This window comes from Zosterops lateralis (genome assembly GCF_965231275.1).
Source record: "Zosterops lateralis genome assembly, chromosome: 2".
NCBI classification, from domain to species: Eukaryota; Metazoa; Chordata; class Aves; order Passeriformes; family Zosteropidae; genus Zosterops; species Zosterops lateralis.
In genome coordinates, this window is record NC_139763.1 from 29,379,508 (window position 1) to 29,451,596 (window position 72,089).

At 43.1% G+C, this 72,089-nt stretch overlaps 1 protein-coding gene and 1 long non-coding RNA gene across 6 annotated transcripts; one reads left to right on the plus strand and one right to left on the minus strand.

The window, feature by feature from the left end:
• Positions 1-1,916: 1,916 nt before the first annotated feature.
• On the minus strand, positions 1,917-4,915 carry POU3F3 (POU class 3 homeobox 3; the record flags this gene model as incomplete). Its single annotated transcript, XM_083854647.1, has 1 exon — positions 1,917-4,915. The coding sequence occupies one exon, from the start codon at positions 4,913-4,915 to the stop codon at positions 3,596-3,598; it is 1,320 nt and encodes a 439-aa protein (XP_083710773.1). The 3' UTR covers positions 1,917-3,595.
• A 2,783-nt stretch (positions 4,916-7,698) lies between these two features.
• LOC310922586 lies at positions 7,699-48,593 on the plus strand. 5 transcript variants are annotated; one of them, XR_014592444.1, is made up of 8 exons: positions 7,699-8,482; positions 24,927-25,008; positions 33,878-33,963; positions 41,518-41,631; positions 43,212-43,335; positions 45,792-46,026; positions 46,879-47,031; positions 47,479-48,593. It is a non-coding gene; the product is annotated as an uncharacterized lncRNA (long non-coding RNA). The 5 variants fall into 5 exon arrangements; XR_014592445.1 differs by lacking the exon at positions 41,518-41,631 and adding an exon at positions 25,762-25,897 and having other exon boundaries at positions 7,700-8,482; XR_014592446.1 differs by lacking the exon at positions 41,518-41,631 and having other exon boundaries at positions 7,704-8,482.
• The last annotated feature ends 23,496 nt before the right edge of the window (positions 48,594-72,089 follow it).

The following is a 72,089-nucleotide window of genomic DNA, read 5'->3' on the forward strand; positions in this document are numbered from 1 at the left end:
TTATTTACACGTGTAACAATATAACCCTTAGCGCAAACCCTCTCACTTATTATCTACCTCTCGCTATCTCAGAGACTCACAACCCTGAAATTCCTAAATACATTCAAAGGATTCGGTTTCTCGGGGGCGGGGGAGGGGGCGGAGGGGTGGAGGGGCGGAGGGGGAGCGCCCATGGCCTCACTTTTTGTGCATAACAAGTCCACGGAACGGGCACATTTTGCCGGTCCCTCCGACCACACGTTACTCCTCCAGCCTAACCCCCGGCTTTTCGGAGGCAGCAACCCGCAAAGGTTGCCTTTTAATAGAAACCAGCGTGAAGCCTAACGTTAGCTCTTTGTTGCCATCCAAATCGAGTAACCAAATACCGCTCCGAAATTTAAATAGACTTTCTCCGCGGCTAATACAAGTGCTCCCCTTGGTGTGTGAAAACAGGATCCCACCTCACGTGTGACAGCGGTCCCCGGCCCCCGGAGGGAGCCCGGCCTGGCCGCCTGCTCGCCCGGCCCTTCTTCCCTCCCCAGCTGCAAAATTAGCCAGCAGCTTCTGCTAAAACGAACAAAAGAAATAGCGTCCTTTACCCTTTCGGGTTCTCTTTCCCTTTGTTGGGTTGCCTTCTTCCCCCGCCCCCCCCTCTTATTTCCTCCGTGTCAGTAGGGCCTTTCGGATTTCACAAATCAAACCGACGGTGATATTTACTACGAGCTGGTGTTAAAATAATGCATCCCGGTGCGCGGCTCCCAGGTTGGCTTTGATTTATGGACTGACACGGGGCCTATCTGAAAGGAAGAAATGCTTGTTGTTCCTACACCAGTTTTCTGGGGGTTTAACCCCTGCCTCAATAGCACGTAGAGAAGCACGGCAGAAGGGAGGGGGCGCGGAGGAGGAGAGGAAGAGGAAGGTGAGGAAGGAGCCACAGACGAGCTGGATCATAAAAGAAAACCTTATTCTCCAGTACACTATCGGTGGGGGCGGGTGGATGCGTTAGATGCAGCTCTCTACTCCCCACAACCTCCCCGCTGCAAAATGAAGGGAGTTGAGGCGGTCATTCAGTTGTCCCTACATTGCAATAAATTCTAGTGGATAAATATGACAGGTCAGCTCGTGCATCTATTGGCATCTCCAGCGTTACTGACACGCGCGTGTGTTTGCAAAGAAGGCATGGCAGCGCGTTGGCAAAGTGGAGGAGAAAACTAGACTACACCACTTCACACCCCACAGAAAAACCTTAAAACAACAACAACAGCCACAGCAACGGCAACAACAGAAACGGTGAACTAAGCAGACCGCACGCAGGATGCTGAAAGTATTATTCTATATATTCGATTAGAAAAAAAATTAAACGTACCTCTTCTTTAAATTATAAAGATAAATTAAATACAAATATTAATACATGCACAAAATGAGTAAAAATAAATTATAGCTCAGCTCCCCTTCTCCCTCTTTGCTCCCCCCGCACCTCCCCCCCGTCCAGCCTCAGTTTGGAAAGAGAGGAAACAAGAATGAACTTTTGGAAACATCCCTCTTAGCACTGGCCACGAGGGACCTGAGGACGCGCTCAGGTATCGCCCGCGCCCGAGTGCCAGCCTAGTGCGAGGCGCCAGAGCCCTTTCGGGGAGAAGGTGCCATTGGGAGAGCTCTAATGTCGCCGTCCCTCCCGGTGACACAGGGTGCCCGGGCCGATGGAAGGGACCGCGGACACGGCCGGGCGGAGGGGCGGCAGGGGCAGAGCCGCACGCCGGGCAGGCAGCAGCAGCAGGGGTGAGGCAAGGGCACTGCCGGGAGCACGGGCCCTGCAGCCGGCACCTCGGACACTCGGTATTCCTCTCACTTTAGCAGTATGGCCCTTCAGACAACTTTTTTTTTTTTTTTTTTTTTTTTTTTTTTGGACACAGTGTTTATGCATCAGACACAGACTATTTCATTCTAACAAATTTATTTTCTCAATCAGCTCTTACGGAATCACTACTCAAATTAAATTACAATCAAATTATCACATCAAAAGATACCCTTATTACCTAACAACTGTCCATATTTTCATTTCATTTTGATTTGTGCTCGTCTGAAAAAAACACGTAATACAAGATCTGGGGAAAAAATAAATTACCGTTTTGCAGCAGTTCATAGGTATTCTGAATAAAATATTAAAAGAAGTCATTTAATGAAAATATAAAGCAAATTTTTTTTTTTTTTTTAGATCAACAACGGATCTAACAATTCTATATTGCCGTCTTTTTGAAAAGTCTGTTTATTAAAACCTACCAAAAACACTGCTTGGAAATGGCAGTATTATATAATCACATCCACAGCACCCATTCAATCAAAGTTGGCAACGGATTTAGGAGAGGAGAAGTTCAGATAAGTGCAGCTGCAGATGCTCAGTCCTTCTAAATCCCTTTATCTGAATCAGTCCAGAAATAAAAAATAAAAATATTAATAAAAAAAATATTAGCAGTGGATTTTTTTATGACTCTTCCATGATGATTGGCAGCCGTCAGGAGCAGGACTTTGACAGCCCTAAATTATTTCCCTTTCTTTCCCTGGTTCCTTTAATTCATGCAAAGTCCTTCTACAGAGCTCGAACTTTAGGGACCAACAACCTCTCCTTCTCTCACCCTCCCCCTGGCGTCTGTCCCTCCCCCCTTTCTCCTCAGGGTCAGTCTTCTCCGCGTGCGGGCATTTATTTCCATATTTTTGTTCTATAGCTATACCTATATATATAGATAAATATATATATATGTATTTGCTTCCCTATTCAGCCTGCTTGTTTTTAGTGCTGTGTGCATTTTTTTTTTCCTGGAGAAAGTGGACCCTTTCATTTTGCAGAGTATATAGATATATAGATATATATGTTTTCAGAGTGGATGTCTGCCTTGCACCAAAATTCTACGGTTTGGCCAAGAAAAACAGGGTGCTGGAATGCAGCAGGCACCCTCTGATTAACCAGATTATTTTTCTTCTGCTTCCCTTTTTTTGATTGCTCCCATTGAAAAAAAAATAAAAAGAAGGAGAGAGAAAGGAGAAAAAAAAAAAAAGTTTCTGTGATTCATAGAAGAGAGCCCTTTTGGGGATGGGGGGAAGAGTGCGGGGGGGGGGAGGGGGAGGAGGGGAGAGGAGAAGCGAAGGAGCGCAGACAGTGGTGTTCCTTACTGCGAGAAGGGGATAATTTGGAGAAAAACAAAACTAAAAAATAAAATTAAAAAAGCCCCAGCCCACCCCCCAAGCCCTTTCCCCACAACCAACCAACCAACCCCCCGGCACATCTGCAGTTTTGGTGCATTATGCATCTCCACCCCGTTTTCCCAACACGGTCTAAACGCTCTCGCTCGGATCGACCTTCTCCACCGCTCCCTATTGGTATCGATCTTATATATATATAGATGCACGCATATATCCATATATATATAAACACAAGCAGTCTGAACGAGCCTGGATCGTGTGTGTGTGTGTGTGTGTGTGTGTGTGTGTGCGCGTGTCGGTGTGTGTGTGTGGTGCGGCCGTGCGCGGCGGGGCCGGGGCCGGTGGCGGTGCCGGTGGCGGTGCCGGCCCGGCCTGGCCCGCGCTGCCCCCGCGCTGCCCGGCCCGCCCGCGGTGCCCCTCACTGCACGCTGGTCTGCAGTCCGTGGTGAGGGGGCGGCGTGTCGGAGTTGACGGTGCCGACCTGGGAGTAGACATCGTCGGGGGTCTGCTGCTGGATCCCCGGGGGGGTCATCCGTTTCTCTTTCTGCCTCCGATTGCAAAACCAAACCCTGACCACCTCCTTCTCCAGCTGCAGGCTGTCCGCTAGGTTCGTAATCTCCTGGGCGGAGGGCTTGGGGCATTTCAGAAAGTGGCTCTCCAAGGCCCCCTTGACACTCACCTCGATGGAGGTCCGCTTCTTCCTCTTCCTGCCCTGGGCGGCGATCTTGTCGATGCTGGTGGGACTGCCCGTGGAAGAGTCGGCTTCCTCCAGCCACTTGTTCAACAAAGGCTTCAGCTTGCACATGTTCTTGAAGCTGAGCTGCAGGGCCTCGAAGCGGCAGATGGTGGTCTGGGAGAAGACGTTGCCGTAGAGGGTGCCCAGCGCCAGCCCCACGTCGGCCTGGGTGAAGCCCAGCTTAATCCGCCGCTGCTTGAACTGCTTGGCGAACTGCTCCAGGTCGTCGGAGGTCGGCGTGTCCTCGTCCGAGTGCGGGTCGTGGCTGTTGACGCCGCCGTGGTGCGGCGGGTGGTGCCCGGGGTGCTGGTGGTGGTGGTGGTGGTGATGCCCGGGGTGCTCGCCCAGCTCCGGCGTCTCGCCGCGCACCAGCCCCGGGTGCACCAGGCTCTGACCGCCGGGGGGGGGGCTCAGCATGCCGTTCACCGTGAACCCCCCGGGCTGCGAGTAGAGGAGCGACTGCTGCTGCTGCTGCCCGCCGGCCATGGAGGGTAGGTGGGCGGCCGCCGCCGCCCCCCAGGCCGCCGGGTGCCCCTGGTGCGGGGGGCCCAGGTGGGGCGGCCGGTGGTGCAGCGCCGCGCCCGAGTGCAGGTCGTCTCGTCCGCCGCTGCCCTTGACGTCGGGCGGCGGCGGCGGCTGCTGGGGGCTGCCCGTCATGCCCACGGGGCTGCCGGACCAGGGCGAGCCCGCTTCGGCGGCGGCGGCGGCGGCGGCGGCGGCGGCGGCGGCGGCGTGGGGCAGGGCTGTCACCCACTGGTGGGCATGGCTCAGCATATGGCCGCCGTTGCTGGCGGCCATGGCGCCCGGCATGAAGTCGCTCTGGACCATCTTGGCCGCCGGGTCGCCGCGGTAGCCGCCCGCCACCGAGGTGACGGCCACGCTCCCCGGCTGCATGCCGCCGCCGCCGCCGCCGCCGCCGCCGCCCGAGTCCGCGTGGACGATGGAGCCGGCCGCCAGGATGCCGTTGCCGGGGAGGTAGGGGTTAGAGGTGGCCGCGGCCATCCCGCGCCCGCCGCCCGCCGCTCGCCCCCGCCGCGCCGCGGCCGCCGCTGCGCCGCCGCCACCGGCTGCCGGGCGCCCGCCGCGAGCGCCCTTGCCCGGGGCCGCTGCCGGGGCCGCCGCCCGCGCCGCCGCCGCCTTCCCAGCCTCGCCGGGGCGCCGGGGCGCGGGGTTCACCTGCTAGCGCTCCGCTGCGCGCTCTCCGCCGCCCGTCCGCCCGCCGTCCTGCCTCCGCTCCGCGCCGCGCTCCGTGCGCTCGCCGGCTCTCGCTTCGCCTTTTATATTTTTTTAGCCTTTTTTTTTTTTTCCCAAAAAAAGAGAAATATTTAGCTGTACATGTAGTTTTCCTCCGCCTTCTTCTCGCCCGGGTTTGCTGCTCGCAGGGAGGAAACCAAACAAAGGCTAAAAAGCGAAAAAGAGGGGGGGGGATCAAAAAGCCCCCTTGCCTTCTCCCCTCCGCTCCCCTAGGAGTACATCTCCTCCTCTCAGCCTTCCCCTCTCAGAGCGAAACTTTTCCTTTTCTTCTTCCTTTAAGGCTTTGTGTGTGGGTATATTTTCCTTTTTTTTCTGCCTCTCTCTCTGTCTTTCTCTCCTCGGTTCCTCGATCTCCTTTTGCTCTGTTATTTGCAAGTTTTGTTGGTGTCCTAAGAAAACTTCCTGTGATGATGATGGTGGTGATGGTGGTGATGATGCATTTCTCAAAGTTGTGCTGTTGCTGAAGCACTTTGTCCCCTTTGAAACAAGAGTCCTGCCGGAGCCTTCTTGCTAGAGTCACGCTCTGGATAAGACATTTTTTTCTCTCTACCTTTCCTTTAGGCGGTCGAAAAAAAAAAAAAAAAAAAAAAGTAAAAAAGAAATTTAAAAAGTTGAAATTTCTCGTTACCTCGCGAATTGTTTCTTTCCCTCTCCCGCTCTCTCTCTCTCTCGCTTGGTTTGTTGTCTTTTTTTTTTTTTTTTTTTTTTTTTTTTTTTTTTTTTTTTTTTGGTTGTGTTTGTTTTGCTTTTTATTTTAATTCCAGCAGTTGGTCGAGGGAGGAGGCGGAGGAGGAGCGCCTTGCTGGAGAGGTGTGTGTATGTGTGTGTGCATATATGGTATCCTTTATACACTAACTCCAGCGGGGAAGTTGGCTGCCGGGCTGGCAGCGCGCACTGGCGGTGCCGGAGTCCCGCCGCTCGCCTCTCCCCGCCTCCCTCTCCCGGGCCGTGCCCGCGCCCGCGCCCTCCTCCCTCCCTCCCTCCTCCCGTCCGTCCGTCCCTCCCCTCCCTCCCTCCGCCGCCCGCGCCGCCAGCGCCCGGCCCCGCCGCGAGGAAGCGGCCGCCGCCGCCCCCGCCGATTGGCTGCGCGCCCCGTGACGGACAGCGCGCCGCCGGCCGCGCGGCCCCCCTTCCGGCCGTTCCGATTGGCTGCCTTTTAATTTAGGCGAAGTGGCGTCGGAGATGGAAGTTGCCCCCCCCGCTTTGCCTCCATCCCTCCATCCCTCCTCCCTCTCCCCTTCCTCCTTCCTCCTCCCTCCCTCCATCCCTCCATCCCTCCCTCCCTCCGCCTCTTAACTCTTCCTGCCCGGCGGACACACGCACCTCGGAGCTCTCCCGCCGTCGCCGCTCGGGCAGGGGCGAGCGGGGCGGTAATAATTAATAACAACAGTAATAACGACAATAATAAGGACGCCAGTACCGGGCTGGATTCGGGAAGGCGCTGGTGCGGAGGTGTCACCCCCGGGCACACGCACCCGCCTCTCCCGCCGGCGGTGCCCGCACCGGCATTTGGAGCTGCCCCCCCGCCACCAGCGCTCAGCCCCGGAGCCGCCCGCCCCCCGCCCGCCCCCTCCTCCCTTTGTCCGCCCCCGCATCCCGGGGTGCGCCCCGGCCCGCGGCAGCCCGTCCGCAGCCGTCACCCGGGGGGCCGGCCCGGCAGCGCCGGGGAAGGGCCGCCCCGTCGGCGGGGGAGGCGGCGAGGGGAGCCGGGTCCGGGCTTGCCCTGCGCGCTGCGGTCTCCGCTCGCAGGGAGCCAACCTCGCGGCATGAAACGCTGTATTATTTCTCGTCCAGCGGAAAGAGTTAAGGGGGGCGGGGGAAGGCGGGGGGCGCGGGGGAGAGATGCGACCGAGCGGAAACGCTGCGCGCAGGCAACCTCAGTGAACCGCGGAGAAAGAGAAAGTGGCAACAAAAACAAGGGCAAATTGAACGCTCCTCGGGGACTGCCGGTGCAATAACACCGCTCGGACACGGAGGGGACACGGCGCTGCCGGTGACCTCCCCGCCGCGCAGCGCCGTCCCACGCCCGCTCCCCGGGTGGCGGGACCGCGCGGTGCGGGCACGGGAATGGGAATGGGAATGGGAATGGGAATGGGAATGGGAATGGGAATGGGAATGGGAATGGGAATGGGCAGCGTCGCCCCCCGCCCGGCCCTGCCCTGCCCTGCCCTGCCCTCCCCGCTGCTCTCCGCACGCTGAATGAGCGGGCCCCGGGGGGCGGTGAGCTCCGTCCCGCTGGCAGCGCCTCCCGTGCCGCCCCAGCCCGCCGCGCTCGGCAGCCGGTGCTCGGGGCTCCCTCCGGCCCCCGCTGGCGCGGCACGAAATACCACGGCAGGTCGGGTTAGAAAAACCATCCAAGTGAAGCGTACGGATCTTAAGGGCGCTGGTAACTAAACGCCAAACATTATCATTATATACATATACATATATATGTGTGTGTGTGTATGTGTGTATATTTGTTCCCATGCGTCCTCCAAAGGTTTCTTTTATATATATATAAAAGATCCAACACAGATTTCATTGAATAAATCTGAGATCTCCAGGTGCAGACGTTTGAATAGTCGGTGCCAGAACCCCATGTTTTCCTTTCCAGCCGATTTTGCTTGGATCAGGCTCAAAAACCGAGTGAGTCTCGTGGTTTTGTTTACACTGAATGGGGAGGATAGGAACGGTGCCATGGGGCCGTCTTTCATTAATATACAGTGAGGATTTTGTCTAAATTACTGCTATGAATTTCACAGTACACGCTTTCAAAAGCCGTCTCAGGTGGCCTGATGAAACGTGATAGCGCCTCTGCAAACAGATCTACTTTCTTAATAAAAAAGGAAGGTGTGGGGGGGTGGGGAAATCCCCCCAAAATAAAATAATAATAATAATAAAAAACCCCAAAACAAAACAAAAAAACCCCCCACCGTACACCATCATAACAGCGACAACAACAACAACAACAAAAATAAAGCTTAAGCTGGAGTAAGGTCTTTTATTTAAAAAAATATCCCAACAAAAAAACAAACAACCAACTTCGTTCCCCAACTCTTCCCACCCCCTCCCTTGCAGAGTGAGATTGTTTTGTCTGGAAAAAAATCCAAAGTATAACAAGGGGAGAACAGTTAGTGCTGATTTTCATTTGCATAAATTTTCATATATTTTGGTGAAAATAATAGACTAGTGGAGAGCGGGGCTTAGTGGAGTCAGTGCAAAGGAAAATCTTAACATGGATCGTTTCGCTGGAGTTGAGAACATGCTTTTTTCCCCCTGTCACCTTATTAAAATCAAAAATTAAAAAAAAATCTCTAAATCCTGGAAGTTTGATCGGTAAGTGTTTTACATTTTTTTATCTACTTTTGTTTTCTTTAAAGTCTTCTGGATATGTATTTTCAAAAGGTTAGGACAAGACAGGGAAACCCATGGCAACTGCCTTGAAGGAAACAGGCTGGGAAAAAAAGGGAAAGGGAAAGGGGAAAAAAAATCCCACCAGCAACAAAAAGCACCTTAGCGAAATATTACATAAAAAGCATGGATTCATTCCAAAGCTCAAGGCAGCAAGGCAATTCTTCAGCACTGGAAAGTCTTTCTGGTTACTACTTCACTTTTCTGGGCGCTGTTAATTATTGTAACACCAAGACTCGGGGAGGCTGGGCCGGGGTGGGGGGGTGGGGGGGGGGGGTGAGGAAAGCTCTCGAAAATATTACAGATTTGTGCAGGGGAGGCGAGGCAGAGATGCGGGCTGTTTTCAGTCGCTGCTTGGCGGGGGGGCGGTGCGGGGGGTGGCCCCGCGGGCGCGGAGGGGCCGCGGCCGGGCCGGTGAGCCCCGCACCTGCCGGCGGAGGGACCCGCGGGGGGGAAAGGGAAGGTGCGGAGCGGCGGTGCGCGCACAGGGTTAATGCTGTAACCAGGGAACAGACGGCTGAGCACAACATCCAGAGCTCTGTACTGAAAGTCCATCAGAAAGAGTATAATCAATCAAAACTAACCAGGACATCCCTTCATTTTATTCTCCAAGGAGATTGGGGCTGGAGGATTACAGGGCAGGTTTCACTTTGTTTCTCTCTCTTGACAATCTTGCCCGTCTCTCCGCTTTCCCCGAATCCCATCCGATTGAGAGGTGCAGTCTAATGATCTGAAACTCTTCTATAGCGTTTGGGTCAGCGTGATAAATAATGTGATAAATAATGTAGGATTAAATTAACAGGCCAGACACCGCTCCTGAAAACTTTACCGAACCTTAAATATCCCATCATGTGACTTTAATTTATTTTAATTTTACAGTGTTATTTACATTTTTTTTTCCTTGCCACCTCTGTTGCTGCTCTTTTGGATACACAATAGCTGGTGATCATTGTAATTTCCTAGAATTAGTTACTTCTTTGGAAACGGTCGATAGCCAAATCAATAAAATGGCTTGTAAAACTACGGAGGTATAGGTTTCAATTTGGGGGGGAGAAGAATCGCTCATTTTCCACTTCTTGTTGACGTGCCCAGCGTCTCTTTTGACTGGGGTTAACTCTGTGTGCTCCATCGGAACAGATGCCGTATAGAGCTGCTCCCTCAAGATCATTTGTTTCCTTGATGGGGGAACATTTCTGAGCAGAACATATTGGTTGCCATAGAGAAAGAAATAAAAGGAAGAACACTAGTCACATTAAGCTATATGTTTGTGCACTGGGCTTTAGATAAAAGGACCCCAGTTCAAGCCAGAGAGAACGGGGCCAAAGCAGAGCTTCTTAGCTTCACTAAAACTAGCTTTATTTTGTTTTGGACTTTTACGGTTGAAACATGTAAGCTAATTTTATTGGCTGTCGTTAATTTTATACGATACGCCTTGCTGAACAAAATCAACTTTGGGCGCGCTCCGCCTGGCGCCGGCCGGCCGCCAGGGGGCGCCCCGCGACCCCCTCCCCGCGCCTCGGAGGGGGATGAGGGCTGGGGGCTGAGGGCTTGGGGGCTCAGGACTGAGGGCTGGGGGCTCAGGGCTGAGGGCTGGGGGCTCAGGGCTGGGGGCTCAGAGCTGAGGGGACTGAGGGGGCTGAGGGCTGAGGGGGCTCAGGGCTGAGGGGGCTGAGGGCTGAGGGCTGAGGGCTGGGGGCTCAGGGCTGGGGGCTCAGGGCTGAGGGGACTGAGGGGGCTCAGGGCTGAGGGCTAGGGGCTGAGGGCTGGGGGCTCAGGGCTGAGGGGACTGAGGGGGCTCAGGGCTGAGGGCTGGGGGCTGAGGGCTGGGGGCTCAGGGCTGAGGGGACTGAGGGGGCTCAGGGCTGAGGGCTGGGGGCTCAGGGCTGGGGGCTCAGGGCTGAGGGGACTGAGGGGGCTCAGGGCTGAGGGCTGGGGGCTCAGGGCTGGGGGCTCAGGGCTGAGGGGACTGAGGGGGCTCAGGGCTGAGGGCTGGGGGCTGAGGGCTGGGGGCTCAGGGCTGAGGGGACTGAGGGGGCTCAGGGCTGAGGGCTGGGGGCTCAGGGCTGGGGGCTCAGGGCTGAGGGGACTGAGCGGGCTGAGAGCTGAGGGGGCTGAGGGGGCTGAGGGGGCTGAGGGGGCTCAGGGCTGAGGGCTGGGAGCTGAGGGCTGAGGGGGCTGAGGGCTGAGGGCTCAGGGCTCAGGGCTCAGGGCTGAGGGCTGAGGGGGCTGAGGGCTGAGGGCTCAGGGCTCAGGGCTCAGGGCTGAGGGCTGAGGGGGCTGAGGGCTGAGGGCTCAGGGCTGAGGGCTGGGGGCTCAGGGCTGAGGGGGCTGAGCGGGCTGAGAGCTGAGGGGGCTGAGGGGGCTGAGGGGGCTGAGGACTCGGGGCTCAGGGCTCAGGGCTGAGGGCTGAGGGGGCTGAGGGCTGAGGAGGCTGAGGGGGCTGAGGGCGGCGGGGGCTGCCCGGGCCCGGCACTGCCCGCCGCCGGGACACCCCGCACCGGGACTGCGACCCCCGGGGCGGCGGGCGGGCGGACAGCAGCGGGGGCTGCCGGTTCAGGGCCCGCCCGAAAGTGTCCCAGGCGGTGCCTCCAAGGGACTCGAGGCCTGCCAGGGAGTGAGAGCGGTAATTAAACACAGGCACGGGCACCGCAGCTCGGGGCAACCTGGAGTGCCACGCGGGGTTTTTTGTGTGGTTTTTTTTTCTGTCCAAATAAGGCGCTTAAGCCTCTGGAGATGCAATAAACCGACTAGGTTTTTTTTTTTTTTTACATTATTTAATATTTAATCGCCGTGTTAAACCTGGAAAAGTGGCTAGTTTTCTTTTTTTTTTTTTTTTTTTTTTTTAATCCCTTTCATTTTTCCCTCCTCCCCCCCTCAAGCTGGCCACTCCTCCCCCCGGTCCCTTCCTGACTTGTCTGTGTGCGGGAACCAGCGACAAGAGGCAAGGCCGGGCTCCCCCCGCCTCCCGCCCTGCCCGCACCGCCCGCGCACCCGGCACAACTTTTCGCCGTCCGGGACACTCGCACATTAACCTCAACTAAACACAACAGCGACTACGCAGCTCGGGTCTCTGTCCCTTCCCGAGCATTCCTGCTCTCAGCCCCTTAGTCGTCTTCTCTGCTTCCCTCCCTAAGTGATTGCAAGAGGGGACAGAACGGAGAAATTTAGTTGGTGGCCTTTTTTTTTTTTAGTGATGGGGGAGCAGGTTGGGTTGGGGTTTTTTTTGGGTGGAATTCCTGCCCAAACACGGCTGCTTCTCAGCCCCGCGGCCCGGCCCACTGGCAGGACACTGGCCCGGACGGCCCCGCGTGGCTGAAGCATCCTGCAAGGCACCTGCACCCCCGGGACGGGCGGGGAGCGGTGGCCACGGGGGCGGGAGCTTGGAGCCACTTTGTTCCCCCGTGGAGGAGCCCCAGCAGTTTCCGTCGTACAAGGAAAGTTTTATTTCTTGCCTCCATACAGGAAAGACCAATTGGAACCCTGGACGCCACACACCCCATAAATATGATAGAACCTGGCAAGATGAACTCCCCGCCTGAAAGCCTAACACATACATAGGAAAAAAAAAAAAAAAAGAAAAAAAAAAAAAAAAAGAGAGAGCGAGAGAGACAGAGAAGGAAAGTAAAGTAATCAAAGACAGAAAACGACCTACAAGAAATTACACTTTTCATTTTCATTTAAAGTGTTCGTGGGTCTTCATTTGGAAAACGGAGTCAAGTCTCTGTGTGTATTGACCGTGAGGTAAAATGGTTGAGATATTTACATGAACAAAACTTTCCACCTACCGCGTTTGGCACAATAAGCACTAGCAATATTCCAGACTGGTAAAACACATTTCCAGAGCGCAGCTCTCCTCAGAAACGTGGTCGCTTGCTTGAGATTTGCAGTTTAGTGAACATTTCTCTCGCCTGTGAAGCGGGCGGGTTTTGGAGTTGAAAGACCCTCAGCAAAGTTCATCATCCCGGGGTCGGGAACGAGCGGATTTCCCCCGGCTTTCCTCTGTCCCCCCCTTCCCCCAATCCTCCAAGCGTAACCTGCGTTATATTTTAAACAAAACAGAATTTAGAAACGCAGCTCCTCTGCTGTGTGCCTGCACCAGTTAGCAGCAGCAGGCGACTAGGTACCGCAAGCGAAGAGAAAAACTAACGCTAAAACGAGCAACAAGTTAATTCGGCAAAACTAAACTTTTCTGGCTGCCTTTGGAAGAGTCCGGTCCGGCCGGGATTGCCGGCTCCATGCCTGCCGTGGCACCCCAATTGTAAAAGTGCCACAGAGTGCATTTTTTTCTCCCCCTTTTTAAAATAAATGCCTATTCTGTCCGAATGGACGCCTTTGGAAAATGGATGTAGAAGAGATACTGTCGTGGAAATAGTGAAAAGAAAGTGTTTACCGTATTTAGTATTCATTTACTTATAGTGGGAAATGATTAGGTATGTACTAATATAACCGTGGAGACCAACTGCCTAATTAGCATTTACAAATTAAAATGTTAAACATAAAGACATATTCCGTATACAGTCTGCTATATGTAAAACACATTCGTGCATAATACAGCAGTCAGCTGCAAACGTGAAGTTGACTGGCTTCCAGATATGTAGCGTTCTTGGCTAATGCGATCTGCTCTGGGTTTTTCAAGCTTACCCATGCTGTAGTTCATAGTTCTTATGACCATGTTGATAGCTGCACTAGGGATATTACACTAACCAATCTGGAGAAAATAGGAAAATACAGAGATTACTTTTAAAGGCTGACGATAATAACGATAAACACAATAGGCAGGCAGATCATTTATCCATACCTTTTATTCTGAAGGCTTCACTAGGAACCTTATTTATTGTTTTGAGCATAACAAAGCATTTCGGGTTCTGTAATAAATTAGAACAATAATACAGAACTGCACATGCAAAGCAAGATTCCTTTATTTCCCAGCTGCATAATTTTGATATTACCCAACGTGTCTTGCTCAGGGTTCACCTCACACGGACTGTAATGAGAGTTGCTAAATGAATGGAACAATCTATCTGTTGACTTGAGCTCAACGTAGACACATTACATATGATGGAAACCTAATGCTCCCACCGATGTCAAAATCAGAGGGATACATAGTTTCAATCCAGATACTTGAAGATGTAGATTTTTATTAATAAGAATAATTGTGCATGTAGCGACATTAAAGGGGATTTACAAGTTGGAGTCTTTTAAAAGAGACTGTGAAAACCTTAGCCCTGCTTTTATTAGACATGATATCATTCTGATTTGCGTGCTTGCCATCTCAATGGCGTTTCACATGTGATAAACAAAAAAAAAAATCCATATGCATTACATAGATTTTCTTTTACACGCATAAGGACTGGAAGTCTTTTAGTGGATAAGAGGGTGAATAATTGTGATACATCAGAAAACAGTTCGTGCAGTTTGGCAGCTCTGGTTATTATTATTAGATTTTCTGACATTTGAACTTGTCTATTGTCTGAGGAGCTCAGTGCAGATTGCAGTAGGTCAACCTTAAGGCTGCTCTTTTTGGCATTGCACACAAACATGCACACGCTGTCTGTTCTCCTTGTGTGAATACAGCAGCTAGGGTTTTATCTTCTTTTTTTTTTTTTTTTTTTTTTTTTTTTTTTTTTTTTTTATGCACATCTATTTATATTTATCTAATCCGCTTGGGGTTTTCACGGTCGTGTGATTAGTTTGTACGTGCCTTCATTTTACACCCATTCCTCCAATCTATATATTTGCCTGATGTTAGATACTTTTAAGTACTCAGTCGCTTTTACAGCAGTATAATTCCAGCATCACGACGTTTGATAAAAGGGACTTCAGTAGCCCTGGGATTAAATGACATATTTCCCCGCAGCTTCGCTCAACTCCATCATGACTCCTACAGTCAAAAGTTAACGTTATTCATCATCTCATTGCATTTATTCCCTCCTCCCCTCTCTAAATTCAGCTCCGCCACCCTACTTCTGAAACAATTTCTTGCCGCCTGCCAAGAGTTAGGGGGGTAGCAGTGTGGGGGGCGGAGGCTGGAACCCGAAAGCCGCCGCCACCCTGCGCCCCCGGGGGGACCCCCGCCCCGCCGGCCTCTCTGCGGGCGCGGAACGGGCCGCGGCCACGCCGGGGTCCCGCCAAACGCCTCCCGGGCGGGGCGCCGGGAGTCACTTCTGAGAAGGAAAACGCGAAATAATGATGGATCCCCCCGGGGTGGGAGGGGGAAGGGGAGCAGGAAAACTGGATCAAACCCGGTAGGAGAGTCAGTTTGCACTGAGAAAATCTAGAGATTGCGTCTAAATAACTTTTTACTGGAATGATTTGTGCGTCTTGCTCTTTCTTCTGTAGTTGGGATGGTGTTTTAAATTGAGGCTCTTTCCTCATCTGCCGGGGGGAAGGCACTCGGGCTGAACAACAGCCCACCTCTTCTTGTAGCAGCCTGTCATTTAAATATGTATCTGTATAGGTGTGTGCATATATAGGTATACATATATTCAGGCATATACCTCTGGATATGTTCCCCCCTTCACTTCCCTCTTCCCTCTTTAACAAGAGCCTGATAACGCTTTTAAGGCTTGTTATTTGAACTCTCTGATCACCATGCAGAAATGTAATTGCAACGTTTTTCATCAGGAAAGAAAAGAAAGAGAAAACGGGGAGGAAATCCCCCCGCTCCCCTTCACACCCTTACATACACAGACACCCAGTGCTCTGTAATCGCTGAGTCACCGTATTGGGGGTCAGTGGGTAAACACGAAGGAGAGAGCAGCAGCTTATTGAAAACCCCGGCGCAAACCGCATCCCTCCTCATCTCCAGCCTGGAGATCCCTCCCCTCCTTCTTCCCCTGGATTTATTACTCCGGACTTGGGAAAGAGTGGCCCAAGTGCGGCCAGAACCCTTTTTGCAGAGCTGTATGTCCTCCTTAGGCGCAGTGGGACCTGCTTTGTTCTGGCGGGGTGAAAAGAAGAAATTCAACATTAAACTGCTATTTGGGCTGCCGGGAATGGACGCTGTTTTGAGGACGTGAGGGGAGAAGGAGGAAAGGGGGAAACACCGGCCAGTTCACCTAGGGATATAAAGAAAGCTTTCCCTTTCTTTGGGGTTGGGCTCTGATCTGGGCATGTTTACTTCTGTTTAAACGCTATTGTTCCTGCCAGCCTTTGACACAAACAGAAGGGAGCGGGAGGGGGGCGGGGGTGGTGGTGGTGGCTGGAACAAAGCTGCTCAAACCCCAGCAACTCCCAAAGGCGGAGGAATACTCTTTTTTTTTTTTTTTTTTTTTTTTTTTTCCTTTAAAAATGTATATGACAAGTCTTTCTGTTTGACGTTGTTTTATGGGTCCCCCCACTCCCTCATGAGCTGAACAGAGTGTCTGGCTGTGATTCACTTACCAGGGCCCATTTAGAGAGGTACATGTCCCCCTGGTAGGTGACAGGGAGCCTCGGAGGGACAGCTTCTCCAGCCCTTGGGTCTGAAGGAGAAGACTTGAAATCGGTTTGTGGCAAGCCCTGCAGTGGGAAACAAAGAGGCAGAAATATTGGGAGCCCAAGGAGGGCCTGAAACACAGAGAAGCATTGAGTTTCCCAGAGATGCTTCAGCTTCTCAGCGGGGGCCAGAGCAGAATCCTTTTTGGGCCGTCTCTGTGCATTTGAGGGCTGGACTGTACAGCCCACACTGAATCAGAGTCATTGTGTGTAAATGAATAAGTGCACATTGTTTTGAGATGCTGCTATTGTATTTGGGGTTGGGGGAAGGAGAGGGTTGTATTTTGTGTCTGTGCGTGCATGTGGGTCTATGTGCTTACGAAAGGTGAGTGCAGATTGCAATAGTTGCTGCTCTATTTTTGTTTGTCAAACAGGGCCCTTCTCTTGGGAGAGGGGCATGTGGCGGATCCCAGCCCAGGATTACATTAATCAAAGCATTATTTCCCCAGGGATGTGCAGCACAAATGATAGTAAATCCTAATAAAATTGGATCGCTGAGAAATTGAACGCTTAAAGTAATCTGCTCTGCCTGATAAAAACTTCAAATTTATAAGATATTATGCATCCCCACCCCCAAACACCTTAGGTATCATCACTATGTGGGTATTATACAACAGTGAGAGAATCACTGCTCAGTTTAACAGGCCCATCACTATTGAATATATACATAGATATAAATGTGTTTGTATGAGTGTGCACATGTGTATTGTACACACACGTGTGTGGAGTCAAAAAAGAAGCTAAAATATTTATGCACGTAATAATAATGACTATGGTCAATATTTTCAGGACTTAACATGCAACAGCTTTGCTCTGGCAGGTGCTGTAGAAGGCTTGGACAAGGCTGTACATGGTTGTGTACCAGCACTGTAATCTTGCCTGGGGTCTCAATTCTCTCTTGCTTTATACTGACACTCACCATGGACCTCCATGATGGCACCTGTGATCTCAGCCCACTGAACAGCTTTGCTTTTTAAACATGGGACCACAGGGGTGGTATGAAAATATTTTTTTTTAAATTGAAAACATATGAACATGAGTATTTGAAGCTGAATTTAGAAAGCTTTTGAGGGGATGAGCTCCAGAGGAAACTGTCTTGGACTGGATGGGCAGAGTTGAAACAAGGAAGGATGCTCCCAGGCCTGTTATTAAGCTTCAGACATGCAGCATACTGTGCCCACAGTCTCTGGAGACAGGGCCAGGCCACCACCTTGCCGGCACGGGCCAGCAAAGATCAGGGGAGCTGCTGGCCATTCGCTAGCTTCAGACCCTCAGTCTCTGCTACTTCCTCTCTGCAGAAAGAAAGTTTATTTATAATTGCTGCCATAGGACATGACAATAAGCTCAAAGAGATCCACTGTCCAGCAGAAAAAAAAATGCTTTCCCTCTCTCCCCCCTCCTCCCCGCCCCCCCCCCCCCCCCGCACCCCCCCTTTCAAAGATCGCTGTGCTTCCATATGTGAAAGGGGCAGAAGGCATTTCCACTCACCCAGCTGAAACTCTTTGAAAGGCTGTGAGCCTCCCCCGGCGTTATAAATGCCGATCATTCCTCCTACCCTCGCCGTCCCGGGACCCTGCTACCCTGGCGGGAGCGGGCCCTGCCCCGGGCTCCCCTCCGTGCCCGGTCCTGCCTACTGCCTTGTGGCCGGCGAGTCCCGCACTCCTCTCCCTGCCCCTGTCTTTTCTGGCATCGCTAGGCAGACCGAAGGCGGCTTATTCCTTTTCCTGGCGTGGGGTTTTCCTTCCCCGTCCCGGCCCCTGGGGCTCGCGGAGAAGGGCGGGCGGAGGTGGTCCCGACCCTGCAGCGCCCCGCACCCTGCCCCGGCCTGCCGAGCTCTGTCCTCCCTGCCGCAGACAGGGAAGCGGTGGAGGGGAGCTGAGCCCTCTCCCAGCCCCGAAATGACGCAGCCCCTGTTCCAGCATCGTCTCCCGTTTGGGCTGGCTCCATTTCAGAAGCCGTCTCCCCCCACCCCCTTCTTCCCAGCCTTCCTCCTTCCTCCTCCTCCTCGCCTCACCGTCACTCTCAAACACCCCCCCCTCCCCACGCCTCGCTCCCGCTCCCCCCGCCGCCCCAAACTCCTTCCTCAGGACCGTGGGATGCGGGTGAGCTCTGGTGAGAGTTGCTGGTCTCCATTTCTAAGCGGGGAGCCGCCGGGAGCGGTGAGGCAGCCGTGACGGGGCAGCGGGGAGCGGTCGAGGGGTTAGGGAGGCGATGACTGACGGAAGGAGGGGGGTCCGCACCCCGTCTCTCCCCATTTGGAGCAGCCGCCGCTCCCGGGAAGGTGCGGCCCCGCGGCCCTCGGCGGGCAGCGCTCCCGCACGGCTCCCCTCGCCCTCCCCCACGCGTGTGCGGACCCCTCGGGGACCCACTCACCTCGCCACTGACGGTGCCTTTTCTCATCCCCACCCAAGGAAAAAAAGGAGGAAAAAAAAAAAAAAAAAAAAAGCTCAACTATTTGCATAGCGTTCGGCACCCTCGCTCAGTATTTACCCCCACTTTTTTTATCACCCGTCTACGTCCGCCCAGACCGACCCTTCTGCCCCACCCCACTCCCCCGCATCCCGGGTGCAACCGGATGGCAAAAATCAAAGCTGGCTCCAAATTACCCCAGTTGTCTTCCTTTGAACACTCATAAGGTAGGTATGGTGGGATGCTGCGCTCCCACTCCCCATGTGCTCAGTGAGGTGCCTTCCTCTTCACTCTCTCCCCCCCCCGCTCTCTATTCCTTAATTGGCTCTATCTTGATGTGCACTTGTTTTGTTTAGCCTATTTTACCATTGCGGACGAGATAGGCAGGAAAAGGAGCGTTTGACTTGGTATGTTTCTCTGATATTTTTTTTCGTCTCCCTGCCTTCCGTAGTTAATTTGCATTCGAGGTCTAATTCATGTTTCAAAATCCTGCCATTTCAGGACCTTATAGGAACAGGGCACTCGTTTCTATTTTTGAGGAGGAACCTCTCCTACATTTGCTCCTTTCTGTATAATTTCATTGTGTTCACAAGTGACAGGGATTTGCATCAGTTATTTTGCAATTTATTTTTTAAAAGAGTTGGACCAAATTTTCCTTTAAAATTGCAGAGGGAGCAAATAGTAGGCATTAGAAAAGGAGCATACATTATTAACAGTGTTGCAAACTTAGTCACAGACTATATATTCATATATATGTATTAATCTCCATTTCTTGGAGTTGGATTTCTGCCTCCTGAACATCTGATTTTGATGACAGTCAGAGAAAGTCAACTATACAAATACTGAAGTGTACTTATAGTTCTTCCCATCTATTTACTCTTGCTCCAGCACTTAGTAATTATTTCATTCCAGCAAGGCATTTCGTAGGATTAGATGCTGCTTTACTCATTAAAGAGTTTTCAGTTTATCCAGGTGTAACTTTCATCCACATCTCTGGAAATAGTTATGTGGCCATGTGGACTTTATGTAAAGAGTATAAAATATAAATGGACATAGCAAAAGATTGGTTTATGTCTCTGGTTCTTTCAGTTCTTTGGATGTAATGAAGAATCCATCTATGTTGAGGCCTTTATGGGTCCTTTAAGGACTTCTTTCACATATTTTATTTGTACCTGTAATTTTTTTTTTGTATGTAGTGATTACATGAATGGCATATGTTGCATAATATGCATATGAGGCTGTTCAAGTAATTCTGTATGCACACAAATTTATTTTTCACAAATGTATGTGTATATGTACATATGTGTTTATACATGTGTGTGATAAAAAACATGCTGGAAGAGAAAACTGCCCCCCCAAAAAAAATATTCATAAAGGAAAAGCTGTTAAGGTAGTTAATTGGGAGTTTGTATCTGGTACATTGCAAAAGGTCACTTTAGTTACAGTTACAGACTTTACTGTAAATACTACATACACCCCCATCTCAGCATAAAAATCTGTGTGTATTTGCCCTTCTAGAACTAACTAAATGGGACTATGAATTATGCCTAAAAAGATGCCACTGATATAAAAAACTTATAAAATAGTAATGGAATATGGAATTTTATATAGTGCCAACAACTTTAGCATGATTCTTGGCATAAGCAATTTAGTGCAATTTTATTTGTCTGAACCAGAATGCTATTACAAAGTGAATTAATAGAACATTAGTACTGAAAAAAAGAAACAGTTCTTCCTTTGAAATATGAAGTGCCACTAACTTGAGATGAAACCTGAAAGTTAGTGAATAATATATGGGAAATATTAATATTTTAAATGTATCATATTTAAAATTGCTGTGAACTTAAACAAGATTTCATATCAAGAAAAACCAAGTAATTCATTTTAGGTTCTAATCTTATATGCAACGTTTTACAAATGAAGCAACTCACTAAAGAAGGGAAGTCAGGTATGTAAGCATACCTTGTTATTTTGTACATGAAATATGTTCATTATGAAATATGAATTTAAATTTTGAAATGATAAAAAAGGATATTTATTTTATTTTTTCTACTATGATACAAGAAAAACATTTTTAAGTAGATGATTAATTAGATTAATTGGACTGATATGGCCCATAATACCTGCATGGGCTTTTATATCTTGTGAAACCCCACCACAATGGGACCTTTATAAAAAGTATGAAGTCAAGTAATGCAATCGTATTTTATATTTAGAATGGGAGTTGATATGATTCAGTTTAATGTTGTGAAAAAGTGAGCCCTCTGGCACTTGGCATTAAATTATTTTAAAGTTACTCCAAGTAAAGTTAGTAGAAAGCCCGTACCATGGTCGAAGCCCAGCACTAAAGCTCAGGCAAGTTGGGTGCCACTGCTTGCCTTGCCATCTGTTTAAGTGTGGACAAGATTTTACCCTTGGTCGTCTCCTCAAGTTCAAGATCTATTGGCTCCAGTATTTCACTGTCCTTCTCCAATAAGGAGGTACCGCTCAGCCTCTGGAAGTCAAACCTGTGCTGCTCAGGATGGGCCAAATCTTGCTTGTCCCAGTCATTGAAGCCACGTGGAGTTTTGTTTGATTGGAATGAACAGCCTCTAGCTCTCATTCTGCTCCCTGAAGTGTCTCCATTACACCTTAACACCCGTGGAGAGACTATTTTTGCATTTATTTGATGTGAATGGAATTAGGTCTGAGGGCCACACTGATCTTGCCCTTACACCTCAGCCAGCTAAGGGTTGCATCCTACACGCTTGGACTGGTGAATCAGGCCAGCAATAATTGTGATCACTACATACTGATACGTAGGACACATATTACTGGGCATTTTGGACAATCAAAAAAACCCCGTGCCCGTGTCTTAGCATCAGTGGGGAGTGCTGGATGTGTATGAGGTTAATGGAAAGAGCAGTTCTGTGCTTTGGGAAAGACCTTAAGGCTGCCATGAGGGTTGTCAGCACTTGTGAGGTGTCTCGTTGGAGGACAGCAGAAGTCTGGTTGGTCCGTAGACTGGTTCCCACACAGCCAGTTGCTCCCACTATGAGTTAGTTGCAGGTGCCACAGAAGAAGACAGGGTGATGATGGTGGGGAAGGGACACAGTTGTCACTTGCTACACAAGCGGATCTTTTTCTGTCCAGTTTTGGCTAAAGCTCTGGGACATTTGCAATGGCTCTCTCAATTATCTCCTATTAATTTCAGTAGCTTGTGTTTTCATTACAAATGCCCAGTGTCCTTTGGAAACTCACTATGGGGATTTTAAATTCAAAATAACTTTGATGAGAAAAACTCCATGCTTTTCCTTTTAAAACAGTTCTACCATTTAATCACAGTTTATTTAAATATGCATTTCTCTGCTGTGAAATAACCTTTCTTTCCACATTTATGTGCACAATCCTAACTCATAGGAGAAAAAAACATTTTAAAACACTGTGTCATGCTTATAGGATAATTATTAATCTTGTCAGAATAAAAAGCGTACTAAAAGTATTCCATACAAAGGTTTGTACCTCAACATTTTTGAGAGTTTTTTTTTAAAGTAATCAGAGATGTCATAACAGGAGGAGAAACCATACGATATATAGCACATAGTATAAGCATAGGACTCCTAGAGGACTATTTAGAAATACACAAAGCTTATTTTTTCTCCTTTTGGTTAGCAGACTACTTGATTAAAAGGTATGTTTTTATTTTTATTCCTCTTTGTGTCCTACAGTTCTATGAAGGCAGTGGGAAGCTACAAATTCCAGACTTTAGTAGTTATATATGATATAAAACTGAGGAAGAAAAAATGTTCATGGTACGTATCTGGAGGAATAAATATGCAATAATCATGCAATCCAATAACAAAAAGAAGAATTATTTGACAACAAACCCAATGTTAAATACAAGCAATAATATTGTTCTAGTGAGAAATATAGCAAATAGAATGGTACTACAAAAGGACACTTATGAAACTTTTATGTTTAGAACTTTTCCAGTTGAATTTTCCTCTTTAATCATTTGTGACCACTGAGATATGGTTAGTGAACAAGCCAGTCAAAACTTTTCTGTCTTGATTTTCCTATCTCATATCTACAAATCCAAAAAATGCAACTTGTAGTAACTACATTTGATGTTAGGAGGGTTATTTTGCTGCTTGTTTGCTTGGGTTTTGGTTGAGACTTCATTTTGCATACCCTGACTCATGCTGGAATTTCTGGTGTATGTGAGCAGTGTTTGTAGGGTCATCTACTTATTTTGTGCAAGAGGGACAGCTTTTTCATGCTGGGGATTCCTATAGGCACAGAAAAGGGATACTGTAGGAAAGCGACTATTTTTCAAGGGCATTGGGCATTTACTCCTTCATTTGACTTCAATGAGATCTGTGACAACTCAGTATTAAAAAAAGGTGCCCATTTTTCTTTAGAAAGTCAAGTGTTGACATGGAAATCTGACTTGTATATCTCTGGCTATAATAAATGGTAAAGTTCTATAGCGGGAAATGTCTGTTTTTATCTTTGTGGGGGTTTAGCCATACGTATATAAAATGCGAACGTACCTTTCCTAATGTGATAACTGTTTGCCTTGCCATTTTCTTCTAAGAGGTAGAAAAAATTATTAAAACACTACTGCCCTGAAAAGAAAAAAAAAAAACAGACAGAAGCAATAGAAATTATTGTTCACTACTCAGTTAAGAAAATGAGAAGTCTGTAATCTGCAGAGGGTGAATTATGATTTTATATGCTGCTGATTTGCCTTTATGAAATTAGGATCCTTGTACTGAACTCTTTCAGCTATTTTTATTACTATTATGAAATAATAAGATGCAGATTTCAAACACCTGTTAGAGGGACAGGTTTTTGCCCTGTGACATTCTGAAACCTAAGGAAAGTATAGCAAACTTTTCAAGGAGCCACCAATGGCTGGGGAGAGGAGAGTATCCGTACATGCTTCTATGCCAGTGAATGCTGTAGCAGGTTGTGTGCACCTGCGGCTATGGGTTTTCTTTTCAGAATAGAACTAGCAGAAGAACCAAAACCCATGACTAGTTATTGATCAAAGTCCCCCTCGGTGCAGCACTGTCAAGTTTTGGGATCAGTTTTGGCTGGATGATAATTGAGCTGCAACTGGGAAAGGAGCCCAATCCAAAGCTCTGTGCACCCTCTGTGCCCACGCTCAGGGAATAATTCCTTTGTTTGCATATGGTGGCGGAAGCCATGACCCTCCTCCCAGCAATGCCCAGGACAAATTGGCCCCACAGCCCCCAGCAGGTGCTATGGTCTCTGGGATGGGAGCGGTGCACCGCTTTGTTGTGTGCAACCCATAAGGACGGGGCTTCCCTCCGCATCCCAATGCCAACTTTGTGCTTTGGTATCATCGCTAATCTCTCTATTAGGGTTTTTAAAATTTTAAATCCTGTCTTCATTTAGAAACAATTGGGCTGTGCTCAGCACTGGCTGTCTTGATAGGTTTGAAATTCCTGGGAAACCTCAATACTGGCATTTTCTGAACACAGTAAGCAAAGCACACTGGAATATTAATAGGTGAAACACATTTTAAAGGGGCAACATCACTTTGTAATTTTGTCTGTTAGAACATATCAGCTAGGGGCAGCTTGGGGAGAGTTGCAATAAAGCCACAAGGGTTTTTCACAATTTAAAGCTTCTGCATTTTAATTTTTTTTTTTCTGCCACTGTAAAAGATTCCTGGAGACAATGGGGCTGTGACACTTAGCAACAGGTTATCCTCACTGTACAGGGAGCACCATAAAAAAATCACAAAATGGACACACAGAATAAAATACAACACCCGCTCTCCTACTTCCCAGTTTTTCTACTTTCTGGTGTTAGTTTACATTACAGCAGCAGAAAAAAGGAAAAACCCCAACCAAACAGATGGAAATGTCATCTCTAAACTGACAGAGCCTCTGCAAATTTGCTTGAAGAACCGTCTCAAAAACATACTAATAATAATAATAATACAACATTCCACACTGTTCTGGACTTAATTTATTTAAACACAAATTTATGGAGCTGGTCACACACTAAAAATGGGAGAGTTTCCAGTTGCTTTGCTGTATTTTTCACCATTGAAATGGGCTACAGGGAAACAAAGAAGGGTATGAATATAGTGCAGTTGGTATTTAGATTTGGGTAGCACTTTCACTTGCAAATGTCTTAAAAAACCCCCTATTTTCCTTCTATCATGCTATTGAATTGTAGATGTTGATATAGAAAAGCTGGAATTTTTTAATAACCAAAATTAGGAGTGTTTCTTGTAGTATATTTCTCATTGCCAACCTCTTGACTGATAAAGAACCTGAGGTCCAGGCTAAACTCACCCATGGGGTAGAATGGGCTTTTACAGAGTGAGATGATAGATGGATCTATTCCTCACCTTCCAAACCCAGTTTCTTAATAAAGCAGTCAAAACCAAACCTTTTCATAGAGCATCAAACAGCAAGCTCAAGAACAACACTACTATCACACTTTTCACGGTATTTTTTTCCAGGCGTCTGCCCCTGATTTTAATCCAAAGGAGCTGCTTTTGGAACTGGTGTGTCCGGCTTTGGTGTTTGCCTGCTGAGGAAGAGGTATGGCCTTTGTCCCTCACCTGCAGATGGCTTGGATGCTTTTACTTTACGGAGACAAGTGCTTCCCAGTGGGCTGCATTCTGAAAGTGCTTTTCATAGCATTAGTACAGAACCAAGTTACAAAAAATATTAATCTAATACATTCCAAAATTCAAATATGTGCGATTAATAAGCATTATTATCTATAAATAAGGCTCTAATGATACTTTGGCAGTGTTGTAAACACAAGAATCAGAAGCAATTATTGTCATTATTGTTCTGCAAGTACTTTCCATGAATACCAAATGGATATTACTGTCCAGCTCCTTGGCACACAGAAATCCTGTAAAGAACAGTTGTCAGTCAGTAAGGCCTGGCCGGCTGCTGTTAACTACATTTGTGTAAAATGTAGTGTACCTAAAGACAAAGCCGACGAGTCATTGAAAGCAAGATGACTGATTAAAAAATTTATTCTTTGTCCTTTGCAACACCCAAAATTATGTTAAATAAAGCCTATGAGAAAGTTTTCACATCATGTGAGATGGACTGTTTGTGTGACGGCTGCGATTAAAAATGGAAATGGACCCTCTGCCAAAAACACTGCTCTTCTTTGTGTGAAACACACAAAGGTGAGGATGTCCCAGCTGAAAGATGGCTCGTAAATAATGACAACGTCCCCCCAGCTGTAAGAGGTAACTCAGGACTAGTCTTCAAGGACACAGGATGAAAGGGGTGTTAATTCTCATCACATTTACCTCTCCCCAGTTTGTACAGGTCCCGTAGACTGGAGTCATGCTGGCGGCCGGGTCCCACTCTCTGTGACACCCCTAGTTGCCTGCCTTTGGCAGTCTCACCTCCCTCACCAAACCTTGCTGCTTTAGACGGCGCCAGCCAACAGCCGCATTTTGTGGTGGGTGTCATGTTGTTCTTCGGGTGCCAGGGTGTCATCGTGAGCAGGAGCAGTGTGGGTCTGACTCTCCGAATATGCAGAAAGAAAAAGTATAAAAAAAACCCCAACCAAACCCCAAACAGTAAGCTTTACTTTCCAAATGTGTTCAATTCTTCTTTCCTCTCCTTGATATTTGGGGCGTGCAGCACCCTATACCATGTGGTTTAACATTTTGTTCTCTATTTGTAGGTCAACATTTCCATGATTAAACTTCATCCTTTATTCAGCCTGTTCTGGCTAGGCTTTGCAGCACATGTGATATAAGCTGTTTTCACAGCTAGTAGGCCAAATCTTACTCTGAATAAGGGAGCCAAACATATGTGACTGAGTCAGACACTTAAATCAACTCCTTGGTAAATGGGAGATAACTCCAGGTGCAGTGATGAACACTGAGAACCAAAAAAGTGGGAAGAGTGGCCAGCTTTCCTCTGTGTAGGAAAGGAGACATCCTATGCACACAGGCAGTGAAATCATAGCCCTACCCAAATTTTACTCTCCCGTATTTGCCTGAGGATACAGAGCCCTCTTCACTGAAGTAATTGGGAATTTTTCCATCCAGGGTCAGGCCAGCCTGAGGTAGTCTCAGCTGCAGCTAGGCATGGAACAGGCTGTGCAGGGGGACAAGGCAGCAGGAAGCAAGCCCACCTTACATTCATGGCACACACAGGAAGGTTGCTGGGGAAACATGGAGCACTTCACCTACAGAATTATGTTTCTTTCACTTGCCCTCCCTTCATTTCCCTTACTTACCTCATTCATGGATCAAGGCTAGTGGCTCTTTTTTCACTTGGTGGCAGGTATCAGTTGCTCTAAGTCCATGAAGTTGGAGTGGGCGACCTATCCATTCAAATCAGTGGAACAATTCCCAGAAGCACTGGCCATCCAGAGTGAGTGTGACACACCAGTAGCCCTTGGTGCAGAGGTTTTTTGTTTAAGGACTCTGGCTGTGTAGTCAGCAGCCCTCCTTCTGTCCTTCTTTGCCATTGCTGGTAATTCTGTTAAGTTCTGGGAAGCCTACAAGGCTCATCAGGTACAAACAGAAGTGCCAGAGGAGCAAGGGATGTTATGAATGATCCACACCTGTTGTTTGGTTGCTGTGTGATGTTCCTACCTTCACCAGGGCTGGACTGGTTGGGCTGTTGGGTTCCTGCACAGCAAATACTAGAGTGAATAGCAAGAGAGCTTCTGCAGGAGGTCCAAAGAGGACCTATTTTCCTCAAATGGACATGACTGTACCCATAATACTGTAGAGAGAGGACTGAACTTCATCTATAAGTTGTTGATGAACTGCAGCATCACAGAAAGGAGTTGATAGTGAACCATTTCTGTCAGGAACAAGCGCCTCCAGAGATACACTGGGACTGCCTCCCTCAGCTAAAGGAAATACAGGCAGCATAGCAGACCTTTCAGTGACTTTTTTTTTTTTAAATGGCACACATTCTTTAGGTTTTGTTCATTTGTTAAGGTTTTTTCCAATAGCTTTGTTTTAATTTAGGAAGAAAAACATATCCTGCCCAAAACTAAATCTGCTTGCTAGATCTTCAGTGAGAAGGGTCAAATGGTGAATACTGTGGCTTTGTGAGTACTGCATTATCCATGGTTTAGAAAGTCCTGTCCTGATAAGACGCACAGTAGATAGGCAATACCTATAAGATGAAGTTTATGCACTAGTCTGAGGTTTTGAGGACCTACCCCATGGCTGGGCAAATCCCTGGGCATGCATGTGGGCATCTGATCCACTTCCCTGCCATTGCACTGGGAAGAAAATCCTGCTTGCTACAAAAAGTTACAAAGGACTTAATAGAAGGCAGGTGCCTTCACATCTTCTCATGAAGTTAGGGGATGCTATGTCGAATGAGGCACAGAAGTAGATGATCTGATCTGGTGTGCTTTGGGGACGCGGAATGGTGTACGGCAGGGATAGGATGAACTGCGCACTCCTGGAAGGGAAGAAGGAGAGTACCATCCTTCTGCCCTCACTGGAGCGAAAGTTAATCAAGAATATGCTGGAATATATCCCTATGTGTATCAAAGATACATCAGTATCAAATTAATGGAAAGGAGAAGGGAAGTTAGGATACCTAAGATCTGCTGATAGGGTCAAGTGACCTCCCTGTCCTCGGGTCTACATTTTGGAAACACAAATTGCACTTTGGTTTCACTTTGTGCAAGCTAGATTGTGATACTTTCAGGGAGTAAGAAGATTGGAATAAGATGGGAAAGTCCTATGATGAGGGAGTGAGAGGATCGCAGCATGGTATGGTGGAGTGAAAGAAAATTAGATGTTTTTCTCTCCAGTTATCTAGACAAAAGAAGTCTCCATTTTCGTATGCTTAAATAACAGTCTCCCTCTTCCATGATATAAAAGATCCCAAGATCACTCAGGAATGAATTAAGACTGTGGTAACACACATAATTTCAAGTTAATGAAGAGACAGTATGTTTTGTATTATCTTTTCTCTTGTTTTTGATTGCCGTTTTTGGGGGGTTGATATTACTGTAAGTAAATACATTTGTCTTTTGTTTCATTTTCCCCCTGTGACCTATTTCATTTAATTAGAAGGAAATGCATAATAGGAAATGAGTATCATCACACTGGGCTCCATCCAAAGCCCGTGAAATCATCAGGAGCCTTTCCCGGGCTTTTCACTGTCACTGGTCCAGCCCAGCAGAAAAGAGGGGCTATTTCCACCTTATCTGGAAGAATGTGTGCTGTCAGTGTAAAAATATTACAGTTCTTATTTTAAGGTCTGGCCCCAATACTAGGGAAGGATTTTGCTACTGCATGTGCCTCTCTGTGCCACATGTTTCACATCTGTGGCAGCACATTAAAGGATAAAGGTTCCTAAAACTTTAACTCTGAATATACATATAAAAAGAAGATACAAATTAAGGAAAAGATAAAAGATATTGATGGAAGTACAGGAGATGCTCTTTAACATGCATATTATTGACTCAATAGATTGTTACGGCTTCAGAGCTATTAGGGTCTGCTGTGTCAATGTGTACTTAGGGACTGTTTAATATGCAGATGGTTGACATGACAGACTGGAGCCATTACAGTCTATCATGTCAGGGGGGATACATGAATACGCACTTTGCCAACACTGTAAAAAGTCCCTTTAAAATGCAGTAGCTGTTTTTTTACAATAATTTAATAGGTTTGGTTCTTTGGATGCCCAGAGACTTGAGAGTCTGGATTTATCAGCAGCAAAATTTATTTCCAAATTAAGTCATTTTCCATGTGGAATGTGCAGTCTGGAGGACAGAGTGTAATCTCAGATACACAGCTCCTATCAAATCTTGTAAAATTAGCTACTGCACTTGTGCATTTGTAGAAGAGATCAGAATCTATCTGTCGGCATGTGTCTTTTTGAAGAATATAGTTTTGTCTTTTTGAGGGGTAAGGGAGAATGTCGTCTCTTTTTTCATTCAAATAATCTTCAGTAGCAATTAAATAGCTTATGCTACCTAAGAGATCAGTTATTACAAGATAAGCAGCATGACAGTTTGGAAAACTGAATAAGTCTTTGATTATTTACTAAGTTTTGATATCTGCTATTTGCCTCAAAATGCTAAAAAGTGAAGTATAAGATACAAACATGAAAGGCTCATTTGATCATCATAAGGAAAGGAATCAGTAGTTTTGCTTTTCTTTTCCTCAACAACTTATTTTTTATTAAAATAGCAAAGCCAAGTGTTGTGTTTAATAAGATATATTTTTTTCATTTGAATATCAAATGGAAAAATACAATTAAAATATTTTTGCTTTTACATTAATCGTAGGCTATATTTCAGCAATGCATATATCTAAGAAGCTCAGCATACACATTTGGTATATATTAGATGCTTCTAACAGATGCCCAGACCTCTTCCCCTGATTTTTAATGTTCTTTTTTATGGCAGTGATCCAGGGACATTTTAATTTGCAAGCCTGTGAACTTGGAAATAATACTCGTAGTGGGGCATTATGTCTAGTCCATTCCCTCTAAGTTTATTGTCCTGTGTCACCTAGCTCTGATTTTAGCTGATTTGCTGAACTGAGTCGCATGGTGCAATTCCAGCACAAAATTCACTGAGCCAAAGCACTCTGCCTTGCAAATAAGAGTAATTGTGCAATATTATAAAGGTTTTTCCTCTTATCTGTGGGAGAGTTGGGGGACAAATCCTACAAAAATGTCCATTTTTAGGCAAATGTGATGGCTGATTTTTGACAGCTCCTTTTACTGCCTGGCGCTAACAGGATGACCATGAGGGCAGTCTGGATATGCTGGTGATGAATAGGGCAAGGGCCAGGAGGTAGAAGGTGCAGAGAGCACATTTCCCATAACCTGTTACACAAGTGCTCCTGGTTCTTCTGTGAGATTTCTACAATGACACAGGAAATCCAGGAAAAGCTTAGGGAAAAAGAGAGGTCTGGAAAAGCCTAGGAGTTGAATTCACTTGAATTCACCCTGTGCTCACGGAGAGGTCCCTAATGGGAGATACCTCTCATTGGTACTGAGTTACCCCTGCAACAAGGGAGGACCAAGCAGCAGCAATGTGAGCTGCAGGAGGCATCGTCACTTCAAACTGCATCATGTACCTGTGGGAAAGGTGAGCTTTGTTCCCTCCCCAGCTCTGGGTGGTGGGCACGTCCTTGCGGCCCTAGGTTGTGACCATGGCTGTGGGAGTGGCAGCTCCCACAGCCCTTCTGCCTCCACCTCTGGCCATCATAGTGGCTGAGGTGACGGACACATGTGGCTCTCCAGGCCTCTCTGCCCTTCTCCTTCCCCCATGCAATCCTGAAAGTTCCCCATCCCTCTCTATGTTACCCATGTGCAGGGAAACATTGTCAGCTGAAAGAGGCACATACGAAGGTACGATGTGAAGCACTGTATTACCTGGTGCTAATCAATAAAGGAAAAATGTACCTTTTTGACAGCACTTGTAATTTTGACTATTGCAATGGTGTGCCATTTCTTTGAATGCAGTACGCTTCTGTGCCCCATTAAAGCATGGCTGGCACTGCTTTCAACTATTCACAAATGCTGAGATGTTGAAAAATGTAACATTTACAAAAGATACATCTGGTGTATATTTACAAGGCTCAGGAATCATTTAAATAGTGCCTGTGCCATCACCATATTAGGAGAAAAGTTAGTCCCAGCCGCATATGTGAAATCAGTAGTCAAATGTGTGCTGGTTGAAAGTCCATTGCTATGATATGGTATTTTGGGGTATTAAACGTGAAAATACCAACTCAGGTATAATGCTCAAATTAGATAAATATAGACCTGCATAAAATATGTGATAACTACCTATAGGCACCTATTTAAACAATGTGGTCAAAAGAGGGTTATGGGTTTTGAGGAATAAATGCTTAAATTTTTTTTTTAAGTAAAGCACAATCTTTGGCTTCTCATTGTTAGGTGTCATCATTCCTTTTTTCCTGTTCTTCAGTGAGAATTGTAAGACCTACCTTGGAATTGAAGAAAAAGCTATTGAACAGCTTCCTTTATATCATATAACATGTCAAGGACAAAAAGGTGTTTGTCTCCTCCTGCCAATGCAATACCACTTAAGTTACATTTGAAAACTATTTTTTAATTAATGCGATGGGTCATGTTTTCACCACACTAAGGCAGGAAATTCAAGGTAAACCAGATACTCCCTTTCTCAGTCACACAAACATGAATTAAGCATGTAGCATCAGACTTAATTTCAGTTTCTAGGTCTGTAATTGAATCTAGCTCAGTATGAACTCTTTTTTCTGCACCATCACATTGATATCTGGATGTTAGTGACATTATTTAAAGCAACAAATCAACCTATAGGACTGTGTTCAACTATATGTCGTTTGACAGTAAATGGAATAAAAAAAATGTTACTTTTCTCTAGAGGCAGATTTGTTAAAGGGTTTTCATCTTTTGTCAAGATATTTAATCTTGGAATGTTACAAAAAAAATGCACAGTTTGTACAAGTGCAGATTTCTGCATGCACAGTTTGCCTGATTGCTAATTTGGCTGAACACACTTAGCCTTAACATGAGCAAATGAGAGAGGAAAGATAATTTTTGCATATATCCTTCTGAGTCAAGTGTGAGTCCCTGGACTCTAAGGGAAGCAGGTACCACTTTTGGGGCTGAAGGCTGTCACTCTGGATCACCCTGTTCATCAGTCTCAGTTCATGCATGCCAATGAGAACAAATCCTAACAATGAGCTATTGAGTGATGCCAGTAGAAATGAATGTTTCTGAAAGCTTCATGGTTTTGGAGAAAGCAGCTGAAGCCAATGCTGTGGCACTCACCACTGCTGCCTAACTGAAGGAAGGCAAGATTTTGGCACAAGCCTCCCATGTAATGGAACAGATTTGAACACACCTTTGTTTTCCAACAGGCCGAGTAAAACTGGTATGGGACTATAGAACTAAGCCAAAATGCCCAACCATGTTATTTCCTCAGAGGGGTTCACTAAAGAACAACTTCAACTAAATTATTAGCACTACTAGTAATTATTATTATTAATTCCTTTTGGTAAGCCTGTCCCTCCATCACAGTAGCAATCACGTGCTGCGATGTCTACTGCTTAGGACATCATACTCCTTTGGAAGTGGATGCTTGTTTAATTGATAGATTGCAAAGAAGGTCTGACCTATTGCCTTTTCATGTTTTCCTTTGTTTCTATTGCTTGGACTCTCACAGCTCCTTAGTAGCTTTTCTGATCCATCACGTCAGGCTGGCAGCTGTGCCTCTGCACTGTGCCTGCCTGCCCACCGTGAGCCAGATTTCACTCTCAGATGCTTGGCATGCTCTCCTCCCTCACCGTTCTCTCACTGGAGAGCTGATTTTGCCTTCACCTCTATTAAATGGCTTGGTCTTAATGGGAACAACTGCTTTCTTCCATGGGCCCTCAATCCAGGCCTGTAGGTGTGCAAGGATAGAGGAGGAGAGCACATCCTCAGATGTCCCTAGGTGTGTGCTATGCATACAGGATCAGGCTTCTGCCTGACATCTGTGGACTGAGCCCTCCATCCCTCCCAGTGAACGGTCCCACGCAGGACCATGGGCATTTTAATTTGGAGATGTTTTCCCCAGACTGTGTAACTTTTGCCTTCACTGTGGACTCTCCACTTCTTTCGAGCCTAATTTCCCTGGGCCATGCAGGCCCACAAAGGCTGGCAATCTCAAATGAATAAACTCCATTTTACATTAGTCTATCTGAAAAATTGTCCTCAGGGGTATCCACTCCCTCCCCGACATCAGGAAAAAAATGGTTGAAATTTTATAAGCAGATTTTCAAGAAGGAACAGATTTTTTTTACTGCCAAGCTGTATTAATAGGTGTTTTTGAGAGGTCATTATCATCAACAGTATAGTCAGAAACAGTGTTACACCCCACACTGCATCCATCGTTAAGCAATTAAGTTACTGATGGGCTTTTACATTTATTTACCTTGATGGAAAGATATGTTTACTGAACCTGAGTACAAGTCAACATGAGGAGGTGGAAGTTCAGAGTAAATTTGACTAATGATGTTGTGTTTTCATCCTTAAAAGAAAGAAAAAAAATCCCTCTCTGCTTTTGATGCTATTTTATCTTCATTGGAAGGGATCCGAAATGATCCCAACTGTCATGTGAGCGCTCAGTTAGGCTTAGATCCTCTTTGATTGTAGCTGAACATCTCCCTCCCTTGGCTCATACCTTTCCTTATATGAATACAGCATACAGCATTTCAGGTTGTTTATTGAATAGCACTTTAACTCTTCCTCTGTGAATGCCCTCACAATTATATCTTTAAGCAAAATTTGAGCTGTGGCCACCTTTGCCTGGGGAGATGTTAGTGTGGCCTCATTGCCGATGTGAAGAAAGAATTTCCTTTTGCTTTCAGAGTAACTTCTGAAATACAAATAAGAAATATTTCTTTCAGTGAAACTTAATTCTCTCTCCTTTTTTTTTCAGGCCCACTCTTTTCTCCAGTCTTGGTATGTGGATTTTTCTCTCTCCAAGTAGTTCCCTAGCATACCCTTGAATGGCATCTACCACACGTGAGCATCCTCCACAGTCTCTAAGATACTCTTGTTGTTTTTCTTCTTTGAACATTTGTTTTTTCAAGATGACATTGACAGACATGAGGCCTAAGTCTGGAGATGTTCTGTGGGTAGAACTCACATTTATTTCAGTATGTCGAGCAGTTTTAGGATCTGATCCATATTGAAGACTAGCATGGTGTAATGAGGCCTGGGCATATACAACAATATGTATTCTAACACAGCTCACTCAAAACAAATATGTTCTCTTCTCTTTGGCTGGTATAAACAAACAATCTCCATTGTGTTCTGCACGCCTCTGCTGCGCCGCCTTGCACATGGCAAGAACTTGGCTTCCTGGTTCACAAAAACAGCATCTCCATTCTGTGACAGAGAGCTTCCCAGTGCATGCCCAGACAGACCTGTAGCTTAGGACACTGGACCTAAAAGCTGATAGCTGGTCTGGTGTTAACTCCTAGGTGCATTATGAGGGAGTTTTTCTTGCTACAGATATACTTAAACAGGGTCTTGTTTCTGAGTCCCGTGAACTTCAGTCAGACAATACTGGCTCTGGATTCCACAGCTGGAAAGCAGAGAATCAGTGTAATAGTTGTTGCAAGATCCTCTCACACTGACCCACAAAATCTTCTGCTCTGATATCTAAATTTCCTTGCAATAAAAATCATCATCTTTGTGAAAAATTCCTGATGAGGTGGAAACATTAGCAGGAGAGACTTCAAAACTCATGTGTGAGATCCATTGTCTGTGTGAAGCAGAGAGAGTTTGAACCCAGGTGTTCCTTCTGTGATTGAACTCAGACTTTTATGCCATTTTGCAAAGCCATTACCCTCTCCCGTAACTTGTGCTGGAAGCAGAGTGAGCTGTTTTGGCACTGAAATGATTTCATTGTTAGGCTAAGTGTTACACAGATGGCATTCTTAAATATAAAATTCTTTTTATGATTCTTTCAATTTCATATTTATTTCATTAGATCATTATTTATGTTAAAGAGTCACCATTAATCTGAAATGTGCTCAGCTTGAAAGAAAATGTTGAGAGGAATTTCAGGTATCTGATCCTCAATCCTTTAGTTTTTGTGTTTTGCATTTTCCTATTTAAAATGTTTTTTTTTTCTGTCTCTAGGTGCTATGTGACAGATCCACACAAACAACAGAGGGGAAAGAGCCTCACTTAACTGATTAGAGGAGAGAAGCAGTGAAAGGGAATATGCACAAAGCACTGACAAATTCACAGAGCAAAGGAAAAGATAAAAAATAGAATAATTTCACCAATTTTTTTTTTTTTTTTTTTTTTTTTTTGGTTGGTTGGTTGGGTTTTTTTTATATCCATAGGGTAATGTAAGGTATTTCTCAGACTAGCATCAGGGAAACAATTTTCAGACGAAAATGTGATTTCTTAATCAAGGATCTCTAATTCAAAATATATTTATTTAATAGAGTAATTATGATAGAAGAAACTACTCATTCATATCAATAGTTCATTCAGAACAAAACCATATCAACATATTAGCATTTATTTTTCCATTTAATAGGCTGTGATTTAAAATAAATCTAAATCATCATAATCATTCAGCTCCATATGCTGGGAAAGAAAAAGTCACCTTAAACCAGATGCATATTGTGAAAAAAAAAGTTAAAAAAAAAGAAAAAGAGGAAGACAAGTTGTTCTAAAGAAACAGCATATGTGAGAAAATCTTAAGCTTCAGTAAAGATGCTCTGCTTTGTAGATGGCAATTTAGTTTTAAACCGAGAGAGGGTATGTTTAGATTAGATATTAGGAAGAAATCCTTCACAAAGAAGCTGGTGAGGCACTGGAACAGGGTGTCCAGAGAAGCTATGGATACCCCATCCCTGGAATTATTTAAGGCTGAGTTAGATGGGACTTCAAGCAACGTGGTCTAGTGGAAGGTGTCCTTGCACATGCCAGTGGGGTTGGACTAGGTGGTCTTTGAAGTCCCTTCCAACCTAAACAATTCTGTGATTCTGTAATTCTGTGATAACTATGATTCTACCACAGTGAGGCTCAATTATGCCAAACAAGATTCTGGTCAATAATTTTAAAGAACTGTGAGTCAAATACTGATTTCTTTTAGGAAAAAAAACTAAAAAAGGGATTTCTCTCAGTTTTAATCAGGAGAAGGCAATAAATGTGATCAAAAAAATTCTAGTTTGAAGATGTTTATGTATTGGAAACAATAAGCTGTTTGCAAGTCCTTATGTCCGGAAACAATAGGCTGTTTACAAGTTCTAAGTTGGCTCTGCACGTGTACCTGCTTGCGTGCTTGGAGCTGCATTTATTTTTCCTGTTGCTAATTACATAGCCAATCCCTCTCCTAACTTGTATCCTTAACTACCCACGTCATTTTGTCAGCTGACAGCTCTTTTTCAGCTCCCTTATACATCAGCACTCCTGAAGCAAGCTCTGTTAAAAGCTTTTCTTTCTGTCACCTGTCTGAGGTCCAGAGAGTGGCGTTTGGAGCCTGTGAATCAGGGTTGTACTTCTTTGAAATTTTTTATATTTTTGACATATGGAAAAAGGAATGAAGGGCTCAAGCCCTGGTCAGCCTGAGCTTCTCTGCTGCAGCATCTTGAGAAGTTGGTGTAGATCTCCTCTTACTGCTTTTTCTGTTATTTTTGCTTTCAGTAGGTGAGGCCAGAGGTTGTGGTGGAAAGTGGAGTGTCACCACTCTGCCTGTTCTGCTCTCATGCGCAAGGCAGCACTGACAGCATACTTTTTGGGACTTGATGAGCCATGGGCCTCTTGTCCTTGGATGAGCTCAGCAAAGCCGTTTTTCTCCCTCAGACAGAGAGTCCTGTATTCTGTCTGGGAAAATAAGATTGTACAGCCCTTCTTGCCCAGAATTCCAGCAGCAATACTCTCAAGGGACCTCTTGAAGTGGTAGTTGCAGTTGCAATGCTGTGAGCATGGTGCAGGTTAACTCTACAAAAAGGGGTTTTCTTAGCCTCTCAGGTGAGTTTTGCCACCTGTGTCATTATCGTATTACTCTTACAAGGTTGTTGGTGCTGTCCCAGCAAAGACTGCCCTGCACATGTAGCCCATGGTGCATGGGCATGTATAGTCCCAGGGCGGGCAAGTTTAAAAGGTATCTGACTTGCGTTCTTTTCCAGTCTCTGTCATGCTTTATGCTGTTAATATTCCTCCAACAATTTTTAAGGAGGAAAGTGAGTCATGTTTGATTTTCCATACCCTTACAGAGAGGAGCCATGTATTTTCCACAAGTTATTGCATTATTTCTCTCTCCGGTGTGGCTCTGATTTAGTGCTGGATGAGGCTCAAAAGGAGGATTAGTGTAGAGAGACTCCCATATGCTTGGATGCATTTCTGAACTGTACTATCCTCACTGCTTTTGATGAAAAAAGCTGGGCTATAAACCTGATGAGAACAGGCTTCCATGCAAGATGTTTAGTATTTCCTGCTTCCATTTGGGTCAGGAATATGGCACATCCAGCCACTTTTGGCCCTGCAGCTCTTGGTCACAGGCCTGCCTGAAATTTAGAAAATCACAGTGGTGGAAAATGAAAGGGGGAGTGAAAGGAAGTTGATTTTTCTCCACTTTAATAAAGGCTATATTAGGGTTTTGTTCCAGTTTTGGCAAAAGCTTTGCTGAGGGATGGGCACAGGTAGAATGTTTTTTATCTTTATGGAATTGGTTCATCTGTCTATTAGATGGCTGCACTGGAGCACAAGTCCATTTTTATGGTCCCAAGTAAAAGGGCTTGTGCTGCTTTTTAGGGGCTGCCCCTTCTAGGAAAATTAGAGCTGGATGTAAAACTATGACTATACTGTGTTTACGGAAATTGAGAGCATAAGAAGGAAGGAAGATGAAGAGAAATATTGAAAAAGGGAGAGAGGGAGGATTCTCAAAGATAAGCTGCTACAGTGAGTTTTTCTACTGCTTGGTGTCACACATGGGGGCTTCACTATGCCTAACACCTGATCATTTTTCTAGCTGGTAATTAAATTGTAAATAGTGAAACACAAAGCAGCACTCAAATTGACCCTAAAACTGCTGTTGCACTGCCATTTGGGGCTATCTTCTTCAGTATTTTCTTTTTTAAAAAAGAATTTCCCAATAGTACTGTTATCAGTCGATCATTTTGCTGACTCTCCTCTCCATTACAAGGGTTTCTGAGTTTGTGAATGAAAGGCTATGTTTTCTCAACCAAATCCTCTACTCCTCGGTCTATTAGTAAACTAATGTTAACTTACAAGGTTTGACTGAAACCTCAGGGTCTGCCAGCTGGATGCTTGAGGAGTCCAAGCTGGCTAGGTAAAGAAACACCTATTTCACATGACCCAGCTCGGCTCCTGAGTTGCCCCACAAGTTTCTATCAGTACAAAGGCTGACATTGTCTACAAGGAGCAACTCAGATTACGGTCCCTTCCAGCTGCATTGCCCCTGACCCCAATCCTGCCCTGGGCTGCCCACGCTCTGCCCTCCCTGCATGCACAGAGGGTTCAGCTGCAGCCTGCCACCTGACAGAACTGAGTCTGGTCTTGAGGGTGGCCTTGGATGCATTTTAAAAGTCAGTGCAGATGCTCCGTGAGGATAACATGGAATGATTATTTTAGGGCAGATTTTCCCCTTAATAAAAATAGTTCTACATGCACACAGTTTGATCTCCACACAAAACACAAAAGATTTATATAAGAGCTCACTTCTCTCTGTCAGTCACAGAAAAAAAAAAAAAAAGAAGCATGCTGGTGCTGGCGGGATTTAGGGAAGTGTACAGGCTAAAGGATAGAAACAGACAAAAGGGAGTTTTTCTTCTAAGAACATCTGTGCAGCTGGAATCCTGACAGTGCTGTGGTTTGAAAGCCTAGGTGTTGCCCAGCTGGGGCAAGGAACAATGACTGTTTGGCACCCTCCTGACACGCAAATTTGGCCAGAGATCCTTAGAGCAGATCTCAGCCGTGTCCCTTGCTGTGCATACACAGATACATGGACATTATTTTGCCATCAAATGCCTGTTTTGGGGAATCTTCCACCCTGGAGGTAAACTACACATAAATGATCTGAGGGTAAAGGTGGAGGAAGAAACTGTGATTTCTTTATATACTAAAGTAGATACAAACTAGACACAAAGTTCACAGGAATAGAATATCTGCAGTGCCTCTAGACCAGCAGAAACCCAACATCCCTGGCTCCTAGATGCCCTGCAAAACGTGCCTATAGCTCAGGCTGAAGAAACTTAACAATAGGTCTGTTAGAGAAACAGCCCGGAGAGCCTAGCAAGGATAGGAAGACTCCCTTGAGGCACCTGCACCCAAAGTGTCTTTATAAGGTCAGATCACCACCTATGGGTAGAGCACGGGCTAGCTCTGTCTGATCTGCTTTGTGGCATGAAGGAATTGTATGTGTGAGTCTGGAGTTGTTCTGATTTTTCTCTGTCTCGGGCTGGCCCCATTCAGCCATCTCTGCCCTTGCTGGGGAGTGAGTCCCAGATGTAAAGACAGATTCTAACAATGCAGCCTGTGTGCTTGCCTCTAATATAACATGATGCTTATAACTGAATATAAGCAGGGATGGGGCTTTAGATCTTCTTCAAATCTCACTGTAACTTTGAGATTGTCAGACAGTGCTGAAGTGAGAGATCTGGAGTAGGAAAATTAGTGAACACAAAAGTCATGATATTTACTCAGTTTATGCATTTTCTCTCTTTTTTTCCCATAAAACCTGCATAACTGGCATGTAATTGTTTTGCTAAGTGAATCTTGAAAGCAAAATTCTTGATAGCTGTCACATATCTTCTTTGTAGTACAGTGTGTTGTCCTCAGAAGATAATCAGTAGAACTTGCTCAGAAAAACTTAATCAGCAGAACTGAGCACATTGTCAGTGCTTAACAAATAATAAACTATAATAATAACCGCAACTCCTTCTGACACAACCTATCAAACTTTTGCTTTATTTCCAGGAGTACCTTACTTACTTCTGTTTAAGATTTAATACCTTCTACAACTCTGCTCGTTATGGTTGAGAGAACTGGTGGTACAACCTAACAGGGTGGAAATAAAATTATGACAAAGGGAAGAAACAAAATACAAAGAAGATTCTTGAACTGCTCCTTCTCACTTATTGATGCTGCTTTACTAGTCTTAAAAACTGAATTCAAGAATAGATTTGATTTGTCCTATTGTTAAAATTTAAAACACTATGCTTACAAGTTGATAGAATCACATTGTAATTTTCTGATAATCTGTTTTTTAAAAGATAGATCATTAGGCTTTGAATGTGTCCAGAAGCACATCTTTTATTATTAATTATTTTTAATATAAAGAGCTTGGATAGCTCAGAGAGTTGTTAACATAGCTAGGGCTATCACTTCTTTGCCACCATTTTAATTTGGCCTGGGAAGGGAGTTACTAACACTCATTTTCTGATCATTTGGTAGTTTTTATGCAAATTGTTGGTGGGTTTTACTCACTTAGAACAAGACATTTATTCACGTTACAGAGAAAACTGTCATGTCAGTCCTAAGCTGCTGCTAATTGTCACAGGCTTAAATGGACCCGTTTCAATTTAACCCAGTTGAGGATCTGACCAATGGTCACAACTGGCATTAATTAGCAGATGTGTTATCAGACTCCGTGGAGATGTCCTGGGTTGAGTGACAACAGAAGCGCTCAGCTGCTGCAGCCAGTGGAGCTGTGCCAGTTTGGCAGCTGATGGCACAGTGCCCAATGCTGGCAGGTGGAAAGTCCAGGTCACCCCTGATGGAGGCACACTGGTGGCTTTTGTCACCAGTCTCCAAGTAGAAGCAGCCCAGAGAACCAGGCGAGTGGTTGTAGTACAGCACAAACAACATAAGACTCCTGGGAGGAGGAAGGCAGGGAGGGAAAACAGGGAGGATGGAGTGCTTAACTGACTTGTCCCTGAAGCTGGATATGCACAAGACATTACACTTCTAAGAGAAGCAAAAGCCACTAGCAAATGTGTTGGGGTTCTGCCTTTCCGTGTGTGCCATCTGATCTGATACTGTAATGCCAGTTGCAAGTGTGTGGCAGAAGGGTAAGGGAAACACATCTAAAAGCAAGGGATGCTGAAAAGCAGTTGGATTTCACAGAGACAGCCACTGACAGTCTCAGTGCTATTATGGCTGTAAACTAGAGGTTTGGACCATGATTGTCTTGAGCAGGTCATGGGGGTGAGTGAAGAGCAGGAATGAGAGGCTGCAATTTTATCAGGGAAAGAGGGCATGCCATCCTCCCTTTGCACTTATCGAGTGCAGTGTGGGTTAAAACCAGGCCAGCAACTTGTCCAGATATTAATTGCTCAGTAGCAGCCAGTTCCTCTTCTTTCTCATGCCTATCTACCTCTACAGGATGGTGGCAGGAACAAATTGTCAAGTTAATGGCATGGGACCCTCGTAAGGGTTTATGGTTTCTTAATATTTACAGGTAGCTCAGGGAGTAATTTTTTTACCTCTTGACAGAGTTTGGAAATTTGCCTGACTTAACTGACCCCATGTATTCTGATGCACTGTGAAAAAAAATTATTTTAATTGTGAAATCTTTCTCTTGTAACCCAGGAAAGGAAAACAGCAAAAGAGTGAGAGTTCAATAATACTGGGAATGCAGAAGTTTTTAGACTGGTTGCAGATCTCTGACCCAGCTGACAGGAAGATGCAGACTATCCAAGGAAGGTGCTATCACCTGCAAATTCTCTGTCACCCATTCTGCACATTTCTCCCACCACCCAAAGCAAGATATGAAAAGATGTTTATGCACCTATTTCCTGTGAAAAATCTGCCTCTGTCTCTGAATAGCCATCTTTGGGCCCAACTGAGACTCATGTGGGATATAGATACCCAAGTCCAGGTTCTCAATCTACATACCCCCTGCATTTTCCATCCACTGCATTTTTTATAAGAAAGTTCTAAGGACGTCTAAAACCTTTTTTCTGCTCATGCCTCTTGGTTGGTCACTAGCTCAGCTAAGCTGAACTTCTCAGCAGTTAATTCTGATTAACCTCCACTGCTCACCCATTTGTCTACCAAGAGTGTCCTGGTAAAGCACATGTAACACATGATCAGGACTGAGCAGTACACAAAATACAGCAGGGGTGTTCACTGTCATTCAAAGGCAATACCTTCAAACTCCACCCAAGCTTCAGGGGCTTTGAGCCCTTATCTCTTATCTGCAGAGAGAGCAGGAACTTTAGGTAGGAAGCCGTATGCTAAATATTCATGGGGGAAGAGATTTTTCATACTTCTTGCAGAAGTGGTGCTGACACATGTAAGGTTCTCTGGGAGGAGTTTAAGGCAATGAGGTACAGAATCAGATACATTCTCCAGCCCTCCACTGCTGAATTAGCTTGCTGTTTTGTATTGGTGCAAGATAGAGGATCTCTTTTGGTATACTCATTGCTGTGTAAGGTGTTTCTAAAACACTGTCTTCACAGCCTAATGGAAATACAGTGATTTTTCCGAAAAATCCGTAGGACATATCCTCAAAAGAGATGATTATCAGAGTTTTAATTAAAATAGCAGGTAAAATAAGTATTATAGTGTGCTGTTATTTCTAAAATAACAACAGAATAAAGATGCCCATTTCTTTTTTGAGTGCAATTTTCTAAATGAAAAAGTAAACATTAATATCTGCAGAGATTTTACTGATCTTGTACGATAATTTAGAAAAATATCCCTATTAGGGATAGTTATATATGCTTTTTGTTGGAAATGCAATCACAGGATATGCACATAGCTGCAATCCGTAGACAGATTAAGTAAATTAAATCACTCAATGTCTTTTTTCAATAGCTCTAAAGTTAAAAGTAATTTGCAAAGAAAATACTCAGTTTCAATTGGTTTGTAATATCTGTTAATGATCTTTGGAAAAATTTCTGATAATACGCAGGAATTCCCTCAGGGGCAGGGTTGTGAATAAGTGGATTTTTTTAAGTTTGAGATGTCATTAGCTAGTGATTTCTTGGAAGTAAAAAGCTGTTACAGAATAAATTGCAGAGGTATACAAGTGAACAGGACAATCATTTTTATGAATAATATACATTATTTCCACTGTGCTTTCTGCCCTCCAAAGAAATAATTTACAATCTAGCTTGCCATTACAAACATCCTGGAATAGCAACCATGTGAGCATTTTGTGCTTACTTTATGTGTATTCTGTGACAATATAAAAGTACATCTTGGTGGTATAAAAACACTAGTGTAAGGAGCTGATTTGCCCCTTTTAATTTTTTTTTTGTTTTCTTATCTCCCAATAGATAACTTTTTCAACCTGCAAGGCTGAAACAACTTCCCTTAACTGAAATGACCCCAGCACAGCTATTCACTAGAAGACACCCTTCTTGATTTCTTGGGGGGCCTGTAAGATGACTGAAGTTGTAGGTAAGTGCAGTCATGGCAAAAAGTGCCTCTATTCTCTTGGTACCTGGTCAGAATTAACATATTCTTAACAGTTTGGAGATGAATCAGGTATCTATCATGCCCCACCACAGTAAGGTAACATGAGATAGGACAATAAGGACAAATGAGATCTCCTGGTTCTGCCCCCTCCTTAGGATATCTCAAGTAGAAAGGAGTGCCAGAAATGTCATAGAACATACTTTTCCATGAGGAATGTTGTCCTGCTTTCAAGGTTCAGTTATACAACTCAGTCATGGGCACTTGAGGATGGACCTTCTGCTTCCATAGGTTCCTGTGGGTGGAACCTATGGAAGCTCTGCAGACAGAGCTGAAGATACACCATGCTAGCATGAATATGACTGATGCCTCCAGGGTTCCCATATAGGGCTGGAGGAGAAAAGATTTGTCCCACTCTAGAAAGAGATGTGACAGCCACCAGTTTGAAAAGCCTCCTAGACTTTCCTGACCCTTTGAAGGACCAGTGTGATGGTTTACCAAGGGTGAAGGTGCTGTCCTGACACTGCCTATTGATTGGCACATGCCATGAACCACTGGGATGATTAGACATCACTGTGTAGTAGCAGCTTGTAAAACTCACAGATTTTTTAAGGCTAGGAGCAACCATTGTTATCATCCAATCTGATCTTCTGCATAATGTATTCTACTGAATTTAACCCAACCTGAGCTTTGTGTGAAGATTTACTTTTATGCCTAAAAATGACTTCTCATTTAAAAATATGATGCTATTTCTTTCAGTACTAACCATGTGATAGCAAGTTCCATTAATTAGCTGTACATTGTTTGGAAAAGCAATTACTTTCATCCATTTGAATTTCCATACCTTTTTGCTTCACCTTGCAGGATAGGAAAGATGTTTTCCTTTGCTGCTAATTAAGTTCACAGATCTTGAGGACGAAATGTTATTTATATTACAGTCATGCTTAAGTAGAACTCTGATGAGGCCTGGGGATCCCATCACACAAAGTGAGGGAGACTGTGCAAGTCCTTCCAGACTGAGACTATTTTAATAGACACATGGCACATTTTCAAGGAAGATGAGTGATTTAACTGAAAATGTTGCCAGTCAAGTCAATGGATTTGTACCTCTTAACCACCTATGCCTTTCAGAAGAAAATGGTAGGGAAAAAGTGAAGCTTCTAAAAGTTAGACCCAAAAAATGAGTTAGGTGTGTAGTCAAGTTCCTGGAAAAGGAATTTTTACAAATTTTACATGCAGTGACAGGGCAAGGGGAAGTGGCCTTAAGATGAAGAAGAATAGATTTAGATTAGATATTGGGATGAAACTCTTAACTATAACAGTGCTAAGGCACTGGAACAGGTTGCCCGGAGATGTGGGACACTCCAACCTCGGAAGTGTTCAAACCCAGGTTATATGGGACTCTGAGTAACCTGCTCTAATGGAAGGTATCCCTGCTTATGGTGGTGGGATCAGAATTAGATGATCTTTAAGGTACCTTTCAACCCTAACCACTCTATGATCCTATGATTTAACAAAGGAAAACCAGTGTTTCTAATATGTAGCTCAGTGTCCTGTCCACTCTCCATGAGTCAGATTGGGCTCCAGTGACTGAAAGTTCTTTAAGACAACAGGGTACACTGAGGAAAGTACCTGCCATATCTGGTTCATGAAAGGTCCCAGAGCTTTCCAAAACTGCTGAGGTCCAAGGATATTTTCTAAATTGTCTGAGACAATGCAGAGAGCATTTTGTTCTAAGCATGTGTTCTAAGTTTATGGAGAGGGTTAGTTCAGTTCAGTATGATTTGTTTCATAGACTCATTAAAGACCCCTAAGATCATCAAGTCCAACCATTAACCTAACATTGCCAAGTCTACACTAAACCATGTCCCTAGGTGCCATATCTATGAATGTCCCATGAGGATATAACTTTCAAGAGAGACAAGCTGGTGCTTATGTTCTTTCTCTTTTCTCAAGAAATTTTCCATCCTTTTGACTTTTATCATTTTTATTACCATTCTCTGGACTTGTTCTATTTCTACTTTCTTTTTTCAGGGATGAGGTGACCAAATTTGAAGACAGTATTCAAAGTGAGGATGTGCCACTGATTTATATAATAGCATTATAATATTTTCCATATTATTCTCTAAAACTCTTTTCTTTGTACAAACCCTGTAAGATTCCTTTAATTCTTTGAACTACAGTGCCTTTTAACATCTGTAGTTTACTCTGATCAGATTTTAACAAAGGAATAAAAGACTCCATTTTTCACATAGAATTTTATTTATTGTTTGAACTTTAGAGGAGAAATTGGTTAACTTTAAACAATTTAAAATTCTTGGCAATGTAGACCATTGGGCAAGGATTTCATTATCAGCCCTTCTATAATTTCTGTAGAAGTGTGTGAGGCTGAAAGTTAGTGTACAAGATCTTCACTCTTGGGCTTGTCTTTTGCTTTATAGACATGGACAAAACCTATTTTGGAGCTACCAGCATCCCCAAAGATGTCAGAAAGGGCATTCATCTGTACCCCCTTCCTGATGAAACCTGCTGGAGCCCCACATTTACATGCCGTTCATCCAGGACAAAGTGTGCATGCACCAGCTGAATTTTGCCATTTCCCACATGCGCCTCACACTTCCACACCTGGCCAGGGAAATACCCCGTTGCAAATGATGCACTTGATGGCTACAGAGGGTGAGGATCTTGCTCTTGTGTCATGGCTTGGCATTATGCCTTCATCAGGATATTAGAAAAGGCTCAGGGAAAACGGTTACAGCTATTCTATTGCCTGAGACACTTCTGGCACCTCCTGCCTTTCCTCAGAATTACCAATCCAAGTGGTGACCCTGCCTGACCCTACTTATCTTGTAAAAGCTGACAAGATCACAGCCTGAAGCAGTATACCCGCAGGCTCAATACTGGCTACCAAAATGTCTGTTTAGTATTTTCAAGAAATGTTGCTCTAAAGATTTACAATACCAGCTGCTAGATATATGGACAACACTGGTACACAGCCCTGACCCCTGAACATTCAGCCCCACTTACACAGAAATTTGTGTCTCTCAAGGGGCAAACACTGAGCTGCCACAAAATAAAGATTCCCTACCTGCAAGCAAGTGGATTTTAAGTACTATTTGATTATATATACTAAGATATTGGGTAAAAGTATTTGAAAACCACTGTCAGAATTAATGGTTAATTTTTTTTTCATTGGTTGCATTACTGCTTTAGCAATAGAAAGATCCCTGCCATTTCTGTGTAACATAGAGAATTTATTTTTAGTTTGGTATAGAGAATTTTCTTCACCATGACCAAAGCCATTTTTCATTAGATGTTATTTTTAGATGAAGTGTAAGTTTCCTCCCTAGCAAAAATTTTGGCTGCACCAAGTGAAAGCAAATACACATTTCCTCAGATATCTCTAAGGCTAAACATAGGTTTAAATATCAAAAAAATTTAAGGGTTTAGTTGCATATACGTTCTTGCATTAAGATGCATTAAGTTCTTGCAAAGTAGTATGGGCTTTTTTTCCCTTCTTCTTTTTAGAACAGCAAAAACTTGGAACAGATATTGAGGTTCTATTGCTCCTGTTGGAAACTTCTCTTGACTGCAGCGTGAGTTGGATGGGACCCAGAGAAACCAAATACAGACAAGTAATGATGAGTTGGCCATACAAGCAAGGAAAATCACAGATAACAGGTGCACACCAATTAGCAATGTATCTTTTGGGTCATCCAGTACATCTTCCTGACACAAAAAAGTTGTTTCTTATGGCATATTTTTTGTGTTTTTTTTGTGCCTAGATTAAATTTCCTAAGTGATGCTATATCTCAAGGGAGAGGTTGTGTTGCCTAGAGTGTCTTGTTGTCAGGAGTTTTTCCTTTCTTAATGTCATCATATTTCTTCTTTTTACATCCGTTTGCAAATTTCTTTCTTTCCCTTCTTTGATTTCTTTTAACTAGTGTAATGTGTTTAGTTAGTGTTAAGGTAACTCATAGATATTTAGCTCACTTAATCTTCTCTAATGTAGCAGTCCTTTCAGCCTTCTTGTTATTCATTTCCTCTTGTCACAGAACTGCCTGTCAGTATCTTTTTTTTTGTTATGAGATTTTAAAGATGTGATGCATTTCTCTGATCTAACAACAGATCTGGTATAGAGCTGAGCACCCTTAGTGTCTTGTCACCAAAAGGCCCTCCTGACGTGTCCAGGGGAAAGCTGCAAGCATTCTGACCAGGCACACAGGTAGAGTATCCCGCTTGAACCATTTCCTTGGTGCCACTTTATTGACCCAAAAACCACTATTAAAACAGTTAACCTAGAAGTTCAAAAAAACAAGTATATGGCATTTTGCATTTTTTATTTCTCATAATGTAAAAAGACAGAATAGCACAGATTAAAAAGTCTTTGATGCTGTTGAGGTTTTCTAACTCTTGGTCATGAACATAACAGACTAAAATTATGGAAGACATCATCTTCCATAACTACATCTGAGTGCTTGGAGAGTACATTGTAGAAAGTAATTATATACATAGTCACAAACCTAGCTGTTCACTTCAGGCAATAAATTCTGATCTACAAACTACAACACTCCTTTTGTGTTAGATGAGATCTTGGTTGTAATTGACTGTCTTTGCCTTTGTGTTCTGTTCGATTGGAGGAATATAATTTTAATCTGCGCTCTTTAAATTTTTATTAAGGAATGTTCCAGCTACTTGCAGCCTCATTCGATGATGCTTAATGATCTCAGCTAGCTTGATCTTCTGTGCACAAGCAGGGACCTCTTTAAATTGGTCCACTGTATAGAACTTTGTTTCCATGTTTAATGTACTTGTAATTAATCTTATAAAATAATGGCATATCTAAAGACAGGTTATATACATAACACAGACATGTCTGTGTGCATTTATATGTGCACGTGTCTGCATGCATGTGTATATAGATGAGTGCACACATATGAATAGAAATGCTGATGCTATTCACCTTTCTGAAATCTTTACAGCTAGTATTAACATGAATGTGCAGCCAAATTGGCAGTGTTATACATTTTTGTTGGAGTTTACTTCTGTAAGATAAAATCATAAAGAAAAGCTGTGAAACTCGTGCAGCTGATGACATAATTCTAGAATCTCGTGATGCTGAATCTCATATTTCTAGGAGTGTGGGATGGATGTTCCTCGCTGAAATAATTATACTGCATGTTGCAATATATGTTTCCTTGTTTTCATGTGGGCACTGAGATGTCCAAACTATTAAACGTATATGGTACAATGAGTCCTGTGTTCCTTATTTATTCTAAAGAAGGCAATTAGTCTCTATGGTTTTATTGTATAATAAAGCAAACTACTCTAAGAATCTCTTACGAACATAGCAATAACCTGTGACAATATGCATATTTACTTTTAATAAGGATGTCCAAATATACATATGTACATATGCACATATGTATATAGAAACACACACAGAGATACATATACACAAATTAAATGGAACCAATTAGAATGTGGCATAAGTAGATTCAGAGCTTACCTGTTATGGCTGTGTGACAGGATAACTTGAGCTACAAGGACATGCAAGAAAGCATAGCTCAACATACTCCATTGGCTCATTCTCATTATGCTCACCCATGACACGCTGTAAGGTACCAGCAGACATTCGTAATGACAGCTAGTTTAAAACAGAGCTTTCAAAGTAGTGCAACACCTCTAACTTCCTTCCAAATCTTGGTGTTTGCCAGTGCTTAACTGAGGCTGATTCTTAAGGTCAGATGTTCAGATTTAAGTTATTCAGAAAGAATCTGTGTGTTTGAATTGTATATATGTTCAACATATAGGCTTTTTGTTGCCCATGAATTTGCATTTGAGCTCACACATGGATTATGCTTGTCTACTACCCGCAAAAATGATGGATGTTTCTCCCTGATACTATACCCTATTTGCCTCTATGAATTTCTTCACTCTCTTGAGGGCTACATAATAGGAGATTTGGATGGCATCTCTTTCTTTTTACTGGGACCAAAAGATCCATCAGCTGCTATGTTGAGAAATGAAGGAAAAGCAGCTCTACTTTAACATCACCCATATTACATCCCCTATGCTCAACCAACTAGGAACACAGGAAAAAAAAAAAAAAGCAGCCCAACTAAGCTTCAGTTGTTGTGTGTGACTTTTCCTGATGGATATGAATAGAATCTGGAAATACACATGCTACTCCTTGGGAGAGAAAAGCAAACAGGTTTTATCTATTTGCAACTGAACTCAGTGAAAAATAACCAGGCACAGAAAGCATGCTTGAAGGTAAGACATGAATATAAGTAAATATAAATTTCACTATGCTAAATTCAAGGGAAATGTGCCACATTGTTATAATTATTACAGAGAACATGTGCTAATTAAATGTTACACTGTGCTGGTGTAAGAGTTGAGTATTCCATATGGGACAAATAGAAGAGCTGACCTGATGCTGTTGACTCTTGTTTAGAAGCCAGTGTTGGAGAAGCATGCCATGAATGACCGTGAGAAAATGAGACTGGTGAGCTGATTTGGTCTTAGAAATTACTTTTCAGAGGAGTTAGAAAAATATTTTAAATTATGATAAATTTTAGTTGTACTTGATGACTGGACTGCTGAGTGTGTGCAATGTGTTCAAAAGCAGATTTTTGTTTACCATACCACCTGGGGAACCCAAGCACTAAGCATCAGGCCTTCCAAGGAATTCAGACAAACAATAGCATTGCTGTTTGGGGATCTTCAGTGCTACCAGAACACTTCTCTGTAGATGAAATCAAGGAGACCTGAGCATCAGGGGGTTCAGAAAAGCATTGACCATGTGCCTGACAGTCTCTTTTGCATCTGCACTCATTTCTGGAGTACTGACCCTGCTTTAGCTGGAGGTGCATCTGAGGAGATGTTGAGGGGAAGAGGATGGGTCTGTCCTCATTTCTGGAAGAGGTATGGGTCTCCTGCAAGCCAGAGGTCTGTGCAGGGCTGTTTCCCTGCAGCAGGCTTGCCTGGTTTACACACACCCCTCCTGCTAGCTCCAGCATGGTATGTGTGAGCAGTGTTGGCCACGCTCACAGGCTGGCGATGCTCCTGTCTGCCATCGGCCTTCCCTCCTGGATCGGGGCTGCTACCGATTGCTGAGGGGTGGCCAGGAGCAGCTCCCTCTGGTGAAACTCTTTTGTGCTTTTATCTCCCTCTTCTTGGCAGTAAGCTGCCACTGGCTCCCAGCCATGGCCCTCTTGCCCTCCCCAGTGCCCAGCTTGCATGCTCAGCCAGTGTCTACATCTCTTCCAGCAGCTGGCCCTACTCTTCCTCCACAGCTGGCTGCTGCCCCCTACTGTGGTAATTATTATTTATTATGGATATTCAGTGTACGTTGTGTGTCCTGAGTCCAGTACAGACTGAATCACTACTAGGGTCCCACTGTGTGGGCAGAGGCACGCGGTCATACAGAGTTGTTTCACATTGATATTCACTTGACTCTCACACAGGGAAAGACTGAGGGGAAAGGGGTGAAGGTGGCTAATAGGCTGGCACCTATTAGTATACTATCTGATGTGACACCTACTCTCTATGCTGTGTTATGTGACTCCTGCAACAGCACAGCTGAGCACAGAGCTCCTTTTTCTTCACCTTGCTATCAGTAGCAGGTCTCCCGCTATTCCTGTTACCTAACTGGAAACACCTGAGGTGTTTTCCAAAAGTCATGGTTGCTACGTAATCACAGTTTAACTCCCAGTTGTTGTGAATGCAGACATTGCTTGGCACAGCATGGCTATGTGGGATACTATTTTCTTTCCTATTTCTCTCATCACCTTCTTCTCTGGGTTTCTGTGTTCATGCCAGTTCCTTTGTTTGTGCGTCCCTCTCCTTACACTTCAGCATTCCTTCGCACCCTGCCTCCCTGAAGACACCACTGTCAGTTAAAACCAGAGGAGCTGTAACTCCCACAACCTAGTGCACAGGCAAAAGCACCTGGAGGAAGAACCAGCTTTCTGTACATTTGGAAAAGTACAGAATCCTGGACATATTCCACACATATATGTGCATGTGTGAGAGGCAGGTCCTCAGCTGTGCTGAATAGGGCTAGCCTTGTTCAAGAAGATGGAGCAATACTGCTCCATGGCAGCTGAGGATTTGTCCCAGTATGTAAATGTAAATATCTATTTTTACAAACCCTCCTACAGTTTTCTTTAAAAAAAAGCTTTCTCTTTAGACAAACATACAAGCCAGTCAGAAGTGTCCCACTTTCTGTATTTTCTCTAATTCCTACCTGTGACTTCCTTTGAAAGCTTTCAAAATCTAATGAATTAAAACTGAAGAAGATTTGCCTTCAGTACATGGGGCCTAGAGTACAGTAACTAAAAAAAAAAACAAATCTAGGATAGAAAATGGAAAGGTACAAAGTCATGTAAATCCAGATAATTTAAAATGTTTCATTGTAAGTGAGCTCACCCAACCCAGCAAAATTCCCACTGTCTGTTACTTCTTCTTCTGCCCTTTCAACTAGCTGCAGCAAGTTAATGTAAAGAACAAATACTCAGTCTCAGCGTCAGAGCACTTTTTGCCATAAATCACTTTTTAAATTGTTTTGGGTTTACATTTAATTGCTTCCTTTGCATGCTATGTGTACACATGCACTCATCCCACCCCCCGTATTTCATACGTAACTGTCGTGTAGGCTGAAGTCTTTGAATATGGAGTATTCAAACCTCAGAGCACAAACCTCAGGAGTTTCAACCCAGGAATTGATTTGTCCTCTTTTAAGATGGGAACCACATGTGTGACTTGAATCCAGATCTTGGGTGGATTCTGGATACACTAACTTGTATGCACGAGGATTTGCGATTCAGACTCATTTATTTGTTATGACACTAGTCCGGATACCTACTACTGAGTGTTCACCTTTCCCTGCCTCAATAGAAAGAGAAATGCTTCTCATATTCACTTCTTCCAAACTGATTTGTAGTTCATTCCAGGATGAAATCATCAAGTATTATTCTCAGTTTTATTTCTTAATATTGTCTGTGACAATGGCTTATAGTTGATTTCTGTAAAACCTTTAGAATCTTTGGATCTCTGAGAAGACCCTGTCATCCCATTTTTTCTCTGAAGGATGCTCCACTGTTTTTTTCAAAGTAACCAAGTGCACTTTTCCCCCCTTACAACAGCCTTAGTGGTTTGGGAGACTGAACACCTTCATGGGGTGTTCTTGTCCAACAAGCTCTCTTCTGAGCTGTTATTCAGAACTGGGTTTTTGGGCTCCCTAAAACTGTGGCAAGCTTCAAAGCTCTTTTATTCCCAGGATTTTCCTCATCTCCTTTTGAAGACAGGCAACATAATAGGGCTTCCCAGCCTTCTTGTGCTGCTGCATTTTTCAAGGGAAGAAGGCATCCTCTTGTCAGTATCTTGGCTTTTTCTCACTTTATTTCCCCTCAGAACTCCCAGATGAACACCATCCGGTTGTGGTGATTTACTGCACTTGAGTTTCTCAAGTTACTCTACGACTTCCTCCTTAGAGACTTCAATCTGTATAAAGGCCACACTCTGATTTTCTTTTCAAAGTGCCTTTGGCACAGGAATTTCTGCACCAGTCTCAGCAGCAGACACAATGCAAGAGATTAATTTAACTCCTCTGCTAGCTTGTTGCTCTCTACTGACCCACTGTATATGGAATTTTGGGGATCTCTGCAATGTTTTTTGCTAAGTCCAGGCTAAGAATAACATTCACCAACAGGCAAGGCTTGTCTTTCAAGTGGTATTCTCTTGCTGTTCCAGTGAAGATATTTCTGCATGTTACTACAGCCAGTATCGGCACATCTTATTTGACTGGTTTATGAAGCCTGGTATCATTCCTCTGCACTACATCTATCACAGGTGGGTTAAATTCTCACTGATGCAAACTGGCATTGTCCCTAGGGAGATGTTCCAATGAGGAGCTGGTCCTGCAGAAGACCCTTCCCTAGTGCTTTGGCAATCCACTCCCTGAAAAGCCACAGCAAAGGGGCAGGATGAGTACTCAGCATCACAACCCAAGAGGAGCCAGGTTTGTATCCTAGCCAGTGGTCTGGCCCTCACCAAGTGAAAAGCCTTTCGGTCTTTTGCCTTTCGTAAAGCGAAGTTGAGGATTTGTGCAATCCTTTCTCTTTTCTGCACTTTCTTTTATATATTTTTATTTCTGTTTCTTCCCACTCCCTTTCTGTTTTGAGAAAGATAGAAACTGCCTTATGGCAAATCCAGTCTTTAATTATTTTGAAGGACAGAACTAGAACATCAGAAATGGGGCAAATACTCTCCATGTCCTGTTTTATTCTCTGGTTGGTGTAAATTTGCCTTCAGTCCAGATATTTCAAAAGAAGGTCAGCTTTATGAAAACGCAGGCTTACAAACACTACTGAGATTTGTGACTTAAAACTTATTTCAATGAACTTTGAGATGACCATAACTTAGTCTGTTTACAGAGTCAAACCCAAGAAATTAGCTTAATTTGTACTGCATTCACTAAAGATACATGTCTGATTTGAAACACAGGCAAACATCCCTTTGATATGGTGTGGATATGAGATTGATATTCACTATAGCTACCTAATGCCCCAGGTCACAGCCAGAGCTGGGAGCGGCCGCTCTCTGTGCGGACCAGGTAGTGAGAGCTGGCTCCGGAATTGCTTTGGCAACTGCGTCAGAATACGTCTCAATATTCCTAACTGCAGAGCTTGTCAGTTCAAGTCCAGCTTATGAATTCTATGTCAAGATACAAACAGGTGTGCTCATCCCTAGCACATCTGTTTATAATAAATTGCGATACCTTAGAAATTAATTCGGTCTTTAGTTCTCTAAAATTTCATGTACAGAACAGTATGCTTTATAAATTGACGTGGCTGTCTTAGAATTAGCTATCTAGTCTCAGGTAACTTTTATTTTCCTGTCTGTCATGGGTGGCTCCTCCAGATCTCTGTTCAACCATTTCATATGGCCATTATAGGATGGTATTTCACGTGGCCGTATGAAAATAAGTCTCTGTTGTTGGTGGAGTTTTTATTTCTCAGCTACAGGGGGAGTGTAGGAAATTGCTTTAGACCAAACCACTAAGGTGATACTATCTCCTTGTTAATGTCTTGGTTTATTAACATTTTTAATTTAAGGGAAGTAATTCTGATTTGATGTATGTTTTTCTTTTACTGTAGTCCACAATAATGACAATGCCTCCCAAACCTCCATTTTCTAATCTGTTTTTACTGAAATAATTTTCAGTTTTTCTGCTTTACGTAAGGAGAAATGCTACTTTCTTGGTCTCATTTTCATAATGTACAGATATTCTTATTTTAACTTGCAATATTTTGACTGAATGTAGTGATATACTAGGATCCCAGTTAGCACATGAGCAAAATGATCTTGTGGTACTGTACAAAGTTGAGATACAGAGAATAAATTGCAGGGAGGCAATTTAAAGATGTTTCTCCTAACTGATATAACCAGTTTTGTACAATTGTAATATTGACAAAATATATCAGACTACATATGTGAATTACTTTGAAAGCATCATTGCAATGGCCAGAACAAATATAATGTGTTGATGTTTATAAACTATGGTTCGCAATAACTAAGTGAAGTAATTGAAATCATAGGGCGATTTCTCCATTTTTGCACTCTGCCTTCTCACAAAACAAGAACGTTATGCAATGCCCTAAAAAAATAAGGTTCTAGGAGATAAAAAAATCTTTCAGAGGCCATTGGGAAGAGTCACCCAAAGATACACAAAGCACAGAAGACAACAATAAAGAATAGTCCCACAGAGATCTATGGCTCTTCCTAATTAAGAAGCAAGGCAAGACTTGGCCTTTTATTTTAATAATCCTTCCAGAACTTGAAAAGCCTGTTTACATGGCCACACTGGTGAGGGAAGAGTGACAACTAATGCTGTTGGAAAGGTACAAAACCCAGCAAACCTTTATTTTGGCCTTTAGGTTACTTTGAAGTCTGTTTCCAGTGTGGAATGTTATTGCTGTCAGGATACAGGTTGGTCCCTTCTCAAAACCTCTGCATCAGCCATCAATTTTTCTCATTAAAACTTGTATGCTGGTCTCTTTCTCTTTTTTCTCCCTCTACTGAAACTATTGTTCAAGGCTCAAGTTCTGGTGTACCTGCCAGTGATCTGATCACATCCACCATTGCATTGCCCCTTACTACACCTTACCCAGAAATGTGCAACACCTTCTTCTCCTCTTCATGGGATTTTTGCCAGGACTTAACAAGGCAGATAGGACAAGGCAGATAGTGCCTGGAAGTGCTGCCTCCTGTGTCAGTCAGGCTTCTAAAAATCCTCTGTGCCTCCATATGGCTTACTGTGGGCAACTACAAGAAAGCTACACAGAATATTTTTTGGAGAATGACTTCTTAGCATTGCCTTTCTCACACATCTCTGAACAGTCCCAAGCAGAAGTCTGCACTTTTGTTTGGGATGATAGGAAATATTCACAGACAAATAACAAATAGCTTCTCTCATCATCTTCATTGATGTCAGACTGTTGTGTGTAGGTGAACCAGGAGAGAAAGCCTATGGTAAAGTGTGAATTGAGTAAAGACTATGTTGAAACATCCCACACAACTGAGCACATTTGCAGGGATGATTACTTCTTCATTTCACAGTACTCAGTATATTGCTCACTTCTCTTGGTAGGACCTACTTCCTGGTGAAATACTACCAAGTGGAGGAAATCTGCACCATAGGTATGACTGTTGATCCAAAATGAGTGATTGGTAAACATCTTTCAGTTGGTGCTGAAAACAGAGTTGAGAAAGAAATTAATTTTAAAAGCAAAAAAAGGTTAATTACACCCATTCTATTCATGGAGTAGTTCACGGTTGTCTTCTCTCTGCAAATTTCCATCAACACTGAAAAATTCCACTAAATCTGATAAAATGTCAAGACCTTGGCATATATTTCTTACTTGCTCATGCATTTGAGTCTAGTAAACAGTTAGTTACAAAGCATTTTAAAATTATTTATTAGTTCTGCACATTTTAAGATTTTAGGAAAGTTCTGACACAAATTGGGTGTAGGAATGCGATCTTAAGGATAGATGTACATAACTCTCTGAAGAGTTATGGTGAAACCTTGGCTTTCAATAGTGTTCTAGGAGAAATTGTGACTAATCTTCAGATGTGAATGTCACAGTTTAGAGCCATTTATAAAGTTTGTGAGTCTTGCAACTGGCTCTGAACATTAGTGTACTTGGGAGGACCCATGACACTCTGTGTGATCTCAAAGTGGCATCTTGGAAAGGCAGGTTTTGTTCTTATTTTTCTCTGTATAGATCCTTAAAAATATGCAAATCTATGTGATCTGCTTCTCATACAAAGAGTTGCAAATTCAGCTATGGATCAAAGATTAGAGCATATGCCTATTATTGCAGCTGCCAGTTAACCGATCCAAATGTTTAACTCTTTAATGAAATAGAGGGTCAGCAGCTTTCTGAATAATTGTTTCCAGACAGTCTTCTGTTAGTTGGATTTCTATATCACATTCAACTTCAATTGCTGCTGTCATTTATCTCCATTCCACAGAATTTAACTTTACTAAATTCACATGTTAGTATTTGAGTCACTTATGCTTTGACACACCCAGAGCATGCCCCATGCTCGTTGATTGTTTTTTATGGTGCCTCACAAATTAAATGAGAAAACCTGATGCCATCCCAACACCTGCCCCTGGTCTTTTGTCATGCTAGGAAGAGCAGAGACAAAGAAACCAGACCATAAATGACTCAAAAATGACTCAAAAATGAAGCAAGTCAGGGTGTTACCAACCTTTTTGAAAGCTTATCTTCACTTCAGCATTGACAGTCAGAGTGGAAGGTGTTTTGATGGCAGCCATGGTGCCACATCGTGAGAGAACACTTCTTCACTGTGCCGCACTTTCTTGTCTTTACATCTTGTCTTGCCCTCATGAAGAAAAGATCTTCAGAGGTTCTCTGATCGTGTCCTTTGTCCTAGTCTGGTGGGCACAACTTCAGTCTCACGCCCCACATGGGACCTTGTGTCAGCATTACCATCCACATTTCAGTGCTTCCTGCTGGAAAGTCACCAATAGCTGTTTGCTGCATGCTCTCATGCTGTGTCAGTCTCCTTCATCATCTTCCTCCTGCTTTGGTGCAGTTGTAAACCAAGCAGTTGTTATCTAAAATGACACAAAAAATGGTTAGGTTTTTTTTGTTTTTTAGGTGATGGTAAACTGAAAAATAAAACATATTGTAACTCTATTCTTATTCCAGTTTTGATCTGGACTTTTCAGTGCCAGCTGGCCCTACTTCATCAAGTAACCAAGTCTCAAGTTAAATGCTTTTCTCAACAGATACTTAGTTTTGAGAAAGAGAGCAAATGTGCTAGTCTAAACTAAAAAGGACTGAGGAGACAAAAGGGTTAAGGAGGGTCCGGACCCTTAGCATCTCCTCAGGAGGAATGATAAACACCTCTCTTTGGCCAGGTCCAGTTTCCTACACCTTTCTGAGGAGCAGTAACGGAAAGTGCTCTTTATTATGTGTTGGGATGAATATAGGGAAGGTTTTCCACCATTTAAAAAAATAAAATCCAGAATTTATGGTAGTTTGAAAAGCAATTTCCTTTTAAGGTGCAAATTCCTAATTTGCCACATAAAAGTACAGGAATTAAGTGCTAAATCCTTCTTTGCCAGTGAGACCTGTGAAAGGAGGTACGAAAAAAGAGTTACTGTTAGGTTTCTATTCATGTCTCCTGAAAGCCAATGTATGCAAAAGTGCACTGAAACAGCCCTGATTTTTTTTTTCAAAGCCTTCCTGCCGTTTCTGACTGACTTTTAAAAAATGAACCCTTGTCCAGTTTTATTTGTGTGGTGGGTTCTGATTTTGTTCTGCCTATACTGTATCACTTTTCTCTCCTTGCCATTAATCTTCCATGAATGTTCCCTGGGGCACAGTTCTCCCTTTTCTGCATGGAGAGTTTCTATTGAAATTAATGGACTTTCTTCTTGTGGGTGGAAGGAAGAATACACCCTTATAACAGCAGTGTTGCAAAATAATATTATTCATTGAAAAAAAGTGTTAGTCCCACTCGTGAAAGCCCAAAGTCTAGTCAGGCAGATTATACTGGGAGATTCCAACAGGAGGTCTGGTACAGAAGCGAGAATTACTTGTCCAACATGAAAACAAAAGCCAGAAGAGAAGATTTTTTAGATGTTGGAACAAAACCCCGTGGAAAGCCAGATATACTATGTGATAAAGTGTACTGTCCTGAACCTAATTCTAGGGCAGATCCATCCGGTGGAATAGAGTGCAGTGAAGATATCCATATATATACCTGTAGAACCAGGCATGTTCATAAGAGCAGCACACCACCAAAGACTAATTTGATCTGCAAAGAGGCACTGCAGATTGGCCAGAGGTGCTGAGCCATGCAAATAAAGGTATATTGTGCTGTGCAAATGTATCATCTCATTTGGCACTTGGGTTTGGGAGCTTGGGCATCTTTGACACAGTTGTGCATTGCACAATGTACACATGCTAATAAGCATGGCTACATGCCCTTAGAGGCTTCAATGGAAAAGCCTTATGTTTCTTCACAGAGAACCCTTTGCTGAATTAAAGAGGGTGTTGACAACCTTCAATTGAAACTGCATAAATTCCCATAGGAAGGATAGCTGCAATACAAGGTCTTGAGGCAGGCGGATGACCTTATAAAATATACTACAGTATCCAAGTTTAGTAAAACAAACACACTATATTTAAGTAGGCTATGGAAATGTAAATATGCTTCAGGACTGGCCCCAAGCAATTTATGTTATAGTAATGTTGCTGTCACATTTTGGATAGATCATTACTGTAGATACTATAATCTAAGGCCAGGAGATAGAATTTAATATGCATGGAGAAATTTAAACTGAGAAATTTAAAAGCCCTCTTTGCTCAACAGTATTTTCAAGAATGAACTCCACCTTGTAATCCAAAATAATCCCATGCTTGTATAAAGAGGCATTACATGGATGGGCTAGGCCACTCCAATATTTTTTAATCATTTGGGATACTTCACAGAGAAGTCCTTCTAGTAAGGACAACTCCTTCCATGATGCCTGTTTGCTTCCCATGATTCTTTGTAACATGCAGTGCTAGAAAGGGTAGCAAAGGTTTGACAACCACAGTGGCAGACAAATAAGGATTTCTTGTGTGTTTACGGTTTGTGAAACTTGATTGTTGAATAATTAACATGCCAGTTACCCTTGGATTTTCAGTTTTAGCAACTGATTTTTTTTAATGTTTACATTTGATTTGAGCGTCTCTGACAAAGCTCTTGTTACTCATTTGTGTGTGTTTGTATTTTGGTTGAAGATTATAGACATATCTATCAAGATCATTGCTTTAAACAGTGCTCTATCTGCTCCTTCCACCAAACCTGGAGAGCTTGCTTTAAGATTAGCCTTGTCAAATTTACTTAAAGTGACCAGGCAAATACATGCAACTAATTTTGTTATAGGCAAAATTAACTAATGCTCTTTTTCATGGTGAGGTGCTGTAATGATTTTATATAGCAGTCAAACTATTTAAATACTAATGCTGTCTTCATGCTGTAATCACCATTCTAGTCAGATGTCATTTTTAGTAGCCTATAGGGAATTCCATCCCTTAATTATTCTTCAATACACAAACCAAGCATTCTTTAATTGGTGTAAATTGAACAGTGTTCCAACGCAAACAAGAAGAGGACAAACTAATCAATGATTCTGTGCATGTCTATTGGAAAGCTATTGCCATTAGATCGAGTAACGAATCCTCAACTCCATTAGCTTCAGAGGAACGATGGGGGAAAAATACTGCTAATGCTGCTTCTTGCTATCAATCAGTAGTGAAAAGTGTGGAGCAAATCCTTTAGCAGAACTCCAGCTTTTCTTGAAAATGCTCATGGAAATTTAAAATATGAAGATATTCTGATTTCAGAGTCCCGAGTCATATGTCTTTGATGGGGATTTGTCTGGAAACAATGTGTTTTTATTCTCTGCTGCCTTTAGTCATGTGGCCTGTTTTTTATTTTTCTTTTTCAAATAAATGATTCTTGAATGATAACAAAACTTTTTTTCAACTTGTCAGGAAATTTTGGGTGAATTTTTTGTCTCTCTCAGGCTGTGCTCAGTGCATTCATATGTATTCACTCCTGCAGCACAACATAAATTGGTTGGCTCTCCCTCTCTTTTTTTAATACAATCTGAAATAAAGGTGCTGTATTTAAGAAACAGATGAAAAATCCTTCTCATAAATGTGTCACACTCGCTTTTCATTCTTGTCTCTTTTTATCAGTTCTCTAAAACTGATTATTTATCTCTGGAGTGGGAGGAAAAAAAAAGTAAAAGGCCCATTACAAACCTCTGGCCCAGATCTGCCAGTCTTAGAGTTTTAGTTAGTGTGGAAAGTGAAACTCCTCTGGAAAGAGATATAGTGGCTATGGTTGTTCACTTTTTAATCTATTTGTTTTTGATATAATATGCTATTTACTGTTTAAGGACCTTTCATGTTGGTTTAAATTGAAGTTTTTAAAACGAGTCTAGCATAAAAAGCTCTAAGTGACATAGGCTGAGAAGAAAAATACAGCATCTTCTACAGACAGCCTTTGTTCACCACGTTACAGTTGAAAGAAGCGTAGAGCAGGCTTGGTAGATAACCTGCCTTCTTAAAACAAGAGGGTTTCTAATTTCTACACATCCTAATCACAGTCACATTACTTTGCTCTCTGTACCAGACCCCTCAGGGCTGGCTCTAGGTTTTGCTGTGAAGTCACATGTGTGGGGCCTGAGGCATTTTTCCACTTTACTTTTTTCTTTTTTAATCCTTTTGCCGGTTGGGACTCTCTAACTGGCTCTGTTGTCATGGGTGGCTGACTAGGGTGGTAAGGAAGAGAACAGCACATGTAATCACTCTCAAGGTTTCATTTTTTTTTTTTTTTCTTATGAGGATGAAGATGCTGCAATATATGTTTTCTGAGAAAAGGGAAGCTTCTCCCCTCACCTCCCTTCCCAGACTAAAGTGTGATTTCCAGGTAATGAATTTCCCCTCTGTTTCCCTACTTTTTTCCTTTACTGGTTGGTTCTTGTGTGTAATTGTACTATTTCTCAAAAAATTAAAGTGTGCCATCTGGCTTAAGGTATCTTTCTTCTTTTCATTTCTCTTCAGTGTCTTCTGTGGTAGCTGTTACAGATGCTGATGCCAGCAAGGGGTTATGACACTTGAAATGGGGATTTTAGAGTGCTGGAGAGGATTTTCAAGAGTAAGAAACTCCTCACTCTGCTGAGAGCATGTTCTGAAAGGCAGTGGGTCCTTTGGAGTCTGTGTCAGTTTCCTTGGTCTGGAGATTTGGCCCCTGAAACAAAGGGATGCCAAATACCCGGTGCACAAGCAGATGTGAGACACTCAAAGACAGATTGTGGGATGCAGAGGGGATACATGCTTTGACATGACACCAGACAGTGTAGTCTGAATCTACACTGTTATAAAAAAGGAGGCCTTTTATAATGCCATACTATGCATACTAAGTTACAAAGGGAAAACTTTATCTAAGCAGAATGTTAAATAAGATGTTTCCTTAAAGATTTCATAAAGTTAAACTTTGCATTTTTTGGTAAATCATGTGAATTTCACTCATTTAAAAAAGACCACTAGTTGTACGACTATTTCTATATATGTGAAGAAGCCCTACTGGAGTTGAAACCACATAAGAAAAGAATCACTACACTTGGGATCCAAATGGCACCACTGGGAGGATTTAGCATAATAAGTTTACCTGAAGTTGGAACCTGTGTTTGCAGTTGTGTGCCAAATGTGGTTTAGACTATAAGAAAGGGCAAAGATCTGTCATCTGACATTCATGAAAAACAAAGGAAGACATTTTTATTTTGTTTATTTTTCAAAAGAGCCAGCTCCAGATTGTTGGGAAAGCTTCAAGAGAATATTATTCCTAATCACCTTTATGTTCTTAGGCATATCTGGCCTTCAAAGTCCATATTAAAACTCCCCACTGATTTCCTTGGGATTATGCCCCTCAGAATGTATGACAGGAGAAACAAATACTCATCAGGCCTCTGCCATTGCCTGGCAATCCCAAGAGAAATGCCCTTCTGATCCCCACAAGGAAATCTTCAGACACCATTTTACAGGATAAGGAAAATCTCTTCTTTCCCAAGGATGATGGAGAGGAAGACAGACCATGTGAGGCAGGATGTGCCACTCCCTTTTTGAGACAAAGAGAAAACACTAACAGCCAAGGGAAGGGAAGCCAGCAGAAGGCTTTTGTAAAAGGCTGAGGTATTTAGTGTGGATATTTCAATGTAAATAAATACAGAAGTGTTAATAAAATAATGTGGAAAGTCCTAATTTTAGAGTGTGATAATATTTCAAAATTCTTTTTACCTTGTTGCATACTTTAACACTTATGCAGGTGACTCCAGAGATCATTCTGATTTGAAAAATTTATGTTTTACATGACATGAGACATTTATTTGCTTTTTTTTAAGTTTAAGAGTGAAGCGAACGTTATACAGGTGTGACTCGTGGGGCTGGTGCTACACAGAGACAGCAGCTGGACCCAGTGGTCATTTGTGGGTCCCATCCAACTCAGCATATTCTGTGATTCTGGGGTTTTATAATATTTTTCCATCAAATATACAGATACCACTTGAAAGAAATAATACTCAAACTTGATTTATACAGGTTGTATTTTGTGTATTTTTGCCAAATTGCTGTTATATCAAGTTGCTATTGATATTGGAACAGAGTTCGATATTGTTTTGCCTTGTACTTGTCCGCTTGGTCACAGTCACAGTGACTGTACTTCTATAATCTGTTGAATATACTCCAATTCTAATGATAAGGTTATGGCATGTTGACTTTATTGAGTTGCTTTATTTTATAGTACTTAAGGCAGGTAATTCATAATGGATTTTTTTTTTTTTTTTTTTTTAAGTTTTTTGGGTGTTTTTTGGTTTTGTTTTGTTATTTTAAGGAGCTCACCTTTGGTCATGCAGACCATTCTATCTGGCCTGCTTCAGCAGATAAGTCCCATCTGCAATTGCTCTCACTCATAATGGCAGCTGTACTGGGCGTTCATAGTGTATTTCTTGCCCTAGATTAATTTAAAAGTTTATTTTATGCTATCACAAAAGCAAGAGTTCCATCAGCTTCTTAAAATCAATTAAAAGTATCAATTGTAACTGGTAAGGAATTGCTTTCAGCTAAAAACTACATTTATATTATTTTGGAAAGTAGCTTGTGCAGCCTATTCTCAAAGGTCTTCAGCCAGGGGGACACCAGATCCTCCATAAACAATCATTTCCACAGCTTCAATGTCTTCACTGTGAGAAAATTTTTGCCAGCATTTGATCTGATTCTCCTTTGTTTCAATGCAGTACTGTCACTTTCTGTTGTCTGACTGTAGTCCTGAAATACAAACTCTTCCCTGCCTCTTCCCAGAGGGCTTTTAACATTTGAAGTCTTTGGTTTTTGTGTCCACTCCTTTTCCAGATGAAATCACCTCAAGTTCAGATTTCTTTGCAAGTGACATTTCCCAAATTTCTGATCATTCCCATTCCTCTCCTTCAGATACTTATGAAGGTAGCTGTATCTTTTTTGAAAAGTGATTCTTTAATGGGGTCCCTGCCAGTGTACAGCTGAGCAGCATGATCACTGCCTTATCTTACAAGAAACCTTCTGTCTGCTCAGCTCCCAACAGCTCAGCCCTCTCACACCCAGATATGGTTCTGATTTTCTTTCCCACAACTCTCAGGGGGGAGAGAAAGAGATATTCTCCCTCATTCAAAATCAAGGTTCATTCTTGTGTTGTCTGCTCCTACCTAGTGGAACCTGGATGTTATCTTTTGGAGGAGAATGGAAACCAAGCTTTTTCTATGTTTGACCCTATGCAATTCTTCTCTTTCTCTGTTTTCCTTCCAAAATGAAAATTCCCTAAAAAAGGCAATGTTTACTTTTATCTCTTTTTCTGGTTTTTTTTTTGTTTTTTTTTTTTTTTTTTTTTTTTTTTTTCTCATGTAATTATTTGCATTACTAAGTTAGATGAATGTGATGTGAAAGCACCATTTTCAACCAAAAAAGCCCAGAAAATGCAAAATTTGACTTTTTTAAAATGACTATTTCTTCTAAAGTGGCTTGCAACATTAAGCATAAAAGAATTTTTTTCATCTTCAGGTCAGTAAAATTTTGTGAAAAACCCTCACCTAATTTTTGAGTGGTTGTTCTCTTTCTTGACTTGAAATATTTGAGCAAAATACCTCATAGGAAATTCTAATATAATTCTGCCACCTATGTAAATTAATTTTACATCAGGGTAGCTGGTTGGTTTTATTTATAGCAGCATATTTTGAATGTTTTCTAAAAAAATTCCATGATTTTAATCACAGAAAATATAGACTTAGGTGCCTCACTCCCTTAAAGTCAACAGAAAACTCCCTAGAGCTCCTCTTAGGAAGGACTGAGCCTTTAATCTGTGTTTGTTTAGTAATAAAGTCCCTGAGATAAGCTGGTAGATAGGTTTCTTTGAGACATAGTTGTATCAATGTTAGGTATGGGGTTTTTTTTCTGATATACCCTGGTTTCTTGGACTGCTTAAGAATATACTAATGACTTTACCACAATGATCTCCTCCTGATCCTCTGGTTTATCTTTCTGTTCCTATTTCATGAAGATAGATAAATGTTTTGCAGCAGAAATGTGAATATTATATATATATATATACATACTTACATATAAATATATATATATATATATATAGTTACTCTTTACTCTTTACATCATCACTCTTCTATTTTCTTACTCCATTAAATTCCATCCCACATGATCATTTCTGAACAAATATTTGCTTTCAATATTTGCTGGAAAAGTCCAACTCAACCAAGTAAATAAAGCATTAGAAAACATAATTTTGTTTCTCCATTCAGCTAAATCCATTAAGACTTTAACACAAGTAGAAACTAAAGACAAAGGGAATTTCTTAAAATATGAAGGCCTGTAGCACATTTGCATTTTGAAATTAATTTCTGACCTAATTACTTGTCAGTAGTAGGATAAGTTAATCAAATATAACTTACAGTAAAGCTTCTAAACACCCACAGGATTTTCTCCCCCAGAGTAAATTGTCATAGTGGTCCAGTTTGACAATCCATTCTCACTGTCATCTTGTGACCAAAGGAAGACTATCTGTGAAATGGTACCATATGGAGACACAAGAGAGAATGAAATACTTAGATCTCCTGTACAAAGGCATGATAAGCTAACAGTCACCAGAGGAAGTCAGGAACGATGAAGCTTTGAAAAAAGAAATACCCCGCATTTCAAATCCATTTAGATTTATTTTTATATTCTCTCCAATTTGGACTAAAATAGTCCTATAATAAATATGCATATAAAATAGAAATCAAACGTATTGTGCAATGTTTCATTTCCAGCATATCTGTGGATCTGCATTTCATGCTTAACATTAGTTTGATGGAAAGGCCGGTATTTATAGACAAGACTAGGACCTTTCCCTCTTCATCTTACAGAAACTGACTGTGTTATCCCCAAATAATATGTCGCAACCAACCATTTCATGACCTGAGGCTAAGAATGCACAATTTTACTTCAAATGCACTTGGAAACAAAATCTGATGAAACGATCAGGTAATGTGACCAATGCATTATTTTCAAAAGGCATACCTAGGCATTTGAGCTAGAAATACCTCATCAGTAGTAATATGAACTACTTCATCGCTTCTGTTATTACAGTACTGCCTCTCTCCTGTCATCTGCTGGCAATGGCAACCCACAGTAAAGGATGTTTTTCTGATCATTTTGCACTCATTAAATACAGCTGTCACAATAGCGGATGCGAGACTGCATACAAAACTTTTATGCCACGTCAAAATAAAGCAGAAACATTTTAAAAAGATCTGAAACCTTTGAAGCCTTTTCTTGAGAATTATTGAAATATTGCTTTTTGTTGTTGTTGTTTGCTACAATTGAAAATGTTCCACAGCTACACGCATTAAAACTCACTGCAGAACAAAACACCATCCATCAAAATTAAGGAAAAAGGATAAAAAATGGAGAAAAAATAAAACCAAACCAAATCTCTCTGAAGCACAAAGTGTTTGGTTTCTGAGAGACTGAAGTTCTGGTTCATCACCTGATTTCTGAGGCTGAACATTCATTGAGTTTCAAGAGCTCAAGGGACCTGACATTTAATTCTGGACTATGGATGAAATCTGCCCCATAAAGCTTCCAGCTGAGTGAAAACATCTTCCCCTAGTTCCTCATTCTGAGAAACAGCTCCCTTTCAGGCTAAGCAGCAGTAAATTCTGTAGTTGTTTGACATTATTGCCGTAAAAATAATATTTAAAAGGTCAATGTGAATGACCCCAAAACCATTTGGTGACTGGTGTGAACAGAGAATTCGTTATGAGTAGCATCAGTTAGTACTCTTGTTTGGATGCAAGTGTGTTCTGAAATACTGTACCATCCAAGGTGACCTATTGAAGACTTTGGTCACCCTGTAAGAGTTGCAAGAAAGCAATAATTTGCACCTGTCTTGCACCTCCCAATTTTAGAATTGCATGATCATAAAAGAAAAAAAGTTGTTAACTTTGAAGCATCTCCTTAAGCTGATGGCCACTGAGAAGCAGGTCAATTGAGAAGATAACAGATTTTCAAAAATACAGATTTTTCAAATGACTTCAAATTGTGGGTAAAATAGCTACTCATGTGAACATACTCAAGATACTCAGGATGACTGATCTTAAACTTTTATCAAGAGACTTCTTCAAAGACTGGATATAGGTATAAATCAATGACTTTTATTACTTGCAGTTACTCATTTAATAAAAGTGAGATCCATTTCTTTGTAGTAAGTCTGCTCTTTGTTGTAAATCTTTTGCCTTCCTGAATGTATGGGCTTGGGACAATTATGTGATTTACTTGTTGTGGGCTTTCCATTCCTTTCTAATTTTTAAACTGAAATTTTTGCCTGTGCAAATGATGATGAGAAAAAATGTGCAGGTGCATGTATAGACATTTGCATGTCTAAATGCATCTTTAACACACACCTGAAAAGAGCTTCACATTCACAATCCTGTCAGCAGTAGGATGCATGGAAAGGAGGCCCTTGAAAGCCATGGCTGGTCTGGACCAGCCCCAAGATCTCTCATTCCCCCTGCAAAGTCAAGCACAGGATGGCCAAAGGGAGGCAACTTCCAGCATTTGTGTGGCTGGCACCCATGCAATGCAAGCTGCTTTCATTCTGGTGAGCTAAGTGTGTCTCCATGAGACATGGTGACACTTACAACTGTTGTGTGGAGATATTATCAGCTCTTTCACTCTCTCTCCCCTTCTCCTCTCCCTCTCTCTCTGACTTGCTTCTTCCTGATGCAACTATTTCCTGCTCCGTTTACTTCTCTTCCTGGATGCCTTTTATATTGTCCTTTACCTTTGTTGATGGCATCTTTTCTGAGGTTGGAGAAAGAGAATTGTGTCCCTGGCTTTGGGAAAAGGAGAAAGATGGCACAAATCTTACTCCAAGAGCATATTCTCTTAGAGCAGCAGTTTTTGTTAGAACATCATGAAGGCATAACAGAATTTGTGAGTGAGAATACCAACACTGGGAAGAGTATTGCTGAGCTCTTGTTTGCAATTACTGCCTGCCATCAACATTCCTGGCTCATGCAGTCCCAAGATCAATTCATCTGATGTCCCAGACAGAGTTCGCTTCCCAGATTGCAGGAAACTTTTTCACACAGCAGTAGACTCCATGAATCTGAACATCAGGGCACAAATCCCAGCTATGGCCGTAGGGTCAACTCACTTTGAGACTTGAGTGAATGGGGATACGTCACACTGGAGTGACCAGCGGAAGGAAGAAAAAAATCTCAAACTGTGGGCTGTGAATGAGTATGAACAGAAATTAAGGCAAAGATGGAGAATTTGGCATGCGGTACAGAGAAGAAAGGAGTGAGAGGGTTCAAATAAAGGGCACAAGTAGTGAAAGAGAGAACAGAGGAAAAGGAGAAATATGAAAACTGTGAGAAAGAGAAGCGAGAATGCAGTAGAGGGAAGGACAGTACATGAAGTGGGAAAACCTTATGGGGAAAGTTGAGACAAAGGGAAGATAAAACCCACGTGAAACATCCACAAGCAACATATTGTGTGCAGCTACATCTTTTCACCAGCCCAGAGTTCACTTTCTCTCTCAGCATCCTCCTGCTGGCCTTGAGCCAACTGAGATACCCCACTGATGCCCTGTCTGCTCCTAGTCCCTTCTGGGATCCATATTCCTTACTACTGCCATCCCATACCAGGTCAATACACTTGAGTGCCTGGCCAACTCCTGTCTTATGGCTTTCAGAACTAATTTTCAGACTGGACTGTAATCTCAAAATCTGCCCGAGAGGGCACAGTATAATCCCAGCTCTATTTTAAAGGTCAAGTCCTGCAGGTTTTGCTTGGTTTTGACTCATTCAGACCTTCCAGTGATTTCAAAAGCCATTGACCTAGATAAGGGAGGGCAGAACTGAGGCCACAGTCAGATTTCCAGTATAAAAAGTGACTTCATTTTCAGATGCTTCACTGTACCTGCCGTGAGATTTCACTGCTCTGTCTCTCTTATTGAAATACATGGAAGGTTCTGTACATCAAATACATAAAAGATTTGACTTTTAATTCCTACCATGTATTTTGGTAAGAGGAATTAAATGTCAAAACACAAAAGCAATTATACACTTAATGGTAAAAAACATATAATCAAGTCATTTTTTTTATTTTCAAATTGCGGGGATTGAAATAAAAGGGCAAGAGGGTCTTACTTTGACATTATAGGAGATGGAAAGGCACATTTGTATCCTTTTGTACCTTTTACAAAATGAATATGCCTGTAATCAGACCCATTCATTTTGAAATGGAGATTGTGCTTTAGATATATGACATATTTGCGAGGGTGTTGAGAAAGTATCTAAGTAAAATGTGGCATAGGAAATCAACTCAGGGGAAATGCAGTTATTCTCCATGATGATATAAAACTAGTTTGGCAAAACACTTGAGGTGAAACAAAGCCTGCTTATATGGGCGAGTCATGGCTGTATATTTAACCAGTCGTTGCTACAGCAAAGTTGGCAAAATTTCCTAACTTGGGAAGTGTCTGAGCTTCAACTTGCTGGAGGCTGAGACAGTGATCTGGGACACTGCTGTGAGGTTATCAACTTCTCTTTTTCAGTTGGCAGCTGCCGGAGGCCACTGTTGGGGCTTAAGACACAGGTCTGTTTTTTAGTTCTGCCTTTGTCAGGTTAATTTTTGTATCTCTTGCCTCAATGTACTTAAAGGGGGAAGAAAGAAAAGTCCTGGTGGTGCCTCTGTTTCAGTGATATTTGAAACTAGAGGCTAATTGCTGGTGTGTCTGTACAATCCCTGCCACAGTGAGCCACTGCTCCTATTGCTAGGCTGGTAAGCCCCTCTACAGCAGTGAGATGGTCCCCAGTCTGGCCACAAGGATAGGGTGCATCACAGCCCTCTCCAGCCTGAGTAGGTGCCTCTCCTTCCCAGAGGCTGGGGGTGACTGAGGCACATTTACAGCCCAATCTATCACTTCTCTATTGCAAGGCCCTCTGTGGCTGAGACAGACTAGAAGTACAGAAATGGACTTCTGTGAGTTTAGTGACAATAGAGTGCTAAAACGTCTCTTTTCCACTTCTACAGCAGTTTATGAGGGAATAGAAGGCCTACTAGTGATAAATATTGCTACATTACAGCAATATAGCAATTGCTTATACTCAGCATCAATCTCTGTGAGCCATTAGACCAAATTCCTTTTTAACACTGCAAAATCTATGAATGTATCCCATGAAAAACATAACAGATGTAACGTGTGGGATCATTCCTCTGTCCCAGGGACTAGTGTACTCATATTTTCCAAATTCTTAGGTCTGATTCCTGCTTATGATGATATTGCATTTGTGAAGCTGTGAAAAAACACTAAAAATTATTATGAATGCGCCTGCTGTGTAAGTAAATATATACAGCTAAGTGGCTCAGACATGAGCTAGACGAAAACTCCAAAACAACAAATTTGAAAACGCAACTTAAAATGCCCTAAAAATGAAATTCAAGCTGAATTAACACACCATAGTTTTGTCATTCTAAATAGGAAATACTTCTTTGGACTGTGGTGATTCCCTGTATACATAGATAGTTGGCTCAAAGCTTATCCAGGTAACCAACTTACAGAAAAGATTTCCCTTCAATGGATTTATATCAGCAACCTCTCCCAGACAAAATATTGGTTATTTACTACAGAGCTGGGCAAACTAGGGTTCTATTTTAATGTAAGCTCTAATTTTCGACTTCTAAAATTAATTTTAGCACCTTTTTTTAAATAATTATGTGTTTTCTTGATCACTCTTCATAAAAGTAGCATAGCGATAAAAAACCTGATCCCAACAAAATAAAGATAAAAATACGGAAAACACTGGCCAGTTCACTTGGAGATCTGTTGCTCTGCAGGCTGCTTCACATCTGTAGAGATCTTAAAAACACAAAAAGATTTTAAGAGAATATTTGTATCCATATTTTAAGTCTGAGAAATGGTAGAACATCTATTTTGTGTGCCAAAGCATGAATATATATCTATATTTAGCTTTTACTTTTAGTAGGCGTTAGCTGCTAATGTATATTTTGGGGAGTTTGAAAATCTAATATTAAACTGTGATATTTTTCACTTTCTGTAAAGAGTGGGCTTTTGATAACAAAAGATGAAAAAAAGTTCCCAACCTGCTAAATGGTACTTACTGAGAAAGAGGCTTCTCTTTTCCAGGGAGAAGGTGGCATTGAACTTTTAAATCCTACATGCAGGCTTGCAATTTTATGGGGGTAGAAAAAGGGTCCAAAGAATCCCATTTTTTACAAAAGTTAATTTCTCTCAAATTTGGACCAATTGAGTTCTATCACATTGTGTTTCCCTGGAGAGAGAATGCAATGACTGGCATAGGAAGTCACTGAAAACAAATTTTTGATGGACATTTTCTGTCACCCTTTGCCATCACAGCATACATTTTCCTGTCACATAATATACGGTAATTATATGGATTTTCCTCTTTCCAAATCACAGGAATGCTTCCTTACTTGAACGGAGGGGCCACAGACTACTAGTCAACCTAAAAATCCTGTTAGCATTACATCTCAGCATAAATAAAGAATTTGGATCAGTGCCTTGTTAGATCACCGCTATTTCTAGCTCGCTGAGTAAAAAGAGCATTTTTTGCAGCCTAGTTTGATAAGTAAAAGGTGTCTTTCTCACCTGTGTGCACTCTGAATTGTCACTCTCATTCTTTGTTCCTTTGTATGCGGCTGTTGTCAGCTCCCGAGTCACAGAACCACTTGCAGGAACGGCTCGGGAGAGTTTTGGAAGAAAAGAAAGGGAAAAAAGGAGCCGCATTTTTATTTAACAGGAGAAGGAGAACATAAAGAAAAGAAAGGTGTTCTCAAGAACGTAGCCTGCAGCCTTGTCAGGTAGCATTTCTTCAGATGGTTTTTTTCTCACTCCTTTCCCACCCCAAGATCTCTCTTCATCATTTTTTTAAACATCTCTTCTGGGACAGAGACATGAAAGTGAATTGTGGGTCAAAGGCAAGAATTAGGGGTTGCCAGGTCTGCTTTCTGATGGCTTTACTTTATCTTTGTGTCCAAGCCTTTGCCAGTTAGCAGGTACTGTGGGTT